At 42.8% G+C, this 72,089-nt stretch overlaps 2 pseudogenes; one reads left to right on the forward strand and one right to left on the reverse strand.

Moving 5' to 3' along the window:
• The first annotated feature begins 251 nt into the window (after nt 1-251).
• Nucleotides 252-27,930, forward strand: LOC104612072 (pectinesterase 2-like; annotated as a pseudogene).
• Nucleotides 27,931-28,327: 397 nt separating this feature from the next.
• LOC104612071 (U-box domain-containing protein 21-like) lies at nt 28,328-29,654 on the reverse strand (annotated as a pseudogene).
• Between the last annotated feature and the right edge of the window lie 42,435 nt (nt 29,655-72,089).

The raw sequence follows: 72,089 nt of genomic DNA on the forward strand, positions 1-72,089 counted from the left end.
AGTGGTTGGGAGTGCAATTAATGTGCCTAGCATTTTGTTCCCAGCAATCTCGACCTCATAACATCTCTATTCTCTGTATAAAAATAGTTTCAGCCTCTTAAAGTCTACTACTGTAACACTAATCTACCATCCCTAGTATTTTCTCTTAATAAAGGGCTCCCATGAGAGAGACCTGAGCTCCAAGCTAGCAAAACCCGTAAGAAGGCCTAACTAGCTAGGTCCTTAGACACCTCCTTCGCCCAAGAAGAGAGATGGCGTTCCATCAGTTGCTAACACTTGTCTTGATTTCTGGCCTTGTTTCTCTGTCACTTTCCGACAACATTCCTCCAAACATAAAAGCATGGTGCGGCCAAACACCCTATCCCCAACACTGCGAGGACTACATGGCTCACGACTCTCGTTCTTCCGGCCTCAAAAGTCATTCAGATTTCAAGAAATTGGCAATGCAAATTACCTTGGACCAAGCAATCCAAGCTAAAAGCAATAACAGGTTGCATGAGCCCAAGTTCAGCAATGGGCGTGAGAAGGCTGCATGGGCAGACTGCACTGAGCTCTACCAGAGCACCATAGCTCGACTCAATCTCACTGTCAACCCTTGTGCCAAGTGCACTGATTATGATGCGCAGACATGGCTGAGCACGGCTCTCACCAACCTCGAGACATGCCGCACCAGTCTCATGGAACTTGGTATCTCGGACAACATCTTCTCTCTTGTGTCAAATAATGTCTCCAATTTAACTATCAACGCCCTTGCAATCAACAAGCCTCCGCCCAAGGAACAAACATATCACGATGGCTTCCCTACTTGGGTATCGCTCAGTGATCGAAAGCTGTTGCAGATGCAGAGAGCTTCTCTGGCTTGGAAGGCAGATCTTGTGGTGGCACAAGATGGGTCACGGAACTTCAAGACTGTTAGTGAGGCAATCAACGAGGTGGCTAAGTGGAAACCGGGGCGCAGGTATGTTCTACATGTGAAGGCAGGGATATATCAGGAGTATATGCAGGTTTACACCCCAAATTTGATGTTTGTTGGTGATGGCATCGGAAAGACTGTAATCACCGGAAGCATGAGCGCTGGGGGTGGTGCCTCCACTTACAAATCTGCTACAATTGGTGAGTTTTCTTTAATTTGTTGAGGTTAAGTTCATCTTTTTTTGCTTATTAGATGTAAAGCTTAAACTGAAATAGGCCGCCCGTCGTTAATTAATAAAGAGGTCGGATTTGCTCCTCAAAGAGACGCCTCACACCGCATCGCAGACGAGGTGCTCTCTCTGAGGAGTAAATCCAAATTTATTAATAAAGTTAAATGTCAGGGTTTGGATTTATGTTGGACAGTTTTTGTATGCCCTTAGCTTCAATCAGTTTTGATGTACTTTTGATATTTAATGTAAATAAATGAAGTACATGATTGATTCATGTTGTGTGGTATACTTCTGTGTAAGACCCTAAAACTGGACACTTAATGAATCTTGTGTTGGTTTTAAATGTTCACAGCCGTTGGATAAGTCTGGGGAGATTTATCCTGCCAAGGTTGACACTGGAGTGCTGCCAACTGTCGGGGTGGCTTGTCTCAGCCGCCAAGGTGAGACCCAAGGCACATGCAGTGTAGGATTACTTGAACCCTTGAACCGAACCAAATTTCCAGTATTGCCGTGGACCTTGGAGATTGATGGGCAAAATTGGAAAGTTACACCTGACCCCTAGACCCGATTATGGTACTGCACTAGGTGTCGGATTGGGCTGTCTTTGATATGCTAACCAGTGAGATCCTTAGCGGGGGTCAAAACCTGGGTATGTTGGGACAGTCTGAGAATTCATCTGAGTGGGTGATCATAGTGACGGGATCAGCCCCTTTGTCAGACAAAGGTAATGATCGGGGATGCACTCACTGTGATGGAAACCAAACTGCCGGCAGTTGATTTTAATTGTTGGAATTTTGTTTTGCAAAATTTATATATATGATATATATTTAAGTATGGTTTCAAAATGTTTGCAAATGATTTTAATTCCCGGGATCCATGTGAGTAGAGAGTGCATCACTGTTCCTTGTAGCCGAGGGAGAGGTTATTTCTTGTTGGGCAGTGCTTGATCATTATGTGTTGAGAGATTAAGTGTAAGGTCATTTGGGATGATACCTGATGGGCTAATCTTGCACCTGTCCACAGTCCCTGGGTTTTTATAAGATGGCTTGGCCCAGGGACCACTTAGTGTAAGTGTTGGGCCCATAGGGTCCATGTGATGGGCTCAGGGGGTTCACTAGGTTCTCCAGTGAATTCGGTCAGGCCTTGTAACAAAGGCTGGGCCGAACCCATGTGGCTGGTGTGTAGATCAATGCTTGGGTCCCACACCATACAAAGAAGCCCAACTGGGCAGCAGTTTGGAAGACATTTGAGCACATAACCATATTGGGCCTAAAGCCCATTTTGAACTGGGCTGATTAGATTAGTCACTATTAAGGGGCGGATCTGAGATTAGGATGAGTCCAATGCTTATCTAATCTGCAGATAAGATTAAGAGTTCTAATCCAAATACAGATTTGGATGAGGGCAATTCCTGATATGATTAGGAGATCTTTTTCTTAATCATTAAGCAACTAGAAGAAACCCTATTGAGAATTACTAGAATTCGAACCCTAGGGACACAGAAGTTACAATCTGCAGTTGTGAGATAGGATCTCAGAAACCCTTGAGAAGAAAAGCAGTTCGCCACCTTCTTCTAAGTTTCCTCTAGTTGCAGCCGCCACCATCTGTCACAGTTCATTTTTCTCTGTCAGAGAAAGATCAAGAAAAGTTCTTGATATCAGTTTTTGCTGAAAGGCTAATTCGGTTTGGTGCTCATTGCCATCCAAAGGATTCTTGTGAAGGATTCAGTGTGTAGGACGCACCCTGCTGGTTCTGTTCCACAGTTGCTGTGTCATCTTCAGCAGGAGTAGATCTTGGTGCCTTCTTTGGGCATGAACACCAACTTTGGGAGATATTATTTCTCTGGATCAGGTATAATTACTCCCTTTTCTTTTTGGTTCAGATCTGGTTCGGTTCTGGTTCAAGTAGGATCCTTGAATCTTGATTCTAAAATTAGGGAATGTGACTCCCAATTGAAAAGGTAGGTAGAAAATTTTTGAAATTCGCTCACCCATTCCGCATCTGTTTTGGTGTCCGTACGATGGATTATACCATCCCTTTCAGTGGTATCAAAGCCACAGGTTCGAATCTTGAACCAAGAATTCAGATTTGAACCTGCACAATTTGGTAGAAGCTATTCTATCTGGGTATTGCGCAGTTTGCTGTTTTATTTCAAGAAATTGTTTCTTGTTGAGGGTGATTGATCTGAAATTAATTTTGTTTAAATCTGAAATTTATTTAGAATGGTTCTTGATTTATTTCTTGATTTAAAGAACTGTTCGTACCTGGAGATCGTAGGGAAGATTTGGCGCAGATCGTCTGCGCATTCTCTTTTGTAATTTCTATTCAATTCAGTCTGTAAAATAATTATTATTTTTTTTAGACTGAATGTATAGGATTCAATCAAGGATGTAATTAGTTAATAGAAATAGGATTTCTATTTTATTTTATTTTCTTGATTGAAGAAGATGGCGCCGCTGGAGATCTGCAGATTAAGGGATCGCGTTCTGCATTTTGCAGTTTATGAAACTGCAACCCTAGTGACTAACCTATGTTTTGCAGGTGGTGCGAATAGTCCATGTCTGATTTATGATTGTCTAAAAAATCAGAATTATTAATTTCAGATCTTTCCTTAATTAATTCTTGAATTGAAAATCAGTTTCGGACCATCTCAGACCAGATTGGACCAAATCTGTTTGGACCGAATCTAGGGTTTGAAAGGGGACTGTTATTAGTCTATTTTTCTCACACTATCAGGCCCGAATCTGATGTTCAATTGTAGGGATTAATTCGGCCCAACTTGTAAAGCCCAGTTTTAAAGAGTTAAAACTGCAAAATCCCACTTATGTGAGAAAAGCTATATGGGCCGAACTGCTAACTGCTATTCAGCCCATATACCTAGATGATATTAATTGTTAATATAGTGTTTTGTTGGGTTGATTGATGGGCTTTACAGCTAGTGATTGATTGGATCAATTCTTCCATATCATGTGATGTGTGGATGTTTGATGTGCTGCGACCATGGGCCATAAGCACTTAGCCCATGATGATTCGTTAGTGGCTCTTGCGCACACCATGGCTGAATGCACATCATTGCCATGGTGTCCCATAAGGTCATTGGATGACCCCTCTTTGCTTGGTGGGCCCCACAACCCTAAAAAGGGAAGCGTGCGGAAACCCTAGCCGATTTAGGCCCACCACAAATATGACTTTATGAAAGTCAGTGGGAGCCACTTTGGTTTGACCTAAATTAGAACTAGGGCGTAATTTTGTTCCCTCCGGTAATATGAGTGCATGTGATAGGGAGATCCATATGACGGACTCTCTAAAGGCCTTCCATCATCAGCACGATGATGGGCCCTTCAGTAATGAGGAAACGGACCATAAAATTGGGCTTTCCATTTGCTGTTGGGTTTGTCAGAGTGTTTCATAAGATGATAGGGGCATCATAGACCGATGTGGGAGGGGCTTCACCAGAAAATGGGAACTCTCTCACGGTACCTTGGCGTAACCTGAATATGATGGGTGGGCACTCACTGAACAGAAAGGTTTACCTGAAAACGACTCTGAACCTTGTCTGACAAAGGCGAAAGGGAAACTCATACAATGAGTGGATGCGATCCATCGCAAAAAGGTGGTGGGGTTATGCAGCTGAGACAGTTGGCTCCATGCACCCTATGTGATTTCCCACATTTCTAGAGACATCTCGCCGTCTCCGTCACTGAGATAGGAGGGAAATCTCAAAGATGAACAAATGGAAATGGAACATAGATTAAAAGCCATATCTATGTAGGTAACATGAATCAAACTAAAGGTTGTGGACTAACGTTTAGCTGTTTTATTAGAAAATGGCAAACGGACAATTTGCTAATTTGCTTGATGACAACAAGCTTAAGGGACCCAATTATGCTGACTGGTACAGAAACCTTATGCTGGTCCTGGCTTCAGAAAAACTAGATAAGGTGGCTAAGAATCCTACTCCGGATCATTCGGGGGACAGGGCTTCTGAGGCCCGAAGGAGAGAATACCAAGAATGGGAGGATAAAAACTCCCTGGCCCGCTACTATATCATAGCCTCTTTGGACAATCCATTACATCGGCAGTTCGATCAGATTGAACTTGCCAGAGACATATTGGATAGTCTGAAGACTATATACAAAGAGCAGAATCGTTCTACTCGATAGAAGGTCCTGAAACAGTTCATGACAAACGAGCTGGTGGCCCTTGGTTCCGGGCTAGATCTGGTCACTTAGATCGATGCTATTCTCAACTCTCTGCCTCCGTCCTTCAACCCGTTCATTATGAATTACAATATGAACAAGCTGAATGTCAGCGTCCAAGAGCTCATCAATATGTTGCAAAGAGTTGAGGAATTGATAAGGAAGGATGAGCCGATAACCATGCTTGTTGAAACTGGCAAATCTAGCAAGAAGAGGAAGGCAAAGAGAAAACCTCAGAAGAAAACCACCAAATCTAAGAAACAAAAGAAAGACAAGGCATCCGATGCCTGTCACTTCTGCAAGCAGGCCGACCACTGGAAGAGAAATTGTCCTACCTACCTGGAATCTAAGAAATGTACTTTCGAAACTTGTGTGATGGAAACTAATTTATTAGTAACTTCTGTGTCCTGGTGTGTTGACCCTGGGGCTTTAACTAATGCGTGTAATTCACTATAGGGGTTCAAAGTAAGCAGAAGGCTGAGTGAAGGAGAGGTGACACTTTACTTGGGGACTTCTGCAAGTGTTGCAACTATGGCGATAGGAACTGTAGAATTGAATTTTAGAGAAGGGATTCTTGTATTGAAAGATTGTCTTTATGTACAAAATCTAAGAAGAAATTTGATTTCTGTTTCTAAACTGTGTGTGGATGGATATACTGTCTCTTTTAGTAATATGATTACTATCAAAAGGATCAACAAATTCATCGCATGTGGGGAACTAGAGAACGGTCTCTATGTTCTACATCCTTCTCTAGAAACGAACCTAACCGAAACTATGTCGGTCGAAATCCCTAAGAAAATGACTCGTGACATAGTTAGTCCCACGTGCCTGTGGCATTACCGACTTGGCCACATCGGTATTGACCGAATCACAAGATTGGTAAAGGATGGTCCTTTGGGTTTTCTAACCGTAGAAAACCTTCCCACTTGTGAGCCTTGCCTTAGAGGCAAGATGACAAAGCAGCCATTTAGCGGTAAGCCTGAAAGATGTACAGGCACACTTGACCTTATACATAGTGATGTATGTGGTTCCCTGAGTGTTAGGACACGCAATCAACACGTGTATTTCATCACCTTTACCGATGATTTCTCACAATATGGTTACGTGTACCTAATGAGACATAAATCTGAATCCTTTGAAAAGTTCAAAGAGTTCAGAGAAGAGGTCGAGAAATAGTTAGGGAGAGAAATTAAGGCCCTTCGATAAGATTGAGGTGGCGAGTATCTCTCTAACGAATTCAGGGACTACTTGAAGGCCAATGGGATTATCTCACAATTGGCTCCTCCTGCAACACCCAGCTTAACGGTGTTTCAGAGAGGAGGAATAAGACATTGCTAGACATGATCTGGTCACTTCTCACACGCTTAGAATTGCCCACATCTTTTTGGGGATATGCGTTGGAGACCGCAATTTACGTGTTGAATAGGGTTCCAACCAAATCGGTTCCGAAAACTCCATACGAACTGTGGACCGGAAAGAAACCAAGTGTCAGACACTTGAAGATTTGGGGTTGTCCTACACACATTAAAAGAACAAGTGCGGACAAGTTGGAATCCAAGACCAGCCGTTGTCTGTTTGTAGGCTACCCAAAGGATTCAGTGGGTTATCTTTTCTATGACCCAAGTGAGCAGAAAGTGTTCTGCAATCGAAATGCCCTGTTCTTAGAGACGGATTATATCTTGGACACTCATCATTAGGAAATAGTTCTTGATGATGAGAGCTCAGGATCAGTGGGAGATGTCCCACAGGTTCTAGGTAGTAACCAACCTAGAAGAGCCACCCGGGTATCCAGGCCACTAGTCCGTTATGGTTATGACCAGGATAGTTACCTGGTGGAAAACTTGACTAGTGAGGAGGATCCCGTGACTTACCCGGAAGCTATGTTGGACATAGATTGCCAAAAGTGGGTGGAGGCCATGAGAGCTGAGATGGACTCAATGGAGGCCAATCGAGTCTGGACTCTAGTAGATCCACCCTCTAGGGTAAAAGCAATTGGTTGCAAATGGATCTATAAGAGGAAGAAGGGCCCCGATGGCAGGATTGAGACCTACAAAGCTCGTTTGGTGGCGAAAGGGTATACTCAGAAAGAAGGTATCGACTATGAGAAAACCTTTTCACCTGTGGCCTTGCTTAAATCTATTAGGATCCTACTAGCTGTAGCAGCATACCATGACTATGAGATTTGGCAAATGGATGTCAAAACCGCGTTCCTGAATGGAGATCTTAGTGGAGATATCTAAATGCAGTAGCCGCAAGGTTTCATTGTTGCTGGTTAGGAACACATGGTATGTAAACTTAATAGATCCATATATGGACTTAAGCAGGCTTCTAGGAGTTGGAACATCCGTTTTGACTCTGCCGTCAAATCGTTTGACTTTGAGTAGAATCCTGATGAGCCCTGTGTTTACAGGAAGTCTAGTGGGGATAAGGTCACATTTTTGGTGTTATATGTGGACGATATCCTACTCATTGGGAATGATGTAGGAATGTTGACTTCGGTCAAGTTATGGCTTTAGCAGCAGTTCTCCCTGAAAGATCTTAGAGATGTTTCCTATATACTAGGTCTTTGACTCTATAGAGATAGATCGAAGCGGATAATTGGATTATCCCAGGCTGCTTATATTGATAAAATTGTCAAAAGGTACAACATGGAGAACTCCAAGAGAGGAAACGTTCCTTTCAGGCAGGGAGTCACTCTCTCCAAGAAGATGTCTCCCAAGAGTTTTGAGGAGATTGAGGGCATGAAAGACGTTCCCTATGCCTCAGCCGTAGGGAGCATCATGTATGCCATGCTGTGCACTCGCCCTGACATTGCTCAAGCGATGAGTATTGTAAGCAGGTTCTAGGCCAACCCAGGGCAGGAGCATTGGATAGCTGTGAAAAACATACTTAAATACCTTCGAAGGACAAAAGAGTTTTGTCTGGTATTCGATGGTAGTTCACTGCAAATTCTGGGGCATACTGATGCCAATTTCTAGTCGGATCCAAATGATAAAAGGTCTACATCTGCGCATGTTTTCATGATAGAATCGTGTGTTGTTTGTTGGAAAAGCAGCAAACAGGGGTCTACGACAAACTCCACAACTGAAGCCGAGTACATTGCCGCAAGTGAAGCTACCAAGGAAGCTGTGTGGATGAAGAAGTTCGTTCACGAATTAGGAGTGGTTCCATCCAGCACATCACCCATCCCGTTGTGGTGTGACAACAATGGAGCGATCGCCCTGGCTAAGGAGTCCCGGGCCCACTCGAAGTCAAAGAACATCGAGAGGAAGTACCATGTACTGCGGGAGATCATTGGTAGAGGGGACGTCCTGATTCAGAAAGTAGCATCAGTGGATAATGTGGCAGACCCATTAACTAAACCACTCACACAGAAGGTGTTTGAGGAACACGTGGAAAGTATGGGACTCCAACTTGTATTAGATTGGACCTAAGTGCAAGTGGGATTTTGTATGCCCTTAGCTTCAATCAGTTTTGATGTACTTTTGATATTTAATGTAAATAAATGAAGTACATGTTTGTTTCATGTTGTGTGGTATACTTGTTAGACAGTTTTGTATGCCCTTAGCTTCAATCCGATTTGATGTACTTTGATATTTAGTGTAAATAAATAAAGTGCATGTTTGATTCTTGTTGTTTGGTATAATTCTGTATAAGACCCTAAAACTAGACACTTATAGAGACTCATGTTAGTTTTAAATGTTCACAGCCGATTGGATAAGTCTAGGGAGATTTATCCTGCCAAGGCTGATATTGGTGTGCCACCAAGTGTTGGGATGGTCTGTCTCGGCCACCAGGGTAAGACCCAAGGCACATGTAGTATGGGATTACTTGAATCCTTGAACCGGACCAGATTTACAGTATTGCCCTGGACCTTGGAGACAGATGGGCAAAACTGGAAAATTACACCTGACCCCTGGACTCGATTATGACACTTCACTAGGTGTCAGATCGGGCTGTCTTTGATGTGCCAATCAGTGAGATCCTTAGCGGGGGTTAAAACCTGGGCAGGTTGGGGCAGTCTGAGAATTCATCTAAGTGGGTGATCATAGTGACAGGATCAGCCCCTTTGTCGGACAATGGTAATGATCGGGAATGCACTCTCTCAGATGGAAACCAAACTACCATTAGTTGATTTCAATGTTGGAATTTTGTTTTGCAAAATTATTATATACATATATTTGTACGGTTTCAAAATGTTTGCAAATGGTTTTAATTCCCGGGATCCATGTGAGTAGAGAGTGCGACACTGCTCCTTGCAGTCGAGGGAGAGGTCCTCTCTTGTCAGGCAGTGCTTGATCATTATGGGCTGAGAGGTTAAGTGCAAGACCATTTAAGATAGTACCTGATGGGCTAATCTTGCACCTGCCCACAGTCCCTGGGTTTTTATAAGATGGCTTGGCCCAGGGACCACTTAATGTAAGTGTTGGGCCCAAAGGGTCCATGTGATGGGCTCAGGGGTTCATTGAGCTTTTCCAATGAATTCGGCTGGGCCATGTAATAAAGGCTGGGTGGTGGGTGCCAAACCCAACCAAAGATGAATAGTCTTGCTCTGGGTTAATAATTTGCAGATAGTGATGGGCAAGGTCGTTCTCCACAGGGATTGGGTGGATTTATTTCCAAGTAGATGGATTAAGGGGGATTTGTAAAGCTAAGGAAAATGAGTAAATAGCAGAAAATAACAGAAAACAAAAGATTAAATCGATGGGAGAAAACTTCCGATTGAAGGGATAAGTTCAGCTTTGATTCGTAGCATTGATCCTTGATGCAAAGATAGATTCATATGTTTATGAATGAATTGGTTATAGCTATTAACAAGCTCTAACAGCCAGCCTCTACTCTTATTATTCGACAACCAAAACAAGCTCTTTGGTTGCATCCCTTATTAATAGGCAGTCCTAAACAAGCTCTTAGGATTTAACCTATTAATAGCATTAAGAGGGGGGAGACTCAATTCTGGTCAGCGATCTCACAAGCTCGGATCGTTTAAACTAGATCATATATTTTCCTAACATAGATCGAAAAATTTTTTGCAATCAATTTATATTAGTTGCCACCATGATCGAACCTACCAATCGAATATGAAACTGGAGGTTCAATCGGCCATAGATTATTTCCATTGAATGAGCAAGGGGCCCTTCTTGCTTAATCAACAAAAATAATCCTCACAGTTAATTAGCAGAAAACATATGAATACCCATAAACAATGAACTAAAATAAAAATCAATTAGATCTCACAATATTACAGAATCAAGGCTTCCCTAACACTTCAACCAGAAATAAAAACTTATAGACACTTCATGATGAAAACGCAACTTCTAGATAAGAAAGGGGGGCAAACTCTTGCTTCTTCCTCCTTGGTTGCTGATTTCCCTCTCTGAAGACTAAAGCTCTCTTGGAGGAATTGATGCCTTGGGTGCTGGTCTGCCCCCCTTTATATAGGTTTGGGGAGAGAGCTGCTCTCCAACTCCCTTAAGGAGATTATCCTCAAATTGGAAAGTCTGAATCTAATTTGAACTTATCCTATCTAACTCTTATCTCTTATCTTTCTAGGATTACAATTTGAGAATTTAAATCTGATAAAACTCTTTTATTGAGATTACATTCAACTTCTATTCTAATGGGACTCTTGGATTTTGAATTCAAACTGGGCTTCTTTAACAATTCGGGCTTGCTTCAAGACTCTTCTGCGAAATGGGCTTCAACTTGTGAAATGGGCCTTGCTGCGAAATTGCTCCGACTTTGGGCCCGAATTCGTCTTCGATGCAGATCGATTCTGTCGAAACCCAAAACATAAAAGTTGTGGGCCTTTTCCTTACCGTTCCAGTGCTTCTTGAATATCCAAATTGGAGTCCGGAATTGAAAGTTATGCCCATATCACTGATCGGTGCCGAAACTGTGCAAAAACATCCGATTAGCCTTGTTTTCTTCCAATCGCCTATTTGCTTGCCCTGAATCGAAATACAAGAGTAATGAGTCCAATTAGGTACCAATTAAGTGCAAAATACTAAATATTGAGGGGTAAAGATATGACAAATTTTATTCTCATCAAATCCCCCCACACTTAAACCTTGCCCGTCCTCGGGCAAGTCAAAATTCAAGTAAAAATAGAACAAGAACTAACTAGCTATCCTACCAATTTTTAAACTCTACTCTCCTTCATCTTTCTCCACAAATATTCTAGGTTAATTATTGTGAATCGTTAAATCAACACAACCGAGTCATACACGACTCATTCATCAGTCAATCCAATTTTTGCTACTGCAAACCAGGTAGTAAATCAGGGAAAACCTTTTTATCTTCTCTCTCTTTTTATTTTCTTTTTCTCTCTTCTGAAGAAGTGAGTGCATTTTATGCTCCATCTCACTTTTGGATTATTTGGTCAGTAGGTGCATTTTATGCTCCATCCTACTGTTTGAATTACTTGGTCAGTTGGTGCATTTTATGTTCCATCCTACTGTTTGAATTACTTGGTTAGTAGGTGCATTTTATGCTCCATCCTACTATCAGATGGCTTGGCTGGTAGGTGCATTTTATGCTCCATCCTACCATTTGTAGCAATGGTAAAGTATTTGCCCTGTTTACTTAAACCTGAATTTAGAACTAGCTAAAAAGGGAATGGCTTTAGAAAGGTCGTGTACTCCTTAATTGTGCCTCATTACTGGGTCCACAAAAATTTTCCCAAAATATTGTTTCAATTGATTTCAAAAGAGTTGAGTGTTTTTTTTTTTTTTTTTTTTGAAATGAAACTATTAAAGCCTGTACCCCCCCCCCCCACACTTAAGACTTAATAAAAGGTGGAAACTAAAAGGAAAACAAGTGGAGAGAGAAAAATAGAAAAGGAACAAACTTCCCTGATGCGGTGGAAGGTGGGTGGGGAGACAGAGTTTCATGCCCTTACTCTGCATAGGTCGGACTTTCGAGGGGTACCTCTTCCACATTGTATACCTGAAATCCTTCATAGAAGGGTTTTAGACGGTGCCCATTTACCTTGAACCTTTTGTCTATGGTCGGACTTTGAATCTCAACTGCTCCATAAGGTAAGATGTTAGTAACAGTGAAAGGTCCAACCCACCGAGATCGCAACTTACCGGGAAAGAGTTTAAGCCTAGAATGGAAAAGAAGAACTTTCTAGCCAACTGCAAAATCTTTCCTTGAGATCGTCTTGTCATGGAAGGCTTTTGTCTTTTCCTTGTAGATTCGAGAGCTCTCATAAGTGTCATTGCGGATCTCTTCTAGTTATTGTAGCTGCAACTTCCTCTGTTCTCCTGCCTCATCCATGTGCATGTTGCATTGTTTGACCACCCAGTATGCTTTATGTTCCAGTTCCACAGGGAGATGACATGGCTTGCCGAATACCAAACAGTAGGGAGACATACCTATAGGAGTTTTATAGGCTATGCGGTAGGCCCATAGTGCATCATTGAATCTCAGACTCCAATTCTTCCTTCTAGGGTCAACCATTTTTTCAAGTATGGATTTTATCTCCCTATTGGACACTTCGGCTTGTCCACTTGTTTGTGGGTGGTATGCAGTGGAAATTCGATGGGTGATATTGTATTTCTTGAATAGAGCTTCCACCACTCGGTTGCAAAAGTGAGTGCCTCGGTCACTTATTATCGCCCTGGGCATTCCTTACCAGGAGAAAATGTGGGATTTGACAAAATCTACAAAAACCTTAGCATGATCAGTCCGGGTAGCTTTAGCTTCTACCCATTTCGAAACATAGTCCACAGCTAGTAGGATGTAAACATTACCGAAAGAGGAAGGGAATGGGCCCATGAAATCTATACCCCATACATCAAATATTTCACATATAGGGGTAAGTGGCATTTGGTCTTTATGGCTTAAATTACCTGTCTTTCAGCATTGTTCACAGGCCTTACAGAACATATAAGCATCACGAAATAGGGTAGGCCAAAATAATCCGCACTCTAGTATCTTACGTGCTGTCCTCTTTGGGCCAAAATGGCCCCCACAGGCATATGAATGGCAGAAGTGAAGAATGGAGGGGATTTTGGGGTCGGGCACGCACCTTCGAAGGACCTGATCGGCGCATTGCTTCCACAGATATGGGTCATCCCAGATGTAGTACTTGGCATCGCTTCTTACCTTATCTCTTTGAGCTCTTGTTAATTCTCTTGGTATGGTTCTAGTAACCAAATAATTAACTATATCTGCATACCATAGAGTTCCTTTTTGAATTGCGAAAAGGTGCTTGTCTGGGAACTCGTCTTTCAAGGGTGTTGCCTCTTCACTTGTAGTCAGCCTACTAAGATGGTCTGCAACCAAAGTTTCTGCACCCTTCTTGTCATGGATTTCGAGGTTAAATTCTTGTAGCAGGAGAATCCAGTGGATAAGCCTCGGCTTTGCTTCTTTCTTGGCGAGCAAATATTTTGGGGCTACATGATCAAAATAAACAATCACCTTAGTACCCAATAAATATGAACGGAATTTTTCTAAGGAAAAAACTACAGCCAAGAGTTCCTTCTCTGTTGTTGAATAATTGCATTGGGCAGCATCAAGGGTCCTCGAAGCATAATATATTGCATGAGCGGCTCTTCCAACCCTTTGTCCCAGAACAGCACCGATGGCATAATTGCTTGCGTTGCATATAATCTCGAAGGGAAGATCCTAATTCGGTGGCTGGATGATTGGGGCTGAAGTCAACGATTCCTTCAGCTTATCAAAGGCTGCCCCGCACCCTTCATCAAAATCAAACATCACATCCTTCTAGAGTAAATTACATAAGGGGCGTGTTATCTTGGAGAAATCCTTGATGAATCTCTGATAGAATCCTACATGTCCAAGGAAAGAGCGAACTTCCCGAATGTTCGTGGGATAGGGCAGGGATTTAATAACATCTACTTTTGCTTTATCAGCTTCGATTCCCTTATAAGAGACTACATGCCCTAGAATGATGCCCTGGTCGACCATGAAATGGCATTTTTCATAATTCAGCATGAGGTTCTTTTCTATACACCTTTCAAGTACCTTTGTAAGGTTAGATAAGCATGAATCAAAAGAATCCCTATACACTGTGAAGTCGTCCATAAATACCTCTATAATGCTTTCCACATAGTCTGAAAATATACAAACCATATATCTTTCGAATGTGGCGGGAACATTGCAGAGACCGAATGGCATGCGTCGATAAGCAAAGGTATCGAAGGGGCAAGTGAAGGTAGTCTTTTCTTGGTCCTCAGGTGCAATTGGAATTTGATGAAACCCTGAATAACCATTAAGACAACAGTAATGAGATTTGCCAGCTAGTCTTTCAAGCATTTGATTGATAAAAGGGAGCGGGAAGTGGTCTTTTCGGGTTAATGAATTCAGCTTCCGGTAATCTATACACACCCGCCACCCATTTTGAATTCGGGTAGGCACTAACTCACCATCTTGATTTTCGACCACCGTCATACCTGTTTTCTTCGGGACTACTTGTACCGGACTTACCCACTTACTGTCTGAAATGGGATAGATTATCCCGGCATCTAGAAGTTTTAAAACTTCTTTCTTCACTACCTCCATTAGCGGTGGATTTAATCGGCATTGGACTTCGATTGTAGGTTTGGAGTCTTCTTCCAAGAGTATTTTGTGCAAGCAGGTAGATGGGCTTATCCCCTTGATATCAACTACAATCCATTCGATTGCTTCCTTGCGTTCCTTAAGTGCTTGAATTAGTTTCCTTTCTTCCAGTGCATCGAGTTTGGAGGAAACTATCACATGTAGTGTCTCCCCCTTGCCTAGGAACATGTACTTTAGGTGCTTTGGTAATGATTTCAGCTCCAGCTGGGGTGCCTGCACAATAGATGGAAGGAGCCTTGTATGAGATAGGGGTAAACTAATGAAAGAAGAATTACGGGCAAATTGAAAAGAGTTCAGTTCAGAAGTCAAAGTTTGCAGTTCTGAATTCAGCATAAACTTCTGCTTTGCTCGTTGCAGTTGATCAGGCCCATTGTTAAGTGCAACTCTCAGTGTGTCTTCATCTTCTAGCTCAAAAGTTTGCTGCACTAAGGAATCAATAACATCTATAGAGAAAATAGAATGTGCATCATTAGGGTATCTCATGGCATCATAGATATTAAAATTAATGATCTCACCATCGAATTCCATGGTAAGTGTCCCCTTATGCACATCAATTTTTGTTCTGGACGTCTTAAGAAAGGGTCTTCCTAGCAAAATTGGGGTCGAGTTGGAAGAGTTATCTTCTTCCGTGTCGATCACACAAAATTCGGCGGGAAAGACCAAATTATTAACTTGGACTAGGACGTCCTCTAAGACTCCCTTCGGGTATGTAGTAGACCGATCAGCAAGTTGTTAGATCACGCCCGTTTCTTTTAATGGTCCGAGATTCATGGTTGTATAAATAGAATGGGGCATGACATTTATTGAAGCTCCTAGGTCTAGCATAGCTTTTTCGATCTAGACATTTCCTATCTTACAGGGAATGGTAAACATACCTGGATCGTTGCATTTAGGGGGTAGTCTTTTCTGGAGAACGGCTGAAACATTTTCTCCTATATGGACCTTCTCATCGCCTTTCAGCCTTCTCTTAGTAGTGCACAGCTCCTTGAGAAATTTGGCATAGCGGGGTACTTGCTTAATTGCATCAAAGAGGGGGATGTTTACCTCAACTTTGCGAAAGGTCTCGAGAATGTCTTTGTCTTGCTCCTCCTTCTTGGATTTTGCAAATCGGCTAGGGAAAGGTGGAGTAATGACTATGGATTGGGGTGGCTTTCCGCTTGAATCCATTTGGGGAGATGGTGTCTCCTTTTTGGTTGTATCCTTGGATGCTTCTTGATTGGGTTCATTCAGCTCCTTCCCACTTCTCAATGTGATAGCGCTAGCATTCTATTTTGGGTTGGTCGTGGTCTAGGAAGGTAGCCTCCCTAATGATTGCGATTCCATTCGACTCATAGCTGTCGCTAGCTGGCTGACCTGATTCTCCAGGTTTCAGATACTTGTCCTCGTCTCCTGTTGAAATTGTTGAGTATTAGTTGCAAGGGATTTCACAATTTCATCGAGAGACATACTTGTGTTGGGAGAGGCGGAATATGGTGGAGCCGGCGGCTTGGTTTGATGCTGATGTTGGAAGCCGAAGGGCTTGGTTCCATAGTTCAGGTTGGGATGATCCCTCCATCCTGCATTGTAGGTGTTCGAGTAGGGATCGTATCTCTTTTGCGGGAATCCTCCAACAGCATTAGCTTGTTCGTAACGTTCATCTTGAAGCGTAGGGCACATGTCAGTTGGATGTCCCGGAGTTGAGCAAATCCCGTAAGCCTTCACCGTTTGTGTATTACCTGTGGCCATTTGACAGACAAGAGAGGTCAGGCTTGCAATTTTCTGTTCTACGGAGGAGATGTTTACCTCATTAGCATGAGTTGTTGGAGGGTTGAGCCTATAGCCGAACTGTTGAGAGTTGGCTGCCATATTTGAGATCAACTCTCTTGCTTGTGTAGGAGTTTTGTTCACCAACACTCCTCCGCTTGCTGCATCGATCATACTCCTATCCATTGGTAGTAACCCTTCATAAAAATATTGGATAAGGAGCTGGTCTAGAATTTGATGTTGCGGACAGCTGGCGCATAGTTGCTTGAATCTCTCCCAGTATTCGTAGAGAGTTTCCCCACTTAATTGTCTTATGCCACAAATCTCCTTTCTGATGTTAGCCACTCGGGAAGCAGGGAAGAACTTCTCAAGGAATTGCCTTTTCATATCATTCCACATGGTGATGGAACCAGAGAGTAGGTAGTACAGCCAATCCTTAGCCTTATCAGCTAGTGAGAAAGGAAAGGCACGCAGTTTGATCTGTTCCTCGATAACACCTTGAGGCTTCATGCTTGAGCATACTACGTGGAACTCTTTTAGGTTCTTGTGAGGGTCTTCGCCTGTAAGTCCACGAAAAGTAGGGAGTAAGTGTATAAGACCTGATTTAAGTTCAAAGGGTACCACTAGATCTGCATATTCGATGCAGAGAGGTTGTTGGTGCAGATCCAATGCAGCTAGCTCTCTAAGGGTTCTATCTTCGTTGTTGGCCATGACTTCTTTAGAATGGTTGGATGGCTCAACGATTTCTGTAGCCGACTTCACTCCGGAAGTGGGGAGTGATGCTGATTGGTTGGCTTCTTTCCTCAAGCCAAGAAAAAGCGAGGCATAAACCAAGAAAAGCGAGGCATAAACCAAAATTTGGTGGGAGGTCACCTACATGAGAAGAGTGAGGCATAAACCAAGAAAAAGGAAATAAATCTACTTAGGATGCGAATCCCCGGCAACGGCGCCAAAATTTGGTGGGTGCCGAACCCAACCAAAGATGAATAGTCTTTCTCTGGGTTAATAATTTGCAGATAGTGATGAGCAAGGTCGTTCTCCACAGGGATTGGGTGGATTTAATTCCAAGTAGATGGATTAAGGGGTATTTGTAAAGCTAAGGAAAGCGAGTAAATAGCAGAAAATAACAGAAAACAAAAGATTAAATCGATGGGAGAAAACTTCCGATTGAAGGGATAAGTTCAGCTTTGATTCGTAGCATTGATCCTTGATGCAAAGATAGATTCATATGTTTATGAATAAATTGGTTATAGCTATTAACAAGCTCTAACAGCCAGCCTCTACTCTTATTATTCGACAACCAAAACAAGCTCTTTGATTGCTTCCCATATTAATAGGTAGTCCTAAACAAGCTCTTAGGATTTAACCTATTAATAGCATTAAGAGGGGGGAGACCCAATTCTGGTCAGCGATCTCACAAGCTCGGATCGTTTAAACCAGATCATATATTTTCCTAACATAGATCGAAAACTTTTTTGCAATCAATTTATGTTAATTGCCACCATGATCGAACCTACCAATCATATACGAAACTGGAGGTTCAATCGGCCATAGATTATTTCCATTGAATGAGCAAGGGGCCCTTCTTGCTTAATCAACAAAAATAATCCTCACAGTTAATTAGTAGAAAACATATGAATACCCATAAACAATGAACTAAAATAAAAATCAATTAGATCTCACAATATTATAGAATCAAGGCTTCCCTAACCCTTCAACCAGAAATAAAAACTTACAGACACTTCATGATGAAAACGCAGCTTCTAGATGAGAAAGGGGGGCAAACTCTTGCTTCTTCCTCCTTGGTTGCTGATTTCCCTCTCTTGGAGGAATTGATGCCTTGGGTGCTGGTCTACCCCCCTTTATATAGGTTTGGGGAGAGGGCTACTCTCCAACTCCCTTAAGGAGATTATCCTCAAACTGGAAAGTCCTAATCTAATTTGAACTTATCCTATCTAACTCTTATCTCTTATCTTTCTAGGATTACAATTTGAGAATTTAAATCTGATAAAATGCTTTTATTGAGATTACATTAAACTTCTATTCTAATGGGACTCTTGGATATTGAATTCAAACTGGGCTTCTTTAACAATTCAGGCTTGCTTCAAGACTCTTCTGCGAAATGGGCTTCAACTTGTGAAATGGGCCTTGTTGCGAAATTGCTTCGACTTTGGGCCCGAATTCGTCTTCGATGCGGATCAATTCTGTCAAAACCCAAAACATAAAAGTTGTGGGCCTTTTCCTTACCTTTCCAGTGCTTCTTGAATATCCAAATTGGAGTCCGGAATTGAGAGTTATGCCCATATCACTGATCGGTGCCGAAACTGTGCAAAAACATCTGATTAGCCTTGTTTTCTTCCAATCGCCTATCTGCTTGCCCTGAATCGAAATACAAGAGTAATGAGTCCAATTAGGTACCAATTAAGTGCAAAATACTAAATATTGAGGGGTAAAGATATAACAAATTTTATTCTCATCACTGGGCCGAACCCATGTGGCTGGTGTGTAGATCAATGCTTGGGTCCCACGCCATACAAAGAAGCCCAACTAGGCAGTAGATATGAAACTAGTTAAGCACTGAACACTTAATGGGCCAAAAGCCCATTTCAAGCTGGGCTGATATGATCACCCATCTATGGGGCGAATCTGAGATTAATGTTAGTAAAAGGATTGGGCCTTTAACCTTATCCACTCTGGGAGACCAAATTCAAATCAGATTTGAATCTGGTAACCTTCTGATAAGATCAGGAATAAACTAACTTAATCTGCAGATAGGATTAAGATAATCCCCTATCCAAATACTGATTTGGATTGGGATAACTCCTAATTTGGGAGGTTTCTTAATCAAGAAGAAAAGAGGAGAAACCCTAAGAGAAAACTATCAGATTTCGAACCAAGGGTTGTGTGCAAGACAACATCCTGCGAATTGAGATTAGATCTCATTCACACTCCAGAGAGAAGAGAAGCAATTCAGCCATCTTCGTCCCAGGAGTTCTCCTCCAGTCACCGCCATTCCTTCTTGCAAGATTTGATCTTTGCAAAAGAAAGAAATCAAGAAATCAATTCTTGACATCAGTCTTGCAGAAAAGACTGTAAAAGATTTGGTGCTCAGAGTTTCCAGAGGGTTCTTGAGAAGGATCTAGTGTGTAGGACGCACTCTGCTGGTTCCGTTCCACCTACAACTGTGTCATCTTCAGCAGGAGCGGATCTTGGTGTCCTCTTTGGGTGTGAACACCTACTTTGGGAGATATTGCTTCTCCGGATCAGGTATAATCCTCCCTTTTCCTTTTGGTTCAGATCTGGTTCGATTATAGTTCATGTAGGATCCTTGAATATTGTATTCTAAATTTAGAGAATACGATTCCCAATTGTGAGAAGGTAGGAAAATTTTTGAAATTCTTTCACCTATTCTGCAATCTTTATGGCATCCACTGGATGGATCCTACCATTCTTCCAGTGGTATCAGAGCTACAGGTTCGAATCTTGAACCAAAAGAAAATCAGATCTGAACCTGCGCAGATGGACAGAAGATGTTCTGCCAAGATTTGCGCAGATTGTTTTCTTTTTTTTTTTCTCAAGAAACTATTCCTTGTTAAGGGCGATTGATCTGAAATTAATTTTTGTTAAATCCAAAATTTATTTAGAACTGTTCTTTATTTATTTTGATTTAATGAACTGTTCGAACTTGGAGATCGTAGTGCAGATTTGGCACAGATGGTCTGCGCACCCTTTTTCCCTTTTATTCATTTATTTTATTTAATTCGGTCTGTAAATAATTTTTTTTTTTTATTTTTCTAGACTGAATGTATATGATTTGATCAAGAATGTAATAAATTAATAGAAATAGGATTTCTGTTTTTATTTTCTTGATTGAAGAAGAAGGAAGAAGAAGGCGGCGCTAGAGATTTGCAGATGGAGAAATCGCTTTCTGCGATTTGTAGTTTGTGAAACTGCAACCTTAGTGATTAACCTCTATTTTGCAGGTGGTTCAAACAGTCCATAGTTGATTTGTGATTGCTTAAAATCAAGATTATTAATTTCAGATCTTTCATGAATTAATTCTTGAATTGAAAATCAGTTTCGGACCATTTCGGACTAGATTGGACCAAATCTAGGGTTCGAAGGGGACTGTTTTCAGTCCATTTTTCTCACTCTTGCAGTTCCAAATCTGATGTTCAATTACATGGATTAATTCGGCCCACTTGTAAAGCCCAGTTTTAAAAGGTTAAAACTGCAAAAGCCCACTCTTGTGAGAAAAGTTGTATGGGCCGAACCGCTAACTGCGATTCAGCCCATACACCTAGTAGACATTAATTGTTAATGTTATGGATTTCAAATGGGCTGTTCAACGGGCTTTACATCAGTTAATTGATTGGATCAATTCCTCCTTTACATGTGATGATTGGATGTTTGATGTGTTGCGACCATGGTCCATAAGCGCTTGGCCCATGATGACTCGTTAGTGACTCTTGCGCACACCATGGCTGAATGCACAACATTGCCATGGTGTCCCTTAAGGTCATTGAATGACCCCTCCTTGCTTGGTGGGCCCCACAACCCTGAAAAGAGATGTGTACGGAACCCCTAGCCGATTAAGGCCCACCAGAAATCTGACTTTATGAAAGTCAGTGGGAGCCACTTTGGTTTGACCTAAAATTAGAACTAGGGCGTAATTTAGTTCCCTCCAGCAAATATGAGTGCATGTGATAGGGAGATCCATATGATGGACTCTCTAAAGGCCTTCCGTCATTAGCACAATGATGGGTCCTTCAGTAATGAGGAAATGCACCATAAACTTGGGCTATTCATTTGTTGTTGGATCTGTTAAAGTGTTTCATAAGATGATAGGGGTGTCATAGACCGATGTGGGAGGGGCTTCACCAGAAAATGGGAACTCTCTCACGGTACCTTGGCATAACCTGAATATGATGGGTGTGCACTCATTGGACAGAAAGCTTTACCTAAAAACGTCTCTGAACCTTGTCTGACAGAGGCCAAAGGGAAACTCATTTGATGAGTGGATATGATCCGTCACAGAAAGGTGGTGGGGTTATGCAGCTGAAACAGTTGGCTTCACGCACCCCATGTGATTTCCCACATTTTTAGAGACATTTTTCGTCATCTCCGTCACTGAGAAAGGAGGGAAATCTCAGAGATGAACAAATGGGAATGGAACATAGATTAAAAACCATATCTATGTAGGAAACATGAATCAAACTAAGGTTGTGAACTAACGTCTTTGCTGTTTTATCAAAAAATGGCAAACGGTCAATTCGCAAAGCTTTTAGATGATAACAAGCTTAAGGGCCCAAACTATGCCGACTGGTACAGAAATCTTATGCTGGCCCTATCTTCCAAAATGTTAGATAAGGTAGTGAAAAATCCTGCCCCGGAGTGTCTGGGTGATAGGGCTTCTGAGGCTCGTAGGAGGGACAACCAAGATTGGGAGGATAAGAACTCCCTAGCCCGCTGCTTTATCATTGCCTCACTGGACAACTCAATACAGCGGCAGTTCGATCAGATCGAACTAGCCAAGGACATATTGGAAAGTCTAAAGACAATGTATGAAGAGCAGAATCATTCTACTCGACAGAAGGTCCTGAAACTGTTCATGACCGCGTAGATGTCCAAAGGGCAGAAAGTTCATGACCATTGTCTTCGGATGATGGGCTACATTAACGAATTCGAAGCCCTTGGATCCGTTCTAGATCTAGGCACGCAAGTGGATGCCATCTTGAATTCTTTGGCCTCTTCCTTCAATGCGTTCACAATGAACTACAACATGAATAAGCTGAATGTCAACGTCTAGGAACTTAGCAATATGTTGCAGAGGGCTGAGGATCTACTCAAGAAGGATGAGCCTGTGGTTATGCTTGCTGAAGCTAACAAATCGGGCAAGAAAAAGAGAAAGGCAAAGAAGCCTTAGAAGAAAGCTGCCAAACCTAAGAAGCAAAAGAAGAACAAGGCATCTGATGTCTGTCACTTCTGCAAGCAGACCGGCCACTGGAAGAGGAACTGTCCTGCCTACCTAGAATCTAAGAAAGGTAACGTCGAAACTTGTGTCATAGAAACTAATATGTTAGTTACTTCTATGTCCTGGTGTGTTGACTCTGGGCTTCAACTCATGCGTGTAACTCACTGCAGGGGTTCAAAGTTAGCAAAAGATTGAGTGAAGGTGAAGTGACACTATTCTTGGAAATGACTGCAAGTGTTGCAGCCGCGGCAATAGAAACCGTAGAATTAATTTTTAGAGGAGTGCTTGTACTTAAAGATTGTCTTTATGTACAGAACTTGAGAAGAAATTTAATTTCTGTTTCTAAACTGTGTGCTGATGGATATATTGTTTATTTTAGTAATATGATTACTGTTAAACGGAATAACAAATTCATCGCATGCGGGGAACTGGAGAACGGTCTCTATGTTCTACATCCTTCTCTGGAAACTAACTTAACCGAAACTACGTCGCTCAAAAATCCCAAGAAAAGGAATCGTGATACAGTAAATCCCACGTGCCTCTGGCATTACTGACTTGGCCATATCGGTGTTGACCGAATCACAAGGCTACTTAAGGATGGTCCTTTGGATTTTCTAACCGTAGAAAATCTTCCCACTTGTGAGCCTTGCCTCCAAGGTAAGATCACTAAGCGGCCATTTGACGGTAAGCCTGAAAGATCTGCAGGCACACTTGACCTAATACATACTGATGTATGTGGTCCCCTGAGTGTTAGGACATGAAATCAACACGTGTATTTCATCACCTTTACAGATGATTTTTCACGATATGGTTACGTGTACCTAATGAGACACAAGTCTGAATCCTTTGAAAAGTTCAAAGAGTTCAGACAGGAAGTTGAGAAATAGTTAGGGAGAGAACTTAAGGCCCTTCGATCGGATCGAGGTGGCGAGTATCTCTCTAACGAATTCAGGGACTACTTGAAGGACAACTGGATAGTGTCACAATTAGCTCCTCCTGCCACACCTCAACTCAACGGTGTTTCAGAGAGGAGGAATAGGACCTTGTTGGACATGGTCTGGTCACTTCTCATACGCTCAGAATTACCCACATCCTTTTGGGGATATGCATTAGAGACTGCTATCTACGTACTAAATCGGGTTCCAACCAAATCGTTTCCGAAGACTCCATATGAACTATGGACCGGAAGGAAGCCAAGTGTAAGACACTTAAAGATTTGGGGTTGTCTTGCACACGTTAAAAGAACAAGTGCTGGGCCCATAGGGTCCATGTGATGGGCTCAGGGGTTCATTGAGCTCTTTCAGTGAATTCGGCTAGGCCGAACCCATGTGGCTGGTGTGTAGATCAATGCTTGGGTCCCACGCCATACAAAGAAGCCCAACTGGGCAGCAGATTGGAAACTAGTTAAGCACTGAACACTTAATGGGCCCAAAGCCCATTTCGAGCTGGGCTGATATGGTCACCCATCTATGGGGCGGATCTGATATTAATGTTAGTAAAAGGATTGAGCCTTTAACCTTATCCACTCTGGGAGACCAAATTCAAATCAGATTTGAATCTGGTAACCTCCTGATAAGATTAGGAGTAAACTAACTTAATCTGCAGATAGGATTAAGATAATCCTCTATCCAAATACTGATTTGGATTGGGATAACTCCTAATTTGGGAGGTTTCTTAATCAAGAAGAAAAGAGGAGAAACCCTAAGAGAAAAATATCAGATTTCGATCCAAGGGTTGTGTGCAAGATAGCATCCTGCGAATTGAGATTAGATCTCATTCACACTCCAGAGTGAAGAGAAGCAATTCAGCCATCTTCGTCCCAGGAGTTCTCCTCCAGTCGCCGCCATTCCTTCTTGCAAGATTTGATCTTTGTAGAAGAAAGAAATCAAGAAATCAATTCTTGACATCAGTCTTGCAGAAAAGACTGTAAAAGATTTGGTGCTCAGAGTTTACAAAGGGTTATTGAGAAGGATCCAGTGTGTAGGACGCACTCTGCTGGTTCCGTTCCACCTACAGTTGTGTCATCTTCAGTAGGAGCGAATCTTGGTGTCCTCTTTGGGCGTGAACACCAACTTTGGGAGATACTGTTTCTCTGGATCAGGTATAATCCTCCCTTTTCCTTTTGGTTCAGATCTGGTTCAATTATGGTTCAAGTAGGATCCTTGAATATTGTATTCTAAATTTAGGGAATATGATTCCCAGTTGAGAGAAGGTAGGAAAATTTTTGAAATTCGCCCACCCATTCCGCAATCTTTATGGCATCCACTAGATGGATCCTACCATTCTTTCAATACTTCTGTGTAAGACCCTAAAACTGGACACTTAATGAGGCTTGTGTTGGTTTTAAACGTTCACAGCCGTTTGATAAGTTTGGGGAGATTTATCCTGCCAAGGCTGACAGTGGTGTGCTGCCAACTGTTGGGGTGGCTTGTCTCAGCCGCCGGGGTGAGACCCAAGGCACATGCAGTGTAGGATTACTTGAACCCTTGAACAGGACCATATTTCCAATATTGCCCTGGACCTTGGAGATTGATCGACAAAACTAGAAAGTTACACCTAACCCCTAGACCCGATTATGGTACTGCACTAGGTGTCGGATTCAGTTGTCTTTGATATGCCAATAATCTTGCACCTGCCCACAGTCCTTGGGTTTTTATAAGATGGCTTGACCCAGGGACCACTTAGTGTAAGTGTTGGGCCCATAGGATCCATGTGATGGGCTCAGGGGGTTCACTGGGCTCTCCAGTGAATTCGGTCCGGCCTTGTAACAAAGGTTGGGCCGAACCCATGTGGCTGGTGTGTAGATCATTGCTTGGGTCCCATGCCATACAAAGAAGCCCAACTGGGCAACAGTTTGGAAGACATTTGAGCACATAACCTTATTGGGTCTAAAGCCCTTTTCAAATTGGGCTGATTTGATCAGTCACTATTAAGGGGCGGATCCGAGATTAGGATGGGCCCAATGCTTATCTAATCTGTAGGTAAGATTAAGAAGAGTTCTAATCCAAATACAGGTTTGGATGAGGGCAACTCCTGATATGATTAGGAGATCTTTTTCTTAATCATTAAGCAACTAGAAGAAACCCTATTGAGAATTACTAGAATTCGAACCCTAGGGACACAGAAGTTACAATCTGCAGTTTTGAGATAGGATCTCAGAAATCCTTGAGAAGAAAAGCAGTTCGCCACCTTCTTCTATGTTTCCTCCAGTTATAGCCGCCACCATCTGTCACAGTTCGTTTTTCTCTGTCAGAGAAAGATCAAGAAAAGTTCTTGATATCAGTCTTTGCTGAAAGGTTGATTCGGTTTGGTGCTCATTGTCATACAAAGGATTCTTGTGAACGATTCAGTGTGTAGGATACACCCTGCTGGTTCTGTTCTACAGTTGCTGTGTCATCTTCAGCAGGAGCAGATCTTGGTGCCTTCTTTGGGCGTGAACACCAACTTTGGGAGATATTATTTCTCTGGATCAGGTATAATTACTCCATTTTCTTTTTGGTTCAGATCTGGTTCGGTTCTTGTTCAAGTAGGATCCTTGAATCTTGATTCTAAAATTAGGGAATGTAATTCCCAGTTGAAAAGGTAGGTAGAAAATTTTTGAAATTTGCCCACCCATTCCGCATCTATTTTGGCATCCATACAATGGATCTACCATCCCTTTCAATTTATTCCTCACAAAAATGTATCTCAGAGCGCATTACAACAGGTATTGCATTGAGAACATCTCCCAGCTAGGATGCACTGTGAGATTTGGATTTACTCCTCACAAAAATGCATGGCTGGGATGCACTAGGAGGTTGGTTTCAGGCACAGAGGAGCAAATCCAAGTTCTAACTGTCAATGGTTTCTTTGGCCACCTTAGATTTGCTCCTCATAGAAGGTGCCTTATACCAACCTCACAGCACAGCATGGCAGCCCTGCATTGTGAACATCTCCCAATCAAGTATATGATATGTTTTCAATGCATGGTCGAAAGTACTGTGAAGTTGATGTAAGGTGTGTTTTGGGAGGAACAAATTCAGATTCTTATTTGTTAAAAATAGAAAAAAAAAATCCTCCAATTATGGGGGTTAGCAGTCATAGACTTAATTTTAAGTGGACCATTAATGGTCCTATATCTATTTTAATTGTTTGATTTATGTATTTATATGGTCCTCATTTTGTTGATATGGTTCACAAAGTTAATTGTGTGGGGTTGGAATTTGCCATTTAATCTATTTCTTTAGTTATCTATGTCTTCTATCTATATATTAAAATGGAATGTGCCAAGCTGGCACTTCTGTGCTTTCGTATTTATCTTTTTTTCTAGTTTTTTTTAAGAAGCACTTGTCTTTTTCATGGTGGGTTTTCATTGGAGTAGTCCTTGTACCTTGGCCGGGGCATGAGTGAGGCTGCCGGGTCTGAGCATTATATTGGGTTTCATGGTGGGTTTTCATTATTTATTGGTTGTTCTTAGATTGGTAGCGGTTCTGGTATGGTTTTAGCCCTATTTTCTGTAGTTTTTGTTTTGATAATTTTGCGTATTAATGATATATATTGTTCCAAAGTGAAGTTAGTTTGTTTTTCCAATTCTCTGAAATAAAACTTGATTTCAGCGGTTATGGGAGATGGATTCATCGCTCGCGACATCACATTCCAGAACACTGCCGGACCGCAGAACTTCCAAGCAGTGGTGCTTCGCTCGGAGTCGGACGCCTCAGTATTGTACCGGTGTAGTTTTGAAGGATATCAAAACACTCTCAACGTCCATTGTAACAGACAATTCTACAAGCAATGTGATATTTACGGTACAGTGGATTTCATATTTGGAAATGCAGCTGCTGTGCTACAGAACTGTAACATATATGCCAGAAAGCCCATCACCGGCACCGTCGTAGTAACAGCACAAGGTCGACTTAACCCCAACCAGACCACCGGAATTGTGATCCACAATTCTCGGGTAACAGCCGCTCCGGACCTAAAGCCGGTGCAGAGTTCAGTCCAGACATACCTTGGAAGGCCATGGCAACTGTATTCTCAAACTGTAATCCTCAAGACGTTTCTTGATAGCTTGATCAATCCGGCCGGTTGAATGGAATGGAATGGAACGTTTGCTCTGAATACATTATACTATGGGGAGTTCAAGAACACAGGCCCTGGTTCGTCCACAGCCAACCGAGTGAAATGGGGTGGCTATCATGTCATAACTAGGGCAGCTGAAGCATCACAGTTCACCGTAGGAAACTTCATAGACGGTAATAAATGGCTACCATACACCAATGTGCCATTCACCTCTGGCCTTTGAATGCTCTAAGGACTAACGAGAGCTTTTGTTGGAAACCAATTACCAGATTACAAATAGGTGGAAATCATCACAACACTCCACAGAAATTATTGAAACGGGGTGGGTCTACAGCATATGTTGAAGTGCAAACTAAAACTTCCCTTCTTTATGAATTGTAATTACTCGTAGGGCAAATTTCTTAAAGTGCATACTGTTTAGCTAATTGACGAAATACTCTTACTATTTAATTTTTGTCTTGAATCACCTCTACTGTTTTTGACAATTGACCAACTCAGTGCAGGCCACGAGTGGCATGACACAACATTGCGGCCCATGCTGGTCTGAGCCACTAACCTGAAACTCCAAACCCAGTATGGTCCATCGGCCCATACAATCATGATAGGCCGCTACACAGCCCCTAAACCATCGGACCGAGCCAGGTCGGATCCCGAACAGCATGGCCCGATTTACAATTGGCCCGATGGGGACTCAATAAACTTTCCCCATCCACACAAAGACAGTCCCTCCTTGGGTAGATGGACCTACTCGGAACCCTAGGACAATCAGTACAACAGAGACAACCGGACATGGCTTTCGTTTGCCATAGCCAAACATGATTTGGAGGTTGTGATCGGAGAGGTTGAGGGGTTTGGCCCCTTCCTGAGAGACCTCTAGACTTGGAAAACTATACCATGCGACGTAAAGAAGTTGGTGATCCCAAGTAAGATTGAGCTTCTAAATCCAATGGAATCATCCATGTGAGTGCAGAAAAGATCTCCTCTAGCACATTGGTGTTCTTCTCAAATGAGGCCACAGCGAAAGCCTCGAATGTTGACGCCAAAACATGCCCTGTCCCATTCGCCACGGTGCAGCGCTTTTTGCGCTCGCTTTCCTTCTTGATCTCCACCACCAATTCCTGGCACCTCCCATGTCGACCTGCATCCGTAATCTTTGAAAGAATATGTGAGACCTCAAATGGGCCGGGGTTACAGGAATTTGAGGCGTGGGTGTCCTTTCAATGCCAAAAGACTAATTCTCGATGCACCAATCATATATCATCTTCCATATGGCATGATTTGGTATCTGGTCCAAGCTTCTCAACACCTTATTGGTAATTGTTGGTTTTTAATCTCATTAGAGATTAAATCTAATGGGGTTTGATTGGTTGATTACATGATAAAACACTCCTATACACGTTTGAAATTGTGACTGTTCAAGATGCCTTTTCTAAAGCAGCACCTTCATGATTCTTCATAGATTATTTAAAGAGCACAAATCAAGCATTTGCATACACACAAAACATTTACGAAAATCACTCTCTCTCTCTTTCTCTCAGTCCAGTCTGATACTATTTCACAGAAGGTTTTTCGGAGACTCTTCAACTTTGCTGGTTGCAGATTCTCTCCCAAGGCTTTGTTGTATTTTGGGAATGGATTTGCCTGTAACCCAACAACAAACTCAGTAAAACTGAGTGGAGAGAAAATAACGTCCTAAAGACAGTATCTTCAAATGTGTCTCAGAACTTTTCTTCCAAGCTTTAGAGATCTCACCTTCCCAACAATTACTAGGCATGTTTGATTCCCAAACTCAATCTATGTCTCAATGCTCTCATGATTGTAAGTGATGCTGGTGGATAACGTGATCAGATCCTTCATCAGCTCTAGCGATATGGAACATTGGAAATGAGTTAGAATAGTGACCTCCATGTCGAGTGCCTTCTGGTCACTCCTGGTTCTTGCCAACATGGTGACCAGCTCTTCTTCCCCTTTGTTCTCTCCCTTGTTTCATCACCGCCACTACAACTCATTGCAGCAATGGACTCCTCCACTTTGGCCTCTCTCCCCAATTTCATCCTTACGTCGTTTGGTTTGGACGGGTTCCTCCCTCACCTCTTCCCCCATCCCATCTCTATCTCAGTCCTTGTCTGTGGCCTGGATTCCGCCACCTTTTCAACCATCGCAGAAGCTAGAGATGAGAAGAAAAATGGGTACCTTTGAGACATCTTGGTGAGGCACCAAATTTCTCTAGCAACCTGAATTCTGGAAATTGGGTCGTCCGATGTGAAGAGAGTGTGAATGGATTTCTCTAGCCACCTTAATGCCTTATCTTGCTCCGATCTGCTTACATTGATGATGTTAGACAGTTTTGTATGCCCTTAGCTTCAATCAGAATGATGTACTTTATGAGTTTATTGTAAATGAATGAAGATACATATTTGATTCATGTTCCCTTGGTATGTTTCTGTGTAATACCCTTAAACTGGACACTTAATGAGACTCGTGTTACTTTAGAATGTTCATAGCTAGTGGGTCGGTTTGGGGAGACCTATCCTGACAAGGCTGACACTGTAGTGCCACCAAGTCGGTTGGGGTGGCTTGTCTCAGCCGCCAGGGTGAGACCCTAGGCACATACAGTGTAGGATTAATTGAATCTTTGAACTGGACCAGATTTCCAGTATTGCCCTGGACCTTGGAGATTGATGGGCAAAACTGGAAAGTTACACCCGACCCCTAGACTCGATTATGATACTGCACTAGGTGTCGGATTGGGCTGTCTTTGATGTACCAATCAATGAGATCCTTAGCGGGGCTCAAAACCTGGGTATGTTGGGACAGTCCGAGAATTCATCTGAGTGGGTGATCATAGTGACAGGATCAGCCCCTTTGTCGGACAAAGGTAAGGATCGGGGATGCACTCTCACTGATGGAAACCAAGACTGCTGGCAGCCGATTTCAACCATTGAGATTTGTTTTGCAAAATATATTTTATATAAGATATAAAAGTATATATATATGGTTTCTAAATTGTTTGCAAAAAGGTTTTAATTCCCGGGATCCATATGAGTGGAGAGTGCAACACTGTTCCTTGCAGCTGAGGGAGAGGTCCTCTCTTGTCAGGCAGTGTATGATCATTATGGGCTGAGAGGTTAAGTGTAAGACTATTGAGGATAATGCCTGATGGGCTAATCTTGCATCTGTCCACAGTCCCTGGGTGTTACAAGGTGGCTTGGCCCAGGGACCACTTAGTGTAAGTGTTGGGCCCATAGAGCTCATTTGATGGGTTTCAAGGGGTACACTGTCTTCAGCAGTGCATTCGGCCAGGCCTTGTAATAAAGGCTGGGCTAAACCCATGTGGCTAATGTGTAGATCAATGCTTGGGTCCCACGCCATACAAGGAAGCCCAACTGGGCAGCAATTTGGGAGGTTTTTTGAGTACATAACCTTAATGGGCCTTAAGCCCATTTCGAACTGGGCTGATTTGATCAGTCATCTAAAGGGGGGGCGAATTCTGAAGTGGGTCAGCTAAAAGGATTGGGCTTAGACCCTATCCACTCAGAGAGTCCAAGATCTAAATAAGATTTAGATATGGAAACCTCCTAATTAGACTAGGAGACAGCTGATCTGATCTGCAGATAAGATAAGGATTATCCCTTATCACTAAGGGACTTCTAACCTAAATATGATTTGGAATTAGCAACTCCTAATCGGATTAGGAGCTGATCCCTTTAAGATTATAAAAGGGGAAGGGGGCGGTAGCCTTGAAGAACACAACAACATCAATAGCATTCTTCTCTTTAAGAAAGAGAGATTAAGAGATTTCCTGCATACTGCGAATTCTCTTCTGCCGCCACCTTCCTGCCATTGCCATTCCTTCAGTTCGATCTCCAGTTCTTGGGAGCAATCAAGATTGGATCTTGATTTCAATCTTTTGGGAAATGATTGATTGGAGCTGTACTCACAAGCCGTCCAGTTGATTCTTGCGAAGGGTCAAGTTCTTTTGAAGAACATTGTTGATTCTGCTCCATCCTTCAGTGGGAGCAGATTTTGGATCCTTCCTTGGAAGTGAACACCTCCATTGGGAGATAGTATTTTTCCATATCAGGTATAATCCTCTCCCACTCCTTTTGGTTCAGATCTGGTTCAGTTTATGGTTCAAGATTGATCCTTGAAAATATGATTTTCTAAATAGGGAATACGATTCCCAGTTGAAGGGAGAGATAAAATTTATGAAATTCGCCCCTTATTCCGCAATCTTTGCACGTCCATAGGATGGATCTCTCATCCCTTCAGTGGTATCGGAGCCATGGTTCAAATCTTGAACCAGTTTGTTTCAGATCTGAACCTGCGCAAATGGGCAGAAGGTGTTCTACCCGATTTGCACAGATATGGGCTTTGGGAAATTTTGTTCCCAAAATTAATGGGCGAATAATCTGAAATTAATTTTATATAAATCTGATTATTATTTAGAATTTTTCTTTATGATTTTCTTGATTTATGGGCTGTTCGTACAAGAGGAGATCAAAATCTTGGTTTGCGCAGGGAATCTGCAAGATTTGCAGTTTCTTGATTTATTTATTACATTTGGTCTGTAAATAATTTCTTTTATTTTCTAGACTCAATGTATAGGTATTCGATCTGATGTAATTATTAATAGAAATAGGATTTCTATTTTTTTAATTTTGGATTGAAGATGGCGGCGCAGAAAGGGAGATTTCGCAGAGAAGAAGATTTCGCAGATGGGAGAATCGCCATCTGTGATTTGCAGTTTGTGAAACTGCATTCTGTGATCTAACCTCTGTTTTGCAGGATGGATTGTGCGAACAGCCCTGATTTACTGATTGTTGTTTTTCTTTTATCAGTAATTAATTTCAGATTATTTTCTTGAATTAAAGATTTAATTAAAGATCAAACCCTAGACCCATTCGAACCAAGATTGGTTCAAACTGTTTGGACCGAATCTAGGGTTTAATCAAGGCTGAAAGTCAGCCCTAATTTTCCCACTGATGGGCCTAAGGATTGATATTTAATTAAATGGTTAATTCGGCCCAACCTGTAAAAGCCCAGTTTTAAATAGTTAAAACTGCTATAAGCCCACTTAACCCTTAAAGCTATATGGGTTGAACCGTTCGGCCCATATACCTAGATAATGTTAATGGTTAATATTATGGATTTAAAATGGGCTTCAAATGGGCTTTACAGATAATTAATTGATTGGATCAATTTATCCCTGCATGTGTTGTATGGATGTGTGATGTTTTACGTACATGGGCCATAAGTACTTGGCCCATGCTCAATCGACAGTGGCTCTTTCGCACACCATGGCTGAATGCACATCATTGCCATGGTGTCCCTTTTGGTCATTGGATGACCTCCCTCAATGGTGGGCCCCACACCTCATCATGAGGTCTCGTGCGGAACCCTAGCCGATTCAGGCCCACCAAAATCTGGCTTTATGAAAGTCAGTGGGAGCCACTTTGGTTTGACCTAAAGATAGAACTAGGGCGTAATTATCTGTTCCCTCCAGATAATATGAGTGCATGTGATAGGGAGATTCATATGGTGAACTCTCTAAAGGCCTTCCATCATTAGCACGAGGATGGGTCCTTCAGTAATGAGGAAACGCACCAGAAAATGGGCTATCCATTTGCTGTTGGGCTTGTCTAAGTGTTTCATAAGATGATAGGGGCGTCATAGACCGATGTGGGAGGGGCTTCACCAAAAAATGGGAACTCTCTCACGGTACCTTGGCGTTCACGAATATGATGGGTAAGCTCTCACTGGACAGAAAGGTTTACCTGAAAACGGCTCTGAACCTTGTCTGACAGAGGCCAAAGGGAAAACTCATATGATGAGTGGATATGATCCTTCACAGAAAGGTGGTGGGGTTACGCAGCTGAAACAGTTGGCTTCATGCACCCTATGTGATTTCCCACATTTCCAGAGACAACCCATAGTCTCCGTCACTAAGAAAGGAGGGAAATCTCAGAGATGAATAAATGGAAATGGATCGTAGATTAAAATCCATATCTATGAAATGAACATGAATCAAATTAGGTCGTGGACTGATGTTTGCTCTTTTATCAGAAAATGGCAAACGGATCATTTGCAAAGCTACTTGATGACAACAAGTTGAAAGGCCCAAACTATGCTGACTGGTATAGGAACCTTATGCTGGTCCTTGCTTCTGAAAAACTTGACAAAGTGGCAAAGAATCCTGCCCCGGAGCGTCCGGGAGATAGGGCTTCTGAGGCCCGAAGGAGAGACTATCAAGAATGGGAGGAGAAAAACTCCCTTGCCCGGTGTTACATCATTGCCTCCTTGGACAATCTGATACATAGGCAGTTCGATCAGATCGAACTTGCCAAAGACATATTGGACAGTCTCAGGACAATGTATGAAGAGCAGAATCGTTCTACTCGACAAAAGGTCTTGAAACAGTTCATGACCACACAAATGTCCAAGGGTCAACAAATTCACGACCATTGTCTTCGGATGATGGGATACATCAACGAACTGGAGAATCTTGGATCCGGGCTGGACCTTGCAACCCAGATAGATGCTATCCTTAACTCTTTGCCTCCTTCCTTTAATCCGTTCATCATGAACTACAACATGAACAAGCTGAACGTCAGCTTGCAGGAACTCAGCAATATGTTGCAGAGGGCCGAAGAATTGATTAAAAAGGATGAGCCCATTGCCATGCTTGTTGAAACTGGCAAATCGGGGAAGAAAAGGAAGGCGAAGAGAAAGCCCCAGAAAAAGGCTGCCAAACCCAAGAAACAGAGGAAGGACAAGGCATCAGATGCCTGTCATTTTTGCAAGAAGACCGGCCACTGGAAAAGGAACTGTCTTGCCTACCTGGAATCCAAGAAAGGAAATTTCGAAACTTGTGTTATAGAAACCAATTTGTTGGTAGCTTCGGCATCCTGGTGTATTGACTCCGGGGCTTCAACTCATGCATGTAACTCACTGCAGGGGTTCAAGGTAAGCAGAAGGCTAAGTGAAGGAGAAGTCACACTCTACTTGGGGACTACTGCAACTGTTGCAGCCGCGGCCATAGGAACCGTGGAACTATATTTTAGAGAAGGAATAATTGTACTGAAAGATTGTCTTTATGTACAAAATTTAAGAAGAAATTTGATTTCTGTCTCAAAACTGTGTGCAGATGGTTATTCTGTCTTCTTTAGTAATACGATTACTATTAAAAGAAATAACAGATTCATCGCATACGGGGAACTGGAGAACGGTCTCTATGTTCCACATCCTTCTCTAGAAACTAACATAACCGAAACTATGTCAGTTGAAAACCCCTAGAAGAGAGCCCGTGATACAGTTAATCCCACGTGTCTGTGGCATTACCGACTTGGCCACATCGGTGTTGACCGAATCACAAGGTTGGTAAAGGATGGTCCTTTGGATTTTCTAGCTGTAGAAGATCTTCCCACTTGTGAGCCTTGCCTACAAGGCAAGATGAAGAAACTGCCATTTAACGGTAAGCCTAAAAGATGTATAGGCACACTTGACCTAATACATACTGATGTATGTGGTCCCCTGAGTGTTAGGACACGAAATCAACACGTGTATTTCATCACCTTCACAGATGATTTTTCACGATATGGTTACGTGTACCTAATGAGACACAAGTCTGAATCCTTTGAAAAGTTCAAAGAGTTCAGACAGGAAGTTGAGAAATAGTTAGGGAGAGAACTTAAGGCCCTTCGATCGGATCGAGGTGGCGAGTATCTCTCTAACGAATTCAGGGACTACTTGAAGGACAACTGGATAGTGTCACAATTAGCTCCTCCTGCCACACCTCAACTCAACGGTGTTTCAGAGAGGAGGAATAGGACCTTGTTGGACATGGTCTGGTCACTTCTCATACGCTCAGAATTACCCACATCCTTTTGGGGATGTGCATTAGAGACTGCTATCTACGTACTGAATCGGGTTCCAACCAAATCGTTTCCGAAGACTCCATATGAACTATGGACCGGAAGGAAGCCAAGTGTAAGACACTTAAAGATTTGGGGTTGTCCAGCACACGTTAAAAGAACGAGTGCAGACAAGTTGTAATCTAAGACCAGTCGTTGCCTATTTGTAGGCTACCCAAAAGGCTCTGTAGGTTACCTTTTCTATGACCCAAGTGGGCAGAAAGTGTTCTGCAGTCGAAATGCGCAATTCTTGGAAACCGACTATATCTTGGACACCCATCGTTAGGAAGTTGTTCTTGATGAGGAGAGCTCAGGAGCAGTGGGAGATGTCCCACAAGTTCCAGGTAGTGACCAACTTAGAAGATCCACTCGGGCATCCAGGCCACCAGTCCGTTATGGTTATGACCAGGATAGTTACCTAGTGGAAACCTTGACTAGTGAGGAGGATCCCGTGACTTACGCGGAAGCTATGTTGGACATAGATTCCTAGAAGTGGGTGGAGGCCATGAGGGCAGAGATGGACTCAATGGAGACCAATGGAGTCTGGACTCTAGTAGATCCGCCCTTCGGGGTAAAGGCAATCGGTTGCAAATGGATTTAAAAGAGGAAGAAGGGCCCCGATGGTAAAGTTGAGACCTTCAAGGCTCGTCTGGTGGCGAAAGGGTACACTCAGAAAGAGGGCATCGATTATGAGGAAACCTTTTCGCCTGTGGCCATGCTTAAATCCATTAGGATCCTGCTAGCTATAGCAGCATACCATGATTATGAGATTTGGCAAATGGATGTCAAAACTGCATTCATGAATGGAGATCTTACTGAAGATATCTATATGCAGCAGCCGCAAGGCTTCATTGCTGCTGGTCAGGAAAACATGGTGTGTAAACTTAACAGATCCATTTATGGGCTTAAGCAAGCTTCTAGAAGTTGGAACATCCGTTTTAACTCTGCTGTCAAATCGTTTGACTTCGAGCAGAATCCGGATGAACCCTGTGTCTACAGGAAGTACAGTGGGGATAAGGTTACCTTCTTGGTTCTGTATGTAGATGACATTCTACTCATTGGGAAGGATGTAGGAATGTTAAATACGGTGAAAGTATGGCTTTCACAGTAATTCTCCATGAAAGATCTTGGAGAAGCCTCCTATATACTAAGTCTTCGACTCTATAGAGATAGATCGAAGCGGATAATAGGATTATCCCAATCTGCTTACATTGATAAAATAGTCAAAAGATACAGCATGGAAAACTCCAAGAAAGGAAATGTTCCTTTCAGGCACGGAGTCACTCTCTCCAAGAAAATGTCTCCCAAGACTTCTGAGGAGATTGATGGCATGAAAGACGTTCCCTATGCCTCTGCCGTAGGGAGCATCATGTATGCCATGCTGTGCACTCGTCCTGACATTGCTCAGGCAGTGAGTGTAGTAAGCAGATTTCAGGCCAACCCAGGGCAGGAGCATTGGACTGCTGTGAAAAACATACTTAAGTACCTTCGAAGGACAAAAGAGTTTTGTTTGGTGTTCGACGGTAGCTCACTACAGATCCAGGGGTTTACAGATGCCGATTTCCAGTCAAACCCAGATGATAGAAAGTCTACATCTGGATATGTTTTCACGATAGGATCGTGTGCTATTTGCTGGAAAAGCAGCAAACAGGGGTCCACTGCAGACTCCACGACTGAGGCCGAATACATTGCCGCAAGTGAGGCTGCCAAAGAAGCTGTGTGGATGAAGAAGTTCGTTCACGAATTGGGAGTTGTTCCGTCCAGCACATCACCCATCCCATTGTTGTGTGACAACAATGGAGCCATTGCTCAGGCTAAGGAGCCACGAACCCACTCGAAGTCGAAGCACATCGAGAGGAAGTACCACGTACTGCGGGAGATTGTTGGTAGAGGGGACGTCCTGATTCAGAAGGTAGCATCAGTGGAAAATGTAGCAAACCCATTGACAAAGCCACTATCACAGAAAGTGTTTGAGAAACACGTGGAAAGCATGGGACTCCGGCTAGTACCTGATTGGACCTAAGTGCAAGTGGGAGCTGTTAGACAGTTTTGTATGCCCTTAGCTTTAATCAGAATGATGTACTTTATGAGTTTATTGTAAATGAATGAAGATACATATTTGATTCATGTTCCCTTGGTATGTTTCTGTGTAATACCCTTAAACTGGACACTTAATGAGACTCGTGTTACTTTAGAATGTTCACAGCCAGTGGGTCGGTCTGGGGAGACCTATCCTGACAAGGCTGACACTGTAGTGCCACCAAGTCGGTTGGGGTGGCTTGTCTCAGCCGCCAGGGTGAGACCCTAGGCACATACAGTGTATGATTAATTGAATCTTTGAACTGGACCAGATTTCCAGTATTGCCCTGGACCTTGGAGATTGATGGGCAAAACTGGAAAGTTACACCCAACCCCTAGACTCGATTATGATACTGCACTAGGTGTCGGATTGGGCTGTCTTTGATGTACCAATCAGTGAGATCCTTAGCGGGGGTCAAAACCTGGGTATGTTGGGACAGTCTGAGAATTCATCTGAGTGGGTGATCATAGTGACAGGATCAGCCCCTTTGTCAGACAAAGGTAAGGATCGGGGATGCACTCTCACTGATGGAAACCAAGACTGCCGGCAGCCGATTTCAACCGTTGAGATTTTTTTTGCAAAATATATTTTATATAAGATATAAAAGTATATATATATGGTTTCTAAATTGTTTGCAAAATGGTTTTAATTCCCGGGATCCATATGAGTGGAGAGTGCAACACTGTTCCTTGTAGCCGAGGGAGAGGTCCTCTCTTGTCGGGCAGTGTATGATCATTATGGGCTGAGAGGTTAAGTGTAAGACCATTGAGGATAATGCCTGATGGGCTAATCTTGCATCTGCCCACAGTCCCTGGGTGTTACAAGGTGGCTTGGCCCAGGGACCACTTAGTGTAAGTGTTGGGCCCATAGAGCTCATTTGATGGGTTTCAAGGGGTACACTGTCTTCAGCAGTGCATTCGGCCAGGCCTTGTAACAAAGGCTGGGCTGAACCCATGTGGCTGATGTGTAGATCAATGCTTGGGTCCCACGCCATACAAGGAAGCCCAACTGGGCAGCAATTTGGAAGGTTTTTTGAGTACATAACCTTAATGGGCCTTAAGCCCATTTCGAACTGGGCTGATTTGATCAGTCATCTAAAGGGGGGGCGAATTCTGAAGTGGGTCAACTAAAAGGATTGGGCTTAGACCCTATCCACTCAGAGAGTCCAAGATCTAAATAAGATTTAGATATGGAAACCTCCTAATTAGATTAGGAGACAGCTGATCTGATCTGCAGATAAGATAAGGATTATCCCTTATCACTAAGGGACTTCTAACCCAAATATGCTTTGGAATTAGCAACTCCTAATCTGATTAGGAGCTGATCCCTTTAAGATTATAAAAGGGGAAGGGGGCGGCAGCCTTGAAGAACACAACAACATCAATAGCATTCTTCTCTTTAAGAAAAGAAAGAGAGATTAAGAGATTTCCTGCATACTGCGAATTCTCTTCTGCCGCCACCTTCCTGCCATTGCCATTCCTTCAGTTCGATCTCCAGTTCTTGGGAGCAATCAAGATTGGATCTTGATTTCGATATTTTGGGAAAAGATTGATTGGAGCTGTACTCACAAGCCGTCCAGTTGATTCTTGCGAAGGATCAAGTTCTTTTGAAGAACATTGCTGATTCTACTCCATCCTTCACTGCGCCATCTTCAGTGGGAGCAGATTTTGGATCCTTCCTTGGGTGTGAACACCTCCATTGGGAGATAGTATTTCTCCGTATCAGGTATAATCCTCTCCCACTCCTTTTGGTTCAGATCTGGTTCAGTTTATGGTTCAAGATTGATCATTGAAAATATGATTTTCTAAATAGGGAATACGATTCCCAGTTGAAGGGAGAGATAAAATTTATGAAATTCGCCCCTTATTCCGCAATCTTTGGGCGTCCATAGGATGGATCTCTCATCCCTTCAGATGAATAATTAGAGAACCTTAATCCCCTTTCTTATATCGTTGTTGAAAAAAGTGGAGGTGTTGGATGACCCTGAGCAAGTGGTGCATGATCTTGAATCCATAAAGGTGCTTAGGAGAGTGGCTGGATCAGTGTCGAGCTATCTTGGGGAAAGGGAAGCAAATCTAAAGGTTGGACAGGCATGCTTATTGCCATGTGCCGATGATAGTAAACCAGTGATCGGGGAGGTTCATGATGTCAAGGGCGAGGAAGCCACCGGCTTTTCAAGCACAAATTGCGCATGCATTGGCCAGTGATATGGGAAGCAGCTGCTTCTGCCACACCGCAACATCCAGCCTCAATCACATCCCTACTGGTTTCTTAGATTACAAAACCATATGCCGCATCACCAGAACCAGTAACAACTTTGATGATAAGCAGCAACTCGTTTTCCCACAAACTTTTAAGTAAAACGTGGAGGAGCTGTTGCTAAGTTTAAATCCACTGTTCCCATATAATATATATTTTTTTATAAAACCCATTAAAATGTGTTATTTTTATGTATGAATAGTTTATTTATATCTTATATTTAATGATACTTGATGTTTATTTATGATTTATTGGAATATTTATATCACTTTCCTGTGTTTTTATGAGTATATTAATTTTTCGTCCCAATATGCCTCTTAAATTTCCCTTTTTGATACAAATAGTGTTTCCGATATTTTAAACCTTGGGTATGAACTAACCTTTGGCTTTCTTTTTCCTTTGAGCAAATTGATCACTCTTAAATTTCAGCCTATGTTCTCACACTTGCAAGGCAAAGATTTTACCAATGCATTAAGTAATTGCAACTTCAACCTTCCTTCTCTCCTTGTCCAATTAAAAAAATAAAAGGCTCGTAAATAAAATAGGACTGTAACAAATAAGTCCCAAGACACAAAGTGGACCCAACACAATACATCAGCCACTCAACTTAAAACTTGTTGACATTCTAGAATAACTTATTATAAGAGATCTATAAATCAAAAAAAGAAAAGTAGAAATTAATCATATATAGATATGTAGATTTAGCAAAATTTATGTTGCCCTCAAAATCAGATTTAGGGAAAAAAGGTAAATATTTCAATCGATAATAGTTTTTTTTTTTTTTTGTTTATGCTCATCAACTTGTACCAAATGTTTTTTCAAGCTGTAAAGGGCACCTAGCTCTAGATTGCAGCAGATTACTATGAATCCCACATGAGAAAATCCCAGTTTCCATGAAACTATTGCAGGTCCTAGATTTAGGCCCTATTTATCTTATTTCTTCTATTTCTGAATCGCCTCCTTAAAGTACCATGTAAGTGACAAAAAAAACACCACCTTTATAAAGAAACAGAAAATGCTGCTACAATTAAACAGTATATATCATTCGATTTTAAAATTATTTAATTCATCCAAGCACATAAATATAAGAACTCGAGAAAGGATTAACTGAATGCAATAGTTTTTCAGCAGGCTGTGGAATTAATGATAATTTTAGTAATAAAATACATGAGACCCACAAACATTTAATAAAATACATGAGACCCACAACCATACTTCCATAGCCTGCTAAACAATCATCGCGTCCAACTAATCTGATTTCCAAGAACCCATCACAATTGAAAGAAAAGATATTTGACAATTTACGTCTACCTCAACAAAAGTGGCATGTGCCTTGGAAATTTCAGAATATGGATTTTTGAAGATGATAGGTGATGTAGCGCAATTCGGCTGCTCCCTGTAGGTGATGATTTGGCTACCAGCAACGACGGAAACTGAGGAACCTGCAAGAGATGAATCAGAGAACCCGGGGTGGCTTACCCAGCAAGGTCACTCCAATGGTTAAGTTAGCACTTAGTAGTGAGCTTGAAGATGATAGTAGATTGTGAGATAGCTAGAGAGTAGAGATTACGCATACCTTCGCCCCTGGGGGGTGAGGTCTTTATATACTGGAGTCCTCGCGGGTTTGGTGGAGCAGTTCCTGGATCCCTGCTGTGATGGGATCCGTTTTCGTGTTAGGTGGGGATAACGCCACCAACCAGTAAAGTTGCCCATTTCCGCCTGAATCGGGGAATAGGTGAGCTAATATAGCCGTTACATGGTATGATCCCGTAAGACGCTGAGTACGGTGACGAGATCTCCAGGGTTGCCATGCGGTGGTTGGTCAGCATTGCCTGAGCTCGTGCTCTTTAGATCTGACCTGATATGAATGCCAAAGTGCCTTGGGACCGAGGTGGTCCTGATGTAACCTTGCACCGAGGTATATTCGTCCTGAGGTAGACTTGTCCCGAGGTAGACTTGTCCCGTGGTGGTCTGGTTATTCGAGCTCGATCCATTGCAGACTTGGTGTGTTAGAGTGAGCTATCAGCCTGTTATTTTAGGTCGTGTCCACGTGTCCCCTATTACCAGGTCGGGCCAAATTACCCTTCATTAATTACCCCCCACTCCCCAAGCCAGGGGTCCTGACTCGGTGCGGGGAGTTCATGATGAGCCAAGTGGATTTGGTCCGAGGTCTGGGCAGGTAGCCAGATGATTCACAGGTCGGACTTGTTCAGCCTCTCGGCTCAACCAAGAAAACCTAGGTCACGTCTGGCCTACGTGCGGACGTCACATAATCTATGAACTCCGTGGACATCAAAAAATGAGCTAAACCGATTTTATCCTCGGGGGTCACGCAGCCAGTTTGCCTAGGAGCCGTTGGATCGCTTCAATCTCGAACGTTAGTTCTCGGACATAGCGGCTATAAATAGGGGGTCCGCGACTCATTTTTTTCGCCACAAATTCACAAGTCTGTTCTGAGGTCGCGTTGAAATCCTTTAGCTCACTCTTCTCTTTGTTTTCCGAGGTCATCCTTCCTTTCGGTGAGTCTGTGTTTTCCTGTTCTTCCTTTGTTTTTTAATCATGTCCAGTTCTAGCATAGACAGACTTTTAGGTAGTTCTATCGAGGTTGAGGGTGCCGTGGTGCAATCAGCGGCCCCTGCTAGGGAGGTTAGCGCGCCTCAGGGTGACTCCCCTCTTTAGTCTTTAGTGGAAGCTTCTGCTCCTGAAGTTGAGCCATCTTGGCTCGGGGAGATCGAGGTTCAGGAAGAGGGTCCGTCCTCTAGGACGGGGGCCCCATCTTCTTCCCGGGCTCGGGATCCAAATGACTTCGGTCCTTCTACTCTAACTTCTGATAGGCTAATGTACCTTGTAGCTTGCTATCATCTTCCCGATAGCTTGGTTTTTAGCCTTCCCTTAGGTTAATACCCTTGGGCTCATGATCACCATGAGATTGCAGTCTTTGAGGAGCAGCTCGCGGCCGGGCTGCGCTTCCCGCTTCACCCTTTCATTATAGAGGTAGTTAAGTTTTTTAACATTATCATCGACCAACTACATCCGAACTCTATTCGGAATATAGTTGGTACTATCTCTTTGTTCCACACATACAACCGGCCTCTGTCCTTAGACACCTTCAGCTTGATCTGTGTGATCAAGCGAAACTTTGCTTGTCTGTGCGGGGACGTCAGACAAAGCTATTATATCTCTCACCTCGAACTGGGTTCAAGATCCTGTTCGGCTGCCCGAACAAGGTTCCATCCTGGAAAAGGAGATATTCATTGTCTGAAATCCTGAAGGGTGCTCTTTTTCAACCCACTGGAGGGTAGCTATCAAGGATCCCAGGGTGAGGTTGGATGCAGAAAATAGGGCAGTCATCAACTCGTGGGGGGACCTCGGCCTCGAGATGTAGGATTTCATGGCAGAGGAGAAACTTGTGCGAGCTGGTCTGAGCCCTCCTGGTAGGTTTTTTATTTTAAAGTTCTTTTTAATTCTCGGCTAACCTTTTGCTTTTGCAGTTACCATGCCGGAGGTCGACACCGAGAACCTTCTCAAGAGCTCTTAGAGAGGGAATAAGAGGAAGGCTTCGAAGAAGCTTCGCCGGGAAGCCGGTCCTTCAGCCCCTGCCCCATCTGAGGTCCTGGTTGTGGAGCCGATCTTTGCCGAGCTCCCCAAGGAGGAGGTTCGTCCTCAACCCCTCGTAGTGGACCTGGATGATGACCAGGAGGAGGGTGCTCAGTCTCATGAACTGGGGAGCACTTTTGTAACCGAGGGGAAAAGTGTCCAACCTCGAGGCTGGAGAGCACTTCTACACCGAGACCTAGGCCTTCCAATCAGAGCATAATGACTCTCAAGCTCGCAATGCGCAAGAGCAGGGATGCCGCCTTCCCTGACGAGGTCGTGGAATGGGCTGACATGTCCACAGCCCTGCTTGGAGCCCGAGCTACCGGTTACTGCATGGTGGTAAGTATCTTACTTTACAGTTTATTTCTTTGTCAATTGCAAGTGTACTTACTTCATTTTGTTTGTTAGGTGAACTCCGCCATTCAATCGTTGATGTGCCAGTCTGAGATCCATTTGAAGTGGGCTCTGGACGCCGAAGAAAAGGCACGTGAGCTTCATCACGAACTGGACCTAGCTCGGGGTGAAATACTTTGGGCCAAGAATGGAGCCCGAAGTCAGCAGGAGCTGATTTTGGCCATGACTGAGGAGAAGGAGAAGCAGCAGGAACTAATCTCCGCACTGACTGAGGAGAAAATGAAGCAACAGGAGTAGATCTCGACGTTGACCGAGGAGAAGGCAAAGCTTCAACGAGAAAATGAGAGTCTAGAAGCAATGATTCAAGAGTGGACTGAGATCTTCGAGACCGCTATCCAAGAGGCGCGAGTTGAGGAAAGAAGCCATGCTGTTGAACGCTTCATGGAATCCTCGGAGTTCCATGATCTCCAGGTAGAGTATGGATCGAACTCCTATCGTTCCAGGTTCAAGCTGTGCAGATACTTGGTGCGGAAGAAGTTTCCCAACCTTGATCTCGGAGTCCTTACTATGTTAGACCTTACCCCCGAGGTGGCGAAGGCGGCGAACGAAAAGCCCAGCTCATCCAAGGAGGAAAGTGACGATGAAGCCGAAGAGGCGGGCCCATCGAGTCAGGAGGACATGGAGACCGACCCAGCTGGCAATCCTCTTGAATGATTTTTGCTTTTTCTTCTTTCTGTGTTTTGAATATATGCCCCGAGGCCACCGAGCTCGGGTGTCAACGAAATCCCTATACTCACACTTCTTCAATAAATGAAATATAAATTTTTCTGAGCAATCCTTGTGCAAAGTAAAAAGTGTATAGGTTACCCAAATTGTTGAGCTACCGAGCTGGACATCAAGAAAGGATAACCAAAGTAAAAATTTATCCAAGTGTTTGTTACCCCAAACTGTCTACTGGACTATTAGTAGGGGCAACTTTACGTAATGTATGCTGATGTGAGCGGCATTGCAGGGTATATACCCGATCTGTCCACGCACGGGCTACTCATTTGAATGTCGGTTGTCCCTTATGGGTCCAACCTGTTGTTACGTAGGGCTTATACCCGAGCCATCTATGCCTTAGGCATTAGAGGTAACTTGCCTATGCCATAGAGGCAACTAGGTCTTAGGTGCCCATGCCGAAGAGGCGACTGTGACTTAGCTCGCCCATGCGGAAGAGGCAACTGGGTCTTAGTCCGCCCATGCCGAAGAGGCGACTTTGACTTAGGTGCCCATGCCGAAGAGGCGACTTGGACTTAGGTGCCCATGCCAAAGAGGCGATTGGGACATAGGTGCCCATGCTGAAGAGGCGACTGGAACTTAGCTCGCCCATGCCGAAGAGGCGACTGAGACTTAGGTGCCTATGCCGAGGAGGCAACTGGGACTTAGGTGCCCATGTCAAAGAGGCGACTGGGACTTAGCTCGCCCATGCCGAAGAGGCGACTGGGACTTAGTCTGCCCATGCCGAAGAGGCGACTGGGACTTAGGTGCCCATGCCGAAGAGGTGACTGGGACTTAGCTCGCCCATGTCGAAGAGGCGACTGGGACTTAGGTGCCCATACCGAAGAGGAGACTGGGACTTAGCTCGTCCATGCCGAAGAGGCGACTGGGACTTAGTCCGCCCATGCTGAAGAGGTGACAGGGACTTAGGTGCCCATGCCGAAGAGGCGATTTGGACTTAGCTCACCCATGCTGAAGAGGCGATTGGCACTTAGTCCGCCGATGTCCAAAAGGCAACTGGGACTTAGGTTCCCATGCCGAAGAGGCGATTGGGACTTAGGTGGTGCCAAGGTCATTTGTTAGCTCGGCCTTTTAGTCCTTAGACTTTTGGGAGTGACTCGCAGCCCGCTCTCCAGTTCGGCAAACACATGTAGTATCGCCTTAAATTGTTGATGTTCCACTCTCGAGGTACTCGCTTTCCTTCTAAGGTTTTGAGCTCGTACGTACCTTCCCCAAGTACCTGCTTTACTCGGTAGGGACCATCCCAATTTGGTCTGAGTTTACCTACACCAGGCTTAGGCACCATAACTTTCCGAAGGACCAGGTCCCCAACACAGAAGTGCCACTTCCTGACCTGCGCGTTATAGTACCGAGCTACTCTTTGCTGATTGGCTGCGGTCCGGATGTATGCGAGGTCTCGTACTTCTTCCACTAGGTTGAGGTTGGTACGAAACTCGTTATCATTTTCTTCGTCATATGCCTCCAAGCGTAATGTAGGTACCTCGATCTCGGCTGGGATTACTGCTTCCGTACCATAGGTGATGTTGAAGGGGGTTTCACCTGTGGCGGTCTTGACAGTGGTTCGGTAAGCCCATAGTACGCTGGGCAGCTCATCTACCCATAACCCCTTAGCTCGGGCTAAGTGAGCTTTTAGTCCGCGGAGTATAGCTCTATTCGTGACTTCCGCCTGCCCGTTTGCCTGAGGGTGTGCTACTGAAGTGACTTCCGTCTGCCCGCGGCGCAGAAGTGGCATGAGCACTCGAGGGAGCCCGAAGTGGCATATTATACTCTTCCAAAAGAAGTTTTGTACACTTCGAGTTGTGATTGTTGCTACGCCTTTACCCACTTTGTGAAGTAATCCACTACTACCACCAGGAATTTCCTCTATCCTGCCACTAGCGAGAATGGTCCAAGAATGTCGATTCCCCACTATGCGAAGGGCCATGGGCTAGTGAGGTACTTCAGGTTGGCAGCAGGTTGGTAATGGATGTTGGCATGCCTCTGGAATTTATCACATTTCTTGACAAGCTCGAGTGCATCTGCCTTCATCGTGGGCCAGTAATATCCTTGTCGTAGCGCTTTCTGGGCGAGAGCCCTGCCCCCCAAGTTTTGTACAGCCTTCCGTCTATCATGACGTACTTGGCTGCCTATCGCTCTACCCTTCTGGCCGCGTTGCGATCTGCAGGTCGAGTTCCGTGAAGCAGGTAGCTCGCGAGTGGGTCAATCCAGCTTGACTCTATTTGTGTAATAGGAGCGACCTCTTCTGCCCCCCTGAGAATGCTGGGCTGAGGTAGGTTCTCTATGTACACGGTCCTCATGGTATTGCTGCTCATGCTGGCTAACCGAGAAAGGGCATCAGGCTCAGCGTTTTCGGACCTTGGAATCTGCTTGATGAAGTATGATTGGAAGCTGCGTAGAACTTCCTTGACCTTGGCTAAATAAGCGGCTATGGTGGGGTCGTGAGCTTCGTAATCGCTGGTGACCTGGTTGACCACGAGTTGGGAGTTGCTACAGATGACAACATGTTTCGCTTGTTCCTCGTTCGCTAGTGTGAGCCCGACTAGCAGTGCTTCGTACTCCGCTTCGTTATTAGATGTCATGAAATCGAACCGAAGTGCATACTCCAGTTTCACCCCGCTTGGCCCGTGCAGAATAGCGCCGGCTCCGCTTCCTTGTTGATTGGATGAGCCATCTACATGGAGGATCTAGGGCTCGTCATCCCAGGTTGGCCTTGCTCTAAACGGGGCCGGTGTCGAACTGGTCGAAGCCTCCTCTTTGTGCTTGAGCTCAATCAGTTCGGGGACTGCGGTGCTGAAGGTGCATTCTGCAACGAAGTGTTGCTAAGGCTTGGGCCTTAATCACTGTCTGAGGCTCGTACCGGAGGTCGTACTTGTTGAGTTCGATGGCCCACTTTTTCAGTCTGCCAGATACCTCAGGCTTGAGTAAGACTTGCCTCAGAGGTTTGTTGGTGAGAGCGATGACTGTGTGAGCTTGAAAGTACGTACGAAGCTTCCGAGCTGCTGTGACCAGCACGTATGCCAACTTCTTGATCTCTGGGTACTTGGTTTCAGCATCCTACAAAACTTTACTCACATAGTAGATAGGTCGTTGGACCCGATCTACTTCCTTTATTAGTACCAAGTTGACCACCTCATCGCTAGCGGAGAGGTACAACTTTAAAACATCACCCCCCTCGGGTTAGGTAAGAACTGGGATACAAAATAGGTATTTCTTCAGCTCGTCAAAGGCGAGCTGACATTCTTCAGTCCACTCAAAATCTTTACTTTTCTTAATTGCTTTGAAAAAAGGCAGGCAACGATCTGCTGACTTGGACATGAAGCGGCTTAGAGCAGCCATACAGCCATTCAGCCTTTGAACCTCCTTCAACTTGCAAGGTGGCTTCATATCCAGGATAGCCTTTATCTTTTTGGGGTTCACTTCGATGCCACGTTGGTTAACTATGTAACCCAGGAATTTACCCGTGGTGACACCAAAGACACACTTGTTAGGGTTCAATTTCATATTATACTTGCGTAGAATTTCAAAAACACATTGCAAGTCATTTATTAGATAGTTTGAAAATCGGGTTTTGACAACCATGTCGTCTACATAGCATTCAACCTTATTGCCGAACAACGGCTCAAACAGCCTGTTGACAAGTCTTTGGAAGGTCACCCCAGCATTTTTTAGCCCGAAGGGCATGACCTTGTAACAATATAACCCTAGTTCGGTTATGAATGCTATTTTTTCCTCGTCAGCGGGGTCCATCTTGATCTGGTTATAACTTGAGTATGCGTCCAGAAAACTCAGCAACTCGTGCCCTAAGGTCGCGTCCACTAGACGGTCGATCTTAGGGAGTGGGAAACAATCCTTGGGCAAACTCGATTCATGTCGGTATAATCGACGCACATGCACCATTTACCATTGGCCCTTTTTACTAGAACGGGGTTAGCCACCCATCTTGGATAATGGACCTCCCTAATTGAATCGGCTGCGAGGAGTTTCCTGACCTCCTCATCGACTATCCTCCAACGCTCTGGGGTGAAGCTGCGTTTCTTCTTTCTAACTGGCCTGACTACATGATCAGTATTTAGCTTATGAGTTATTGTTTTTGCATCTATACCGGACATTTCTGCCGCAGACCATGCGAATATATCTAAATTTTTAAATAAAAAGCTTACCAGTTGAGAACGGAGAGGCTCCTCGATCGCTGCCCTGATCTAGAGGGTCCTGGCTGGATCTTCTTTTGAGGTTGGGATGTGGACCGTTTCTTCGGTTGGCGTAACTCGCTCCTCGAAATACTACACGGGTCGCTCTAGCTCGACATCGTCTGCCAGCTTGGCTTTCCCTTTGAGGGCGGTGACATAACACTTGCAGGACTCGAGTTGGTCGCCTCGCACTACCCCAACTCCGAATTCCGTGGGTTTCATAGCCAAGTAGTAGGTGGACACCACTGCGCGAAGCGCGTGGGTGATAGGCCGACCTATAATGGCATTGTACGGGGAGGGAGTCACGACTACCAAGAAGGTGTGCTCGAACCTCGCGATACTAGGCCAGGTGCCGACCTCCACAGGTATTGAGATTTGCCCTAGGGGCCTGACTTCTTCTCTACTGAAACCTACCAGAGGAGTACTTGTTGGCTTGAGGCCGCCTTCGTGGAGTTGGAGCTTGTCAAACGCGTCTTTAAACAGGATGTCTACTGAGCTGCCGGAGTCGACTAGGATACGCTTCACCTCGAAGTCATTGACCCTCATCTTTATAACCAGTGCATCATCATGGGGGCATTGGACCCCGCATGCATCGTCTTCTGTGAAGAATATTGTGTCTTCGGGCCTAGGTCGCTTCGGTGGATTCTGCTCTTCGTGTTCCAGTTCGCAAGCTGAGAACTTCCCTGCTGCCGAGGTGCAGCCCGCGACTATGGATCCACCAATAATCGTGTTGATCATCCCATGGATCGGTCTCTCCTCGAGCAATTGTCTTTGCGGTTGCTCATTGTGTTTGCTGCTAGACTCGGGAGCATCTCTCCTTTGCTCACCCTGCCAATCTACCTGGTTCTTATTGTCTTTCTATACAAAATTTTTTAAGTATCCACGACGGATGAGCTCTATGGAAGTGACTGTGGTCTCTATGGAAGTGACAATACCATTTTATTCCTTGTGGCGGTGTTTCCCTTCAACCGAGGTGGCCACTTTACAAAAGGGGCATCTTTGATTGTCAAGAGTATTTCTCCCCGCTTCACGTTGAGGGGTGTGAAGTTTGTTCTTTCAACTGGGGGAGTTCGGGAACGTAATTCTGACCTGTTGCCTCCCCTAGGTGGGGACTTGCTTTTCCTCATTTTGCTACCACCATTGCTTGAGCTGTTGCCTTCTCTCTTTCTTTTTTCCACTGGGGTTTCAGTCTTTTGGTTCATCTCTTCTTCGGTCCCGATGAACTGATCAGCGAGTTTGAGGAATTCAGTGATGTCTTTAGGCTTGTTTGCCACCACATGCCACTTGAATTCCCTGTGGATGATACCCTTCTTTGTTTCCGCGAGTCTTACGACAGGATCTAAGTCTGGGATCAGCAAACAGGTGTCATTGAAGCATTTGATGTAGCTTTGAGTCGACTCTCCTTCCCTCTGGACTATGCTGAGGAGGTTTTCTTGTGACCTCGGACACTTCTTGCTGGTGATGAAGTGCGAGGTGAACAACTGCACAAGCTGTGCCCAACTTTTAATTGTCCCGGGAGCGAGGTTTCTGTACCACGTGCAAGCTACCCCTTTGAACGTTGTGGAGAAGGCAACGCACATGCAAGCTTTGTCAGCCCCAGCGAGGTGCATATGGGATTGAAAAGAGTCAACATGATTGTTTGGGTCGAAAGACCCGTCATACTTATCTAGGGGAGGCACCCTAAAGTCCTTTGGCATCGAAGTGGCTAAGAGCTCAGAGGACAGGGGAGAGGGCACAAAGAGGAGGGGAGCGGTTTTTGTGATTTCTGAGCTTACCTCCACCTTGCCTTTGGGCTGCCCAGGTCAGCTAGGTCCTACGAGCTGGCTTGGATCTACTGCTCGAGGTGCCTTAGCACGTCGCCTTCACTACTGCTTGACTGGTTCCACAGCAGTGCTGCTGTCCTTTGTGCTTTCAGGTAGGGTCTTGGCTTGAAGTGATTCGAACTGCTGATGCTAGCTACTGTGGACAGAAAGGCCTTGTCTGGAGTCCGTGGCTAGGACCTCGAACCGGTTCCCTGTAAGTGAGCCTTCAGGTTGTGAGGGCTGGGGTGGACTAGCCCTGGTGGGTCGAGTATCTCTCAACCTATTTACATGCTACGAGGTGGGAGGATCAACTTGCCTTTCCCTCCTGCTGTGGGATGAGACCTGGGAAGTCTCTCCCCGGCGAGGAGGACGATCGTTTTGATGGCAAGGCTTGCTTGGTGTGATCGGACACTGAGGTGGGGCTGGCTGTTGATTCTGCTACAGTGGTGGGAACTGCTACTGGTAGAGGTGGTGCAGAACCTGCTGCTGGCAATGCTGAAACTATTGTACCAGGTCATTCAGTTGGTTCTGTCTGATTCCAGGGGTAACCACAGAGGGTTCAGCGAAAGTCGCACCCACTATAGGGGGAAGTGGGGCGTTTACGGACACAGTTGCTTGAGGCACAGTTAGTGCTGGGATCCCACCTGCGGAGAGTGGTATGGTGAACTAACCTATGCAGACAGACGGGAACTGAGGTTGCACCCGGAGACGTTCACTTCGTTGTTTTGTCCGGTGCTGCTGGAGGAAGCCATGTATTTGATTCTGATCTTGAGATTTTTGAAATGGAGACAAAGACTTTTAGTAGCGATATCCCACAGACGGCGCCAAATGATGTAGCACAATCCGGTTGCTCCCCGTAGGCGATGATCTGGCTACCAGCAATGACGAAAACTGAGGAATCTGCAAGAGATGAATCAGAGAACCCGGGGTGGCTTACCCGGCGAGGTCACTCTGATGGTTAAGTTAGCACTTAGTAGTGAGCTTGAAGATGATAGTAGATTGTGAGAGAGCTAGAGAGGAGAGATTACGCATACCTTCGCCCCTAGGGGGTGAGGTCTTTATATACTGGAGTCCTTGTGGGTTTGGTGGAGCAGTTCCTGGATTCCTGCTGTGATGGGATCCATTTTCGTGTTAGGTGGGGATAACGCCACCAACCGGTAAGGTTGCCCATTTCCGTCTGAATCAGGGAGTGGGTGAGCTAATATAGCCATTACAAGGTACGATCCCGTAAGATGCGGAGTATGGTGACGAGATCTCTGGGGTTACCATGCGGTGGTTGGTCAGCATTGCTAGAGCTCGTGCTCTTTAGATCTGACCTAATATGAATGCCGAAGTGCCTTGAGACTAAGGTGGTCCTGATGTAACCTTGCACCGAGGTATACTCGTCCTGAGGTAGACTTGTCCCGAGGTAGACTTGTCCCGAGGTGGTCTGGTTATCCGAGCTCGATCCGTTGTAGACTTAGTGTGTCAGAGTGAGCTGTCGGCCTGCTAGTTTAGGTTGTGTCCACGTGTCCCCCTATTACCAGGTCGGGCCAAATTACCCTTCATCAATAGGGCTTTTATTCATTAAGTATAAACAATGGAATTACACTATAATTAGCTTCCCAACCCCCACCCCCATTAGTAGGGGTGCTCAAATTCGGTTACCAAATCAACAAAACTAAATAAGCCAATTCTGTTTGGTTACTTTGGTTCTCAGTTTGGTTTGGTTTAGTGATGTTAGAAATATCGGCTTTTGGTTTCTGAGTTTGGTTTGAGAAAAAAAATTCAACTGAGCCGAACCGAAAATCGAATTAAACAAAATAAATATATATTTATATTTTAATTATAAATATTAATATTAATATTAATATTAACATTAACATATATATATTAACATTACTATTTATATTAATAATACATAATATGTATTTTAATTATAAATGTTGATATATTTTAATAATAATTATTAATATAAATTTAATATATTTATATTTTAATCAATCAAACTAACCGATTTAAAACCAAATCAAACTGATTTGAATTCGGTTAGATTCGTTTGGTTCAATTCAATTTTAAGTCGTATTCAATTTGGTTCGATGGAAAATGGCATAATTTAAAATATAATGTTGGTTAGGTTCTAATTTCCGAACCGAACCAAACTGAACCGACCAAATGAAAACCCCTACCTATTAGGCCATTAGACAAGTTAACCTGACCATCATTGAATAAGAAGCAAAAAATTCTAGTACATTTTTATTTAGACCATTAACAATTATCAAAAAGGTTTTATTATTTATTAACAATGATAACCCAACATTCAAGGAGGGTCCAAATACAACTAAATAGTATAGTAGAATGAAATAATAAAATGAAATTGAAAAAATATAATAAAATTGGACTAAAATAGAATAGCAGAATTGAATTTCTTATATAAATTTTATAAATTTATTTTAATTTCTTATCTATCTTATAAATTTATTTTAACCTTTCATTATTTTTCCGATTTTTCTAAAAAAAAAATCGTGTCTCCCCTCTTGGTGGATTTGTGCCAAGTAGGCATGGCCTGTCAAGGTCCACGTGCCAGTACGGCATGGCCTGCTGGTTATATAATAAGGGCAACCTGCAATCAAAACTAGGGATGTTTAGTATAAATTATCACTAATTTTTTAATATTTAATTGTTTAGTGGTTAGAAATGAGCGATTTTGCAAACGCCCAATGTTATGAATTATGAAAGCTGAGTTAACAAACAAGGATAACTTGAAAAGCATGATCAGAAAAATCTAAGTCAATGCTAGAATTGACTTCCTTCATTTGAAAATGAAGACAATATGGACACTTCTGTCAAGTAAAAGTCCAAAATTCTTACCAGGTCATTGTTACTGGGGTGTCAATTGGACTCGATTTGGTCCAATATGATCCATTCCAATGTGAGTATATTATGAATGGATCAGGTTCAATCCAATCTAATGAATATTTTGGATCATTTTGAATTGGTCCAATTCAATGTTTAGACTGTTCAATCTGTTCAAATTTATTTTACTTTAGATTAATTATAACCCAAATCTGGTTAATTGACAACTGTATTCTTATCTTTTATCAATGAATCAGATATTTGTTCAATCCAACCCAATTCGATATAAATTCATTATAAATGAACCAGATCCAAACTAATCAAATAGAGATACTTTGAATCATCAAATCCGAACTGGCCCAATTCAATATGTCTAGATTATTGGTCCGTCCAAAATGATTTTGGTTTGGATGGATCCAATCCAAAACTGATACATTGACACTCCTAAATCGTAATTTATAGAGCAGCTGGCTGATTAACCAACTAGACATTGGTCTGGTCCTATCTATCTATATAAATTAAAGCGGGATGGGCCTTCGTTAAGACGACGTGGCCTCTTCTTCCCACAAGAAATGGTATCCGCACGTAATTTTCATTGAATCGTGCCAATAGGGAACAAATGAGGGTCCCAATTCGGGAATTCTCCCGAATTGCTTATTCACATGTAATTTTTTTGTCTTTTTTCGTTTGCTATCTCACTCACGTGTGAACATATAACATCATTATTTGTTTTTCACCATACTCCACCAGTCCACCGGTTCCACATTCCACTGTTGACATTTTTCTATTCTTAATTTATAGTAGCTAGCAGTAGAGTTGGTAATTTTCGGATAGTTTTCATAGCATACCCAAGGCAGCCACCAAGGGATATATGGCCAATCACAAGGCCAGGTGATCGACAACCTATATGGCTACTGTAAAATTTCTCCCACATCTATGGCCAAGAAGCTCAGAGAAGTCTACAAGCAATGCGTTCTCTCACAGTTCCCACCCATATCTACAAGGTTCACTGGGTGGGACAGTCTTTCCAGTTCCGGTATGCATCCGGGTGAATGTTTTGCAGGAGTCTCAACCATGGGGCTATAGAACCCAATGGTTCAATCATCAGCACCTCACGGTGTTGTAGCAAACAACATGGAGTTTCAAGGAAAATGAAGCTGGTGGCAGCTCGCATGCAAGAAATTACATTTCTAGTGGCAGTTTTCAGCCTGGCTATTTGGCGGGAGCCGCTAGAAATGCTGATCTTTAGCGGTAGTCAATTAAAACTTCCATTAGAAACCAAAAGACTGTCGCTAAAAATAAAAGGTGTGAGCTAAATTACTCCCTCGCGTCTCTTCCTGCCCTCTCTCTCAGTCGTCTCTCTCATGTACAGTCATCCCTTTCTCGCTTAGTCATTCTCTCCTTCTCGCGCTCTCCCTCTCTCTCTCAGTCGTCCCTCTCTCGCACACACTCTCTCTCTCGGTCGTCCCTCTCTCGCACCTGAAGGTTTTGGATCAGTCGTCCCTCTCTCTCTCTCTCTCTCTCATAGTTGTCCCTCTCTCGCACACACTCTCTCTCTCGGTCGTCCCTCTCTCACACCTGAAGGTTTTGGATCAGTCATCCCTCTCTCTCTCTCTCTCTCTCTCTCAGTTGTCCCTCTCTCGCTTCCTTTGAATTGGCATCTCCAGATATGGCCACCTTCTGCTTTGGATCATTGAGATAAGGAGAGAAAGTTACTGCATCTCAAAGTTATATTTAATCTATTTTTTCTACCTTAAATGTAGTAGCCTTGCTCATATTCATCAATGTTTTAGAAGTATAAGGAATGGAAATTTGCTGAAAGATCCCTAGATGATTGGGAGAAAAGATTTGTAGTGATTAGTGCCGTCATTTACAATTGTCTTCTGCTATCTTATGGCTTTTCTGATTTGAACTATAAAGTTTAGGTTACTTTCTTGTTTAAGATGGTCATTTAAAGATTTGTTTACTTTTTGTACTTAAATATCAGAAAAATCTATTAATTTGGTTAGTAGATACTTCGTTAGATAAGATGATATATTCCTTCAAATCTTTCACTGTTCCTGAAATTGACTCATCTTAAGGGCAATTATGAATAAGAGCATTTGAGAGCTGCTAATCTAGTTTTTCATGAGATTTCTCATTCTGCAATTTAAAAATTTTAGTAGCATTATTTCGAAAGAGTTTTAATTTTGGAAGGTAACGAGAGCAGCCGAGTGTTGCTAACCAGTCGTAATGAAGAAGTGGCCAGAGATAGAGAACAAGAAACTTAAAGAATAGTAGGAACCGATGATAATCTGGGTTTGGTAAGATTCTTGGGGAAATAGGATTACAATGAGAGACTTACAGATAGAGAACAGAACATGACAAGATAAGATAGGACTCATAAACTAGATAGACTCCATCCGATCATGGAGTCTAACACGCCCCCTTTAAGTGAGCGGTCGTTCAGAATGTGAAGCTTGAGCTTGGACCATTGAAACTATGAACCACTTAACGACTTGGTAAGAACATCAGCTATTTGATCACTAGAAGATGCATACTATACTTCAATTTTCTTGCTAGTTACTAGGTCCCTTAGAAAGTGAAAATCAATCTCTACATAGTCGTGTTCTGGCATAGAAGATAGGATTGGAGGCCAAAAAGGTTGCACCAATGTTGTCACACCAGATTACCGATGGCTGAGATAACTGAATTCCCAGGTCATCAAGTAAAGCCTTAAGCCATAGAATTTCAGTGGCTGTATTGGCAGATGCCCAAAACTCGGATTTGGTACTTGAGCGCGCCACAATTGCTTGTTTCTTAGAGCTCAACGCAATAAGATTATGACCTAAGAATAGTGCATATCCTCTCACCTTCTGTCATCTGGGCACCTAGCCTAGTCAGCGTCTGAAAAAGCTTGTAGAGAAAGTGGGCCTGGTGTGGAAGCAAAGAAGAGCCCATGATCAATAGTCCCTTTTAAATAGTGCAAAATACACTTGACTGTAGCCTAGTGTTTTGTGGACGGAGAATGAAGAAATTGACATACTTTGTTGACTGAAAATGCCAAGTTGGGTCTAGTGATGGTCACGTATTGTAGAGCCCCTACAATGTTGTGATACTCTGTGGGGTTTGTAAGAGATGTGTCACCTATCTTTGATAGCTTGCAGCTTGTGGCCATCAGGGAAGAGATGGTCTTGGCATAAAGCATGTTGGCTCTTTGTAACAAATTCAGAATATAACTTCTTTTGGACAAGAGCAGCCCACCTTTTAGTTGAATGAACTCCATGCCTAAGAAGTAACGGTCTAGTCCCAAATCCTTTAGTGAAAAAGTTGCAGCAAGAGTATATAATATTGTTCATAGCTTGAGACACATTTCTGGTTTTGAGTATGTCATCCACACATATGAGCATGCAAATTCTTACCTTTCCCTTAGAATAAATAAATAAAGATGGATCTAATTTGAAGCCTCGAAAACCAATGGTAAGTAAATGAGTAGTAAGACATGCATACCAGGCCCGTGGTGCTTGCCGAAGCACATACAAGGCTTTGGTAAGCTTGCAAACATGGAAAGGATATTCTAGGTGTTCAAACCCCTTGGGCTGCCGAACAAAAATTTCTTCTTCAATGTATCCATTGAAGAAAGCATTATCAAAATCTAGTTGATGAACACACCATTGTTGAGAGACGAAAAGAGCAAGAAAAGTACGAATGGTGACTGGTTTTGCAACTGGGCTGAAAGTGTCACAAAAGTCTACTCTCGGAACTTGAGAGAATCCTTGGGCTACTAAACGGGCCTTGTACTATTCTACTGAACCATATGCCTTTCTCTTTATTTTATAAACTCATTTAGTTCCTATAATGTTCATATTGGGCCATTTAGGAACTAAGGTCCATGTTTTATTATTCATTATAGTTGTATATTCTTTTCTCATTGCTTCTTGCCAATGATGAAGCTTAGAGGCTTCCAAGAAGGTAGTGGGCTCAACAGTATTAGAATGCAACTGGGTAATGAGAGCATTAGGTAGTGGGTACCTGGATTCAGTGCTGGCCTGTGAGGGTAATGTACCATCCGTCGATCGAGTCACCATCTAACAATTTTGCCTTGGTGGAGGAGCTGGTTCGGTTGCGCCCAACAGCTCTTGTACTAGCCGTGTGCGTCTAGGTGATCACTCAGTGACGCTGGTAGGCTCAGTTGGTGACGAATTGTCATGAGAGCTGCTGCTGTGCTCAGGGAACTGAAGTGTGGTGCTGCTGAATTCATGATCCCCATCATTAGAGTTGAACCATCTAGAATTCTACAATAGTGGTGATGTTGAGTCAGTTGTGTCTGTAGTGGTATTAAGGCTTGGAGTAGGTAAGGGACCTTGTATAAATGCACCACTGTCTATAGAGGACGAAGAGGCCGGACTATGATCAGGAATACTGAGAAAATTTGTTTCATTGAACACAACATGCCTGCAAATATATTCACGCCCTGAGGAAGGATGATAGCATCTGTAACCTTTATGGCAATCACTGTACCCCAAAAAAATGCATTTCACAGAACGATAGCTGAACTTGTTGGTACTGTATGGTCGAAGAAACGGGTAGCAAACATACCCAAAAACCTTTAGCATGTTGTAATCTGGGGGTACTCCAAATAATTTTTCATATGGTGACTTTCCACCAAGAACTGAACTTGGAAGCCTGTTAATCAACAAAGTAGCTGTTATAGCAACATCAGCCCAAAAACTGAAGGGGAGAGAAGAGGTGGACAGTAGAGACAGCGTTGACTTTATGATGTGTCCGTGTTTCCTCTCAACAGTGCCGTTTTGCTCATGGGTGTGAGGGCAAGCGATTCTATGGTTAATACCATATTCGTCAAGTAGTTTTGCAAGCTTCTTGTACTCTCCACCTCAATTAGACTAAAAACTTTTGATCTTTGCATCAAACAACACTTCAACATGTCTTTTAAATTTTACAAAAATGTTAAAGACATTTGATTTATTACGCATGGGAAAAATCCAAGAAAATCTATTAAAATTGTCCACAAACACTACATAATATTTGAAACCATTGTGAGACTCAACTGGAGCTGATCCCCAAACATCTGAAAAGACCAGCTCTAAAGGACTTTTAGACTCTATATTAGACAAGGATAAAGATAACTTATGACTTTTTCCTTGCTGACATGACTCACACACTACTTGACGCTTAATTGAACTAATGTATGGTAAACCACATTTGGACAGGACTTGCCTCACCACCCAAAAAGCTAGATGTCCAAGTTGCCGATGCCAATCATCAACAAAAACTCTTTCACCGACTAGTACTGTATGAGATTTGTTTAAAGCAACATCATTTGGAATGCAGTATAAGCCGTCTCTATTGGGTCCTCGCAATATTGTTCTCCTCGTGTAATCCTTCAAGAGAAAATAATTTCGGCGAAACTTAAAAAACAGATCATTATCTTTTGCAAATTTGCTAACAGATAGTAAATTGTTGGTAATGACAAGAACATGATGAAGCATATCATTTAAATGAAATTGAGAATGAGGGGTAGATAAGGTAGAAGTTCCAACATGAGTAATTTGCAAACCTGACCCATTACCAACTCTGACTTGATCGTTTCCACCATACTCTAAATGATTTTGGAAATTATCAGCATCTAGAGTCATGTGGTGAGTAGTACCAGTATTTGGGTACCGTGTAGGAACAAAGGTAGATGACACCCCACTCTAGAAAGCTGAAGGATCATACTCATCATTGTTGTAAGAAATGCCAAATCTGCGTCTGCACTTGGCTACAACATGATCAGGTTTGTTGCATAATTGACAGATCACATTAGAATTCCCTCATCGATGACCACCATTATTGTAAGAACGGGTATCATGATTGGAACCCCTTCCTCTTCCACGACCACATCCCGAATTGTTTTTATTTGGGGTATAATTTCGGTTCTGTTGAGTTTTACCTTTGAAATTTGCTACATTGGCCGATGGTTAAGTTGTGTCTGTGGCAAGTACCACGTTACTCAAGAATAGCTTCATGGTTTAGTAAAATTCCAAGTATATCATCCACGTCCAATTGATCCATATTAGACCGATTGGTCACAGTGGTTACCACAGATTCATACTCAGGTCCTAAACCGCATAGAATGTACATTGCAAGATATCCGTGTCATAAAGGTTCAGCAACAACAACAAGATTATCTGCAATTGATTTTGCTTTATGAACATATTCACTAATTGTAAGCATATCTTTCTTTAGAAATTGCAATTGGCGTTGAAGCTGGTAGATTCTTGAGTGGGAGAGAGTGGAGTAGGATTTGGAGAATGCCTTCAAAACATCACAAGAAGACCGTAGAACAACTTGCGCCATAATACTCTCTGTTAAGGATGATATAATCCAACTGAGAACTAGTTGATCTAGCTGAAACCATCTCTCATATGTCGGATTTGGTACCCTCTTCGTCGGATCACTGGGATCAGCAACTTCTCTAGTTGGTGCTGGGATGGATTCATTGACGATACCCATCAACTTGTGGGTATAAAGAATGGGAAGGAACTGAGTCTTCCAAAGCAGACTCTGATACCAACAAGAACGGAGTTGTTGGTTGACGCCATGAAGGTGATGGCTCTTATAATTGAGGAGTTTACATTACACTAAGATTCTTGGGGAAGTAGGATTACAATGAGAGACTTACAGATAGAGAACAGAACATGACAAGATAAGATAGGACTCATAAACTCAATAGACTCCGGATCAAGGTAGACTCTATCCGATCATGGAGTCTTACACTCCGTGTATTCTCTAACAGTGAGGCATGCGGGAAAATCAATCGCACCCTATAGACTTAGGCTTTTAGATGAGACGGAAAGCCTGGAGCTGTTTTGGAAGAAGGTCGGATGTAGAGGATCCATTCCCCAAGGGTTGCAAGGTCTGGGTGAGGAAATGTTGAGGAGGTGTGGTAGATTGCCACTGGCCATTGTAGTACTGGCAGGTCTCTTGTCCACCAAATTGTATTTACACAGTACATCAGCCATAGTTGATGCGTGGAGAAGAATCTCCGATAGTGTGATGTGGAGTCTACAACAATTAAAGGTTGCGAAAAGATACTGGCTTTGAGTTATCATGACTTGCATCATTACTTGAAGTCCCGATTTCTCTGTTTTTTTATTTTATTTTTTTCTAGAAGACAATGAGATACAATGTGATACCATTGCTTGATGTAATGATAAGCCACTTAGTCTACTGTTTTCGTGATAAGGTTAGGCCAGGGGTGCAACTTGTGCAGCTGGACTGTGTTTAGGGCCAACAACCCAGGTCCTAGGCACTAGCTAATACTGGAAACTTTTAAGATGCCTCTTATTGATTGCTTCACAAGAAAAAAAGGGGAGAAGTTCTTATTTGTGATCAAGCAGTTTTGCTTTTGATAAGAAAAATAGAAGTTTGGGGTGTCCTGGGCCTGGAGTTAATTTGTTATCTGTCCCATTTTTTTGTTCTTCTATTCTTTGTTAGTTTGGTGTTGCCGGGGCAATGTGGGGGTGGAATTTGCACTCTTTATTTTCTTTTCGTTAATGAATTTCTGTTATTTATCAAAACAAAAAAATAGAGGTTCTGTCTCCAGCCCCTGCCTAATAGGTCTTGGGGTTTTCTTTCAATTTCTCCATCATATTCTCTTCCTTCTATTTTTTTATTTTGGATTTTTGCATTATTACTTTGTCACTTTTGATCATTAATAAAGTTCATTTTCTTATTAAAATAAAGAGAACTATTATAAGATGTTAACTATAATAAGAATATAAGACCAAAGCTTAAAAAAGAAGTTAGCTAATGTTGGTCCTAGCTACTTGGGGTCTTTGGAGGAGCGGGATGGTACCAACCTAACCTGGAATTTTTATGCATGCAATGTTTGCTCTTTTACACTTGCATTCTCACACTTTTCAGCCCAAGATTTTACCATTGCACCATGCAATGACCCCTTTAATAAGACCTTGTGTTTAATGGAACAAAATACTAGAATAGAACTAAAGGGTGTTGAGGTTGATGAATGGAAAGATTAAGAAGGAGAAAATTAAGATCAAGGACATCCAAGGTCCCCCCCCCCCCTCGCCAACATGTGGTAAACATTGATGACACTAGCAGCAACCTGGTGCATTGAATTAATAACCAAAAGGGCATGGATTTTGATAGTAAGACAGATTATATATTGATAAGACACTTTACTGAAAATAGGACACGAAGAAAGATCAGATTATATATTGATAGTAGGACATTGATGATATGTTCAAGTGTGCATATTGTCATCTTCTGAGAAAGTGAAAGAGCAATGAAAGAGACAGTGGTTCAGATCTGTTAGGGTTGATCAATCTGATTGAATCAACCCAGAAAAGATATATTTATATTAATCTTATATAAATGGGAAAAATTGTCCTTACAAAGAGAATAAAAGAATTGTACACTAAGTACATGCCTATTACAATACAAGAAAGAAAAATAAAGTACAGTAGAATTATAAAGCTACCCTTCAGTATTTCTTCTACACTTCCCCTCAAACTGATGTTGGGGGTATAAGCATCAGTTTGTCAACAAGGAAATTATGTCGAGCTTTGGTCATGGCTTTGGTGAAGAGATCCACAAGTTGTAGACCCGATGAAACATGTGAGAGAGAGATGTGACCCGCATGGAGAAGGTCACAATGAAGTGACAATCCACCTCAATATGTTTAGTGCGCTCATGAAATACAAGATTAGTTGCAATCATTATTGCACTCATGTTGTCAGCAAATAGAGGAATAGCAAATGAGTTATTGATATTCATGTCATGAAGAAGTGCCTTAAGCCAGATTATTTCACTGCATACTGAAGACATGACCTTATACTCGACTTCAATAGATGACTTGAAAACCGTTTGTTGTTTCTTGCATTTACAAGAAATCAAAGAATCACCAAGGAATATACACCAACCAATAGTAGAGCGACGAGTGTCAGGACAACCTGCCTAGTCAACATCTTCATAAGCTCAGAGCTGTGTAGATGAAGAGGATAAGAAAAATAAGCTATGTGATAGTGTACTCCGTACATAACGAATAATTTGGAGAACTGCAGAATAGTGAGGTTGATGTGGAGCAGAAACAAAATGGCTCACAATCTGAACCGCATAGGAAATGTCAAGTCTAGTCATGGTTAGGTAGATAAGACTACTTACAAGTTGTCTATACAGGGTAGCATCAGGAAGAAGATCACCCTCATCTTTACTCAACTTACAATTATGGTCCAAAGGTGTATCAACATGTTCAGAGTCAGTGAAGCGAGCAAGAGATACCATCTCAGAAGCATAATTCTATTGGTTAACAAAGTAACCCCGATGACATCTTTGAATTTCGAGCCCAAGAAAATATGTTATTGGCCGGGAGGTGGTTTCATATAAACTATCTCCTATAACTCTCCATGGAAGAAGGTGTAAACCCATTGGCTAGTAGCAAATGATCTGTTGTCATTTTGGCCACAGGTGCAAAAGTTTCATCATCGTCAATTCCATACTCTTGCTTGTAGTCTTGAGCAACCTGACGAAACATATATCTGTCCAGAGTACCATCAGATTTGAGTTTTACGGTGTAAACTCACTAGCTACCAATTATGGAGACATTTGGGGGAGGAGAGATAAGATCCCATGTATCATTTTCCATTAAAGCTTGAACCCTAAATCCATAGCTTATTTCCAATGCTCAAGTGCTATGGCTTGGCAGTAAGACATAGGAATATCTATGGACGACAAAACAACTAAGAAGGAGCTATGACTCGAAAAGAAGCCATAGGGATCGGGTAGACGAGAAATACGAGATGACCGAAACAAAGGAATAGATGAAGGTAAATCCTTAGAAAGAGAATCTGCACTTACAGTAGTGGTGGGTGGAGAGGAATGATCAGCCACTGTTGCTTAAGGTGGAGGAGGCATAGGCAATGGTCAAATTAGATGCTTCTTGAAATACGTTTGAAGAGGCTGAAGAGAAGGAGAATCACCTATAGATCCAAAGTCATGCAGAACAAAAATGGATAGTACAAGTAATTTACAAATATGCTCAAAGAATGAGAGATTCTCAAGAAAGATGACATTGCAAGAAATGCGCAACCGACAGACTTTGGGATCATAATAGAGAAACCCCTTGTGTTCAGTACTATATCCCAAGAAAGCACACATAGTTGATTGAGTTGTTAGCTTTGTGTGTTTATGGGGAGGGAGATGGACAAAGCAAACACATCCGAAGACACGAAGAATGGATAGGTTTGGTGGATGATGAAATAAGGACTGATTGGGAGAAGAATTTTCAATAATAGGTGTAGAAAGACTATTGATGAGATGAACAACAGTGTGGGTCGCCTCCAACCAGATGGTAAGGGGAGCATAAGAGTCTTGTATCAAAGAACTCACCTTACTAGCAATGTAATGGTTCTTGCACTCCGATACTCCATTCTGTTGAGGAGTACCAGGACAAGATATCTGGGACTGAATGTCATGTTGTTTAAGATAGGAGAGAAACTCATCATCCTCACCATCATAATACTCTCCCCCTAAATCTGATCTCAAAATATTTATGGTGCTTTTAAATTGGGTCATTACCATGACATGAAAATTCTTAAACGTGGAGAAGACTTCTGATTTCTTTCAAAGAAAGTAAACCCATGTGTAACGAGTACAATCATCAATGAATAATACAAAGTACTTATAACCCAAGCGTGAAATAACTGAAGATGACCACACATCACTATGAATGAGATAAAAAGGTGTAGATGCATGTTCAGTAAAAGATGGAAAAGGTAAAACATGACTTTTACTATAGCAACAAGTTAAACAAAATTTATTAATATTTTTGACTGAAGAAGTATTCAAATGCAAACAACCAGAGGAAAATAAATAATCCAAATTTTTAGCATGAGTGTGACCTAAACGTCTATGCCATAAATGCCACACATTATTACATGAAGAAATAGAAGAACTAGGAGTAATAGATAACAAACAAGAATCCGGTGAAGATCTCTTAGTCTTAAATTCCAAAGCAAACAGCCTTCCAAGCCTACACCCCTTCCCATTCAGCTCCCCAATGTGCTAGTCCTGAATAAAACAACCATCACAAGTAAATAAAACATTATTACCATCATCAACAATTTGTCCAACAGATATTAAACTAGTAGTCAATTTAGGCACAAAGAAAGTTTTGGAAAGATAAAAGGGTTTCGTCTTAGTAGTGGATAAGAACAAATCATTACAACCATATATAGGTAAGGAATCACCATTAGTAGTAATAATATGGTTGTCAAAGGTTCTAGGTTTAGGAAACTGATCGAAGGAGGTCCTAGTCATGTGATTTGAGGCCCTAGAATCAATGATCCACATGTGACAAGGAGATGAACACAAAAAATAGACTTACTAGCCAGTGCAAAAGTAAAAGCAGAAGAAATAGCTGAAGACATGAGCTCACGGATCTTTTCTTCAGTTAGATTTCCCTGGGCATCTGATTTATGGACTAATGATGAGGTGCCAGCATCAGTAGAAATAGATTCGGCTGAGGCCTGATAAGCCTTATGCTGTCCTTTCCTGGGAGGCCTAGTTGGACATTCTACAATAATGTGTCCTTATTTACAGTAGTTACAGAAATTTTTCTTCTTGTAGCGGGATGCCACGTGACCAAATTCTTTGCACTCGTGACACTGCAACTTCAAGACACTACAAGAAAAATAGGCATTAGTGGCAGTTTTTTAGCTAGAAGATTGGTGACTATCGGTAGAAGTTTTAAGTCTTTGGCGGTGCCATTTAAACCCCGCAAAACCCAGGATTTTCCCTCTCTGGCTCTTCTAATTTCTCACAAACTCACCCTTTCTTATTCCCTCTCTCCTCGTTCTCTTCTCTCTCTTAGTCGACCAGTTTTTCACCTCTTATTCCCAATATTTCTCATCGGCAATGGAATCTCTCTGAAGCTCGAGTGTAGTAACAAGTGAGAGACCTCCTTAGATCTTAAGTTTGAGTTCATTTCCCAACGCATTAGACTTCTCGTAATCATGCCACAATCTTATTGATTCAATGAAGGCCCTCTCTCTCTCCAACAATCTTCATTGTATTTTCTTTTTTCTGAAACAACCTCGTCTCAGGTTCTCACATCTCACATCCTTGTTCATTCATCAGCAACAAAGGATAAGATTAAAAGCCCCTATGACCTAGGTTATTATCCCTTAGGATTGGACTTTTGTCCTTTATGTTGATATTAGCATGGAAATTTCATCGTTTGTTCAGTTTATGGTAAAATTTGGTTAGATTCATTATCAACCATGTTTGGTTTTTTCGAACTTCTTATTGAATCTGATGTTATCTTTTTAATTTTTTTTCTAGATTTGCTTAAATTTTTGTAGGTAAGTAAGTAGTAAAATCATGTTGATAGATTAAGGGATTCAGTTGGCTGGGTTGTAGATCCCTATTGATTAGAATCATGTTGATTAGATTAAGGGATTCAGTTAGCAATTAATTAAATTCTGAAATGTGTAGTCTCGTCTTGAAAGCTAGCAATCCGTGTTCATTGAAACAAAATGAACATTCGTATATATTTGAAAATCTCATCTTGACACTAGAAGCAATCCTTAGAAGGGTTTTGAGCATGCTTAACTCGTGACTATCCATTGCATGGAATTCAAAGAATCCCTTTCCTCTTTTTTTGATTATGACTCTTTGTAGGTTTGTATTATATGTGATTATTCTAGATAAATACATCTATTGTATATAGGCTCTTTTGTATGTGTAGCTAATATTTTTTGGTTAATAGAATTGTACTTTACCTTTTGAAACGAAGTTATTGGTTGGATTTCAAATTTGGCCAAGGTCCTTCTTTCCATGCTTGCTAATGAAAACAAATTTTTTTTTTATCCAAGAGAATGAGCATCCGTACTAATTATTCTAGATTCTATATGTTCAAAATTAAATTTCTAACTTGCTTCATTATATATTTATTTCTAGTTATTTCAATAATTGGATATAAGTTCAATTTGATTGCAATGGTTTTTGATATGAGAAACAGAGACATAAGTCTATTTTCTTAGATCCTAGACACATACATGGTATCTCACATGAGGAGAAAAAAACAAATTTTCCTAAGAATTGGTCAGTCATAGATTTGGCCTGGTCACCCTTCTTTTTATTTTTTCTTCTTCATGGTCTATATCATATTGAGATGCAAAATTTAAAGGTGTGGATTTAAGGGTTATTTTTCTTATTCAATTAAGAGTTCTTGGTTATGATCCGCATTTTGCCAACAGTGTTACTATGATTAAGTACTGATGACTAATCTTTGTGACCTCTCTAGTCAATGCAATGACTAGCTATTCCTAGTATTAAAAATTTACTTTATGCACACCATTGAGTGGAAGAAAACATAAAAGAACCTATCTTCCACACTCTCTTATTTATGCCTTCTTTATGTTTATACACCATCAACAATCTTCCATCACTAGTTGAAGTAACAACATCCATATAATGGAACGAAATCTGCTCCTTACACATCTTGGAATTTAGCTTCTGATGTAAGTGCATTCGGTTGGCCAATATAGTGTTGACGCATGTCAGCCAGCTGGCACCAGCATAGGGTTGCCATAAGGATGCGTGGAGCCATTCGGTATGAACCGGACTGGCCCAATTGTAGGGCGCCACGTTGTTCCGCTGGAATATCTCGCCCAACCCTCGTACGACTCGCATCTGGGTCATCCGATCTCAACTACTCCTAGACAGCTCCGACTATAAATGCAAGGCACCTCCCACAAGGTAGGGGGTCCAGAACCTTTAAGACCTATCATATTCTCTTCCCTGAGGACTTAGAGCTACTAGTGACCTTGTTTAGGCCCCTTCGGCTCCAGACTTACTGTTTACTTCATGCGGACACTAACTTGACCGTCGGAGTCCTTTCCTTGGGCTTCCACCCAAGGCCTCTAACACTTTCTTCCTTGCAGAGCAATTTTTGAGAGCTCCTCCAGACCCCTCAGACACACATGCAAGTAGCTATATTTCAGTTTCCTTGAACATGCTTCTCAGTACTAGCCTTCGGCTTCTTCAGCATCCAAGGAAGTGATCAGCCTCGACCTCCAGTCCTCATACTTGGCATACCATCTCCGGATCTTCAAAGTTTTTGCCATCCTCCGAAGCTTAGGATGAAGGGATGAGAGATCCATCGTATGGACGCCCAAAGATGGTGGAATAAGGGGGTGGATTTCAAAATTTTTTCTCTCCCTTCAACTGGGAATCACATTCCCTATTTAGAAAATCATATTTTCAATGATCATTCTTGAACCTTAAACTGAACCAGATCTGAACCAAAAGGAGTAGGAGATAATTATACCTGATACGGAGAAATAGTATCTCCCAATGGAGGTGTTCACACCCAAGGAAGGATCCAAAGACTGCTCCCACTGAAGATGGCGCAGTGGAGAATGGAGCAGAATCAGCAGTGTTCTTCTCCAAGAACTCTGTCCTTCGTAAGAACCAGTAGGATGGTACATGAGCACAACTTCCTTTCAATCCTTTCTCAAAGAACTGATGTCAAGATCCAATCTTGACTTCTCCCACAACTGGAGATCGAACTGGCAAACAGGGCGACAAGAACAGAGAGGCGGCAAGATAGTATTTGCAGGGTGCAGAATTATCTCTTCTTGTTTTCAGAACTAAAGAAAATCTGATGTGTGTCTCCTAAAGGCTGCCGCCCCCTCCTTCTTTTGTTAACCTAAAAGATCAGCTCCTAATCCAATTAAGAGCTGCTTATCCAAAGCATATTTGGATAAGACCCCTTTTAGGTGATAGGGATAAACCCTTATCTTATCTGTAGATTAGATTTGCTTTCTCCTAATCTCATTAGGAGCTTTCTAGATCTGAATCACATTCAAATCTGGACTCTATGAGTGGATAGGGTCAAGACCCTATCCTATCTACTAATCCATCTCAGAATTCGCCCCATTATTAACTAATAAAATAGCCCAGTTCGAAATGGGATTTAGGCCCATTAAGATTATGTGCTCACTTAACCTTCCTAACTGCTACCCAGTTGGGCTTCATTGTATGGCGTGGGACCCAAGCATTGATCTACACATCAGCCACATGGGTTCGGCCCAGCCTTTGTTAAAAGGCCTGGCCGAATACACTGTTAAAGACAGTGCACCCCCTGAAACCCATCGAATGGGCTCTATGGGCCCAATCACTTACCCTAAGTGGTCATTGGGCCAAGCCACCTTGTAACACCCAAGGACTGTGGGCTGATGCAAGATTAGCCCATCAGGTATTATCCTCAATGGTCTTACACTTAACCTCTCAGCCCATAAGGATCATATACTGCCCGACAAGAGAGGACCTCTCCCTCGGCTGCAAGGAACAGTGTTGCACTCTCTACTTATATGGATCCCGGGAATTAAAAACTTTTTGCAAACATTTTAGAAACCATAATATATACTTTTACATCTCATATAAAATATACTTTGCAAAACAAATCTCAATGGTTGAAATTGGCTGCCGACAGTCTTGGTTTCCATCAGTGAGAGTGCATCCCCGATCATTACCTTTGTCCGACAAAGGGGCTGATCCTATCACTATGATCACCCACTCAGATGAATTCTCGGACTGTTCCAACATACCCAGGTTTTGACCACCGCTAAGGATCTCACTGATTGGTACATCAAAGACAACCCAATCCGACACCTAGTGCAGTATCATAATAGAGTCTCGGGGTCAAGTGTAACTTTCCAGTTTTGCCCATCAATCTCCAAGGTCCAGGGCAATACTGGAATTCTGGTCCAGTTCATAGATTCAATTAAAACTACACTGTATGTGCCTAGGGTCTCACCCTGGCAGCTGAGACAGGCCACCCCAACTGACTTGGTGGCACCACAGTGTTAGCCTTGTCAGGATAGGTCTCCCCAGACCGACCCACTGGCTGTGAACATTCTAAACTAACACGAGTCTCATTAAGTGTCCAGTTTAAGGGGATTACACAAAAACATACCAAGGGAACAAGAATCAAATATGCACTTTTATTCATTTACAATAAACTCATAAAGTACATCGTTCTGATTGAAGTTAAGGGCATACAAGACTGTCTAACATAGGAGTGAATTGACTTTGTTTCCCTCAGCCACATCGAGTACCAATAATTGGCTCCGTCTATGGAAAATGTCACTAGGACACTCCCATTTAACTTAAACCATGAAACTCCTAAGCACCGATCAGCATGGTACAAAGAGCCAGGAACATTCAGAACCTGGTCACTTATGAACAGATCTAGGTGGTCCTCAGATGTCTGGACCACCTCACACAGCGCATGAAACAAGTCTACCCCTAGGTAGGAGGTCCCCCTCGGGGTGACTGCCTAGTCGAGGCGTCAGAACACCAAAATCGGAGTGAGCATGTAGAACCTCCAGCCTTTGGCCTAGCTGACCCTCAACGAGCCAAGCCTGTAGAGTCCGACAACAGCCAGCCCGCCAGTCCACCACAAAGGAATGTGAGACCTCCCAACCAAAGGGAGGAAGAGCCAGTGCAGTCCAAAGATAGCTGCCAGCCCTATGAACAGCACCACCGCCATAGGAGGGAGAACCCCTAGAACGAAGGTGGGCACTTCGGCTGTCGTAGCGCCCACTCAAGGGCTGAGGACTGACGCTCACGCCTATCCCCCACCAGTCTCAGACCTTTGCGATGTCCTGAATGAACGCCGCACCAGACAGGAGGCGCGTGGTCCTACCTCGGAATACTCTGGAGTTTGTGCTGACCTCCATCAAGCCCACAAAGACAAAAACGGGGAGCAAACTTCACCCGACCCTCGGATTGTGCAACTACAAGCTGAGATCGAGGCCATCAGAGATGAGCTCTACCAAGTTCCAGAGAGCCAAGCTGACGCTTCAACTGGCCAGAGCAATCCGATGGGGAGGATGGACGCCTCCACCCCGGATATCATCTCTGAGCCTTTCCCCCAGCACTTCAGAGCTCAGACCCTGACGACCACATGAAAAGTTTCAGAGCGCTCATTATACTCTACGGGTTTTCTAACGTCTTGACGTGCCGAACTTTCCCGGGCACTTTCAAGGGGGCCGCCCCTCATTGGTTCTCCAATCTCCCACCTCGGTCGACCAGCTCAAGGGAGCAGTTCGCCAACCTATTCCTTGCTTGCTTCATCACCAGCAGATGATGCCAGAAGAGCATGGTCTCGTTAATGTTCATCAAGCAGAAGCAGGGAGAGAGTTTGTGGTCCTATATCGACCAATTGAAAAAAGGACCTCAACCTCATGGTCTCCATGCACGCTGCTATCAATGGGCTTTGCCCCGTCTCGGCCTTGAAGTGCTCGGTCTTCAAGACCCTACTGAAGACCAAGATGGAGTTCCTCAAAAAGCCCAAAAGTACATCGCGGCCGAAGAGGCTTCGGCTAGCGATCACCAAGAATGGGAAGTGATAACCCTGCATTTTGATGCCTTAAGGGCGTCAATTTAGGGGTATTTTTGTTCTTAGAGTAGTCAAAGTGTACCATTTTTCCTAGTTAAAATCAATTATGTGACCTCTGAGGGTCTCTGTTCTAATTATGTAGAAAACTGGGAAGTTTTATAGGCTGAAGTGCAATTTTTGGGAAGCTGGTGTGAAGATCAGTTGAGAGAGGGGTGTTTTTGTAAAGAACTGAGGACAGGAGGGTGCCTCCTATCTACTAAACCCAGTTGGTGCCCATCTTATTGTATTGCCATGCTCCCCTCTCCTCAACAAACCCTAGGGAACCTTTTTAACCTAATCTTTTCACTCTTAGCAAACCCTAGCCGCCCCTAGGTGTTTAATCTCCACCCTCCACCTCTTTTAATCTCAACCACTCATTTTAGGGCCATCCTTTATAGCTTTTAAACCCTAGGGCACCACCTATTCTGCTAATCCTCACCATTCAGACCCTCACCTCCAAATCTCAGCCACTCCCTCCATCTTATATCCCAACCATTCAATATAGGGCACCGCCTATTCTTTTAATCTTAACCCTTCAACCCTAGATGTTCTAATCTACACGCTCCATTTTGAGGGTGGAAGGAGTGATCCGGAAACTGCTACCTCTTTTCGGATTTTCAGACATTTTTATTTTGTTTCTTTTATTTAGTTGTTTATGTTATTTATTTATTTTTATGCACTTGTTATTCTCAGTACTATTCGAATTTGGTTTTAATGAATTCAATTTTTTTAATTAATTAATTTTTTGTTTCTGCAACTCCCACTTGCGTAGTTGTTTATGTAATTGTTTTTCCCTTGCTTCCCTGTGGATATGACTCATTCTCACCATTTACTACGTTTATAGTTGTTGTGAGAAATGGAAAAATTATAAATGTTTAAACTAGTGTTCCAGAGTGATTAACGACGCACTTCTGGACACACCAAGTTTTTGGCGCCGTTGCCGGGGAAGCAACATAGAAAAACTTTTATTTGCTTTATCCGGATTTGTTTCATTATTATTTTATTTTTGTTTTATTACTTTATCTGTTATCTCAGTTTAATTCTTGTTTCACTTTGATTTTGCTGGACGGAATAGCGAAAGGTGGGGTACCGAAGCATTGCAGGGCTACGAGAGAGAAAAGAA

This window comes from Nelumbo nucifera, chromosome 1 (assembly GCF_055504915.1).
Source record: "Nelumbo nucifera cultivar China Antique chromosome 1, China Antique-T2T, whole genome shotgun sequence".
Taxonomy (NCBI): domain Eukaryota; kingdom Viridiplantae; phylum Streptophyta; class Magnoliopsida; order Proteales; family Nelumbonaceae; genus Nelumbo; species Nelumbo nucifera.